The sequence below is a fragment of the Carassius auratus genome, chromosome 1, assembly GCF_003368295.1.
Source record: "Carassius auratus strain Wakin chromosome 1, ASM336829v1, whole genome shotgun sequence".
In the NCBI taxonomy this organism is placed as follows: Eukaryota; Metazoa; Chordata; class Actinopteri; order Cypriniformes; family Cyprinidae; genus Carassius; species Carassius auratus.
The window spans coordinates 30,312,356-30,384,444 of NC_039243.1; the positions used below are offsets into that span (position 1 = coordinate 30,312,356).

General features: G+C 36.2%; 1 protein-coding gene and 1 pseudogene across 3 annotated transcripts; one reads left to right on the top strand and one right to left on the bottom strand.

Annotated features, from left to right (window-relative positions):
- Positions 1-3,583: 3,583 nt before the first annotated feature.
- On the bottom strand, positions 3,584-43,605 carry LOC113107091 (paired box protein Pax-5-like). 3 transcript variants are annotated; one of them, XM_026269314.1, is made up of 11 exons: positions 43,225-43,605; positions 35,047-35,212; positions 33,188-33,385; positions 32,136-32,200; positions 29,949-30,074; positions 24,950-25,050; positions 17,877-18,006; positions 14,319-14,420; positions 10,121-10,207; positions 9,242-9,328; positions 3,584-7,395 (listed from the first exon to the last, which is right to left on the bottom strand). In XM_026269314.1, the coding sequence occupies exons 1-11, from the start codon at positions 43,268-43,270 to the stop codon at positions 7,313-7,315; spliced, it is 1,191 nt and encodes a 396-aa protein (XP_026125099.1). In that variant the 5' UTR covers positions 43,271-43,605; the 3' UTR covers positions 3,584-7,312. The 3 variants fall into 3 exon arrangements, with proteins under 3 accessions (XP_026125099.1, XP_026125080.1, XP_026125089.1); XM_026269295.1 differs by having other exon boundaries at positions 24,878-25,050; XM_026269304.1 differs by lacking the exon at positions 43,225-43,605 and adding an exon at positions 38,888-40,188 and having other exon boundaries at positions 24,878-25,050.
- Positions 43,606-48,942: 5,337 nt separating this feature from the next.
- Positions 48,943-72,089, top strand: part of LOC113107103 (zinc finger CCHC domain-containing protein 7-like) — a 38,463-nt pseudogene continuing 15,316 nt past the window's right edge.

Consider the following 72,089-nt stretch of genomic DNA (forward strand, 5'->3'; position numbering starts at 1 on the left):
CACCTTTGCAATTTAAACAAATGACAGGCTACATTTGTTATTCATATCCTTCACACTGCACTTTCATGTCAGGTATATTATGCATTTTTATTGACATTGATATTTTTACATTTATTTCCAGATAGATATTATTGAGTTTACAGGCTAAAGTGGTCTTGCTGTTGTAAACACTGTTGCTTTTGTAGAAAAAATATTTGCATCACATTTAAAATATAATTATATTTTAATTCATTTCTGAATTGTTTTTATTTTTATAATGATAATTCAGAGAATGAGAAAATCTGAATAAGCCTTACCAGTGTTGTGATAATTATTTTTACGTGTTAAAAATAAATAAGTACTGTAATATAATAAAAGTTTATTCAAATAACATAAAAAAGACCAGACCCCTCGATGCCTGTGAAACTTTTCTCCCTCAAACAGCACGCTAGTGTTACTTCTACACTACAGGCTACACACAGCAATATAAACAACGTATCTGCATGTTCTCACATCACATCGTTCTTGTAAAATAATAATAAGTAAATAAACATCAAAATCACTTCACTGAGAATGAAACACCACTTACCAGCTGCCACGATGTTGAAAATATCCTCTAGCAATTAAAAAATGCGCGTGCAGCATGAGGAATCTTCCCGGTTGGATGAGGTCGTAGTCAGGTGAACTCTCATCATGTTGGTCATTTTATTTACGGCTAAATTATTATTAATAAATTGTACTAATATTATGATTGGGCGTGGGCAGGCATTCACAAAAGTTTATGTTATTACAAAAAAAAATTGAGGAAATTTTGCTTTGACAAAAGGGCACTTAAGGGGCAAAGGAGCAGGTGCTCAAGTGAACCGGTTCTTTCGGACAATTCGATCAAATAAACCAGCTGAAAAAAAAATGGTTTACCGGTTCTTTTGCGCTCGATGTAATGCCGTCATTGGCGATGATTGCCCTTCATTCAAGCCTTTGGTTTACCCGCGCTTATAACATTAGCAAAGAATCAGTTCAGAATCAATCACCAAAAGAATCAGTTCAGAATCAATCTCCAAAAGAATCAGTTCGGTTCAGATGCGCTCTGTGTCAGTCTGCTTCGCGCTGAATCACGCATGCGCAGTTATCATCAGCTCATCGGTTCTCGAATCGGACGCGTCCGACAGAAACGGTTCTCGGTTCAGTGTATGAATAAATGTCGAAATAATTATTATTTATTATTGTTCTGCGTAGTTTGAAGAGAAACATTTTTGGATCTTTATCCCGAATATATATATTTTTTAATCAGGAAGAGGCTGGGGGGTCAAATGGGGGGTCAAGGCTTTTTTTGGCAGGGTCTTGAGACCCCCCAAGACCCCCCCTGGCGCCGCCGGTGCCCCTAAGGCTCAATCATGACCATCAGCATGTGAATACTCTTAGTAATCAAGTGCCTCTGATTCTTTAAGTGTGTTTGTGTGTTGGCTTGTGTATGCAGGAGAGAGAACAAGTCCTTGTGTAAGTGTGTGTGTATGTCTATGTGTTTCCTGCAAGTGTCTTCACCTGCACGTCTGCACCCTCCATTTCCTCTCACACACAAGTAGCTGCTCTGTGAGTGACGTTAATTTGCATGGCTTCTTGGCCCTCTAATGGCTATCTTTCCCACTCACGCTCTCCTCACAGAGCAAGAGCAAATAAAATAGACAGGGAAAAATAAAAATGTCATGATTATTCATTTAATCAGGCTTGAAGGAGCTAGTCTAATAAAGGGAAAGAAAATTTGTCCAACACGGATGATCCATTTTAGTCTGTTGACTAAAGTTCAGTTTATCTTCATGTTGGTGCATGCTCTTAATTACAGTTTCCTGTGTCTTTAGGCTTGTGTGGGGTGGATGTAATTAAATAATGTGGACATAGCATCCATATATGGTTCCCCCCCTCTACATTTACTAAAGCATGACGAGCACTTTAAATGCACATGTCATTTGATGTCATGATTTACTGTGTAATGAGAATTTTAACATGTGATTGAGTCATTGAATCATTTCCTCAACCTTTTCAACTAAAACACTGATTCATTCAGAAACAAAGTATCACTACTGTGCCGTGATCTGCTTTTGCTTTGTTCAAAAGTATTTTAGTTTACAGAGCACATAACTGGCTAAAAATGTTATGAACAATATTAATTCCTTGTTTATTGAGTTGTTGTGTGAACATAACATCACAAGCAACCAAAATGTTCAAGCTTCAAAAAGTATATAAAGCCATCATAAAAGTGATCCATATCAATGAACCGGTTTAATAAACATGTTTAGTTACATTGATCAGTGCATATAGAGCTAATCAAAAACACATTTCTTGAATTCCAGCCTTAGTTTACTATATTTGATGCACTCTATAAAGGATACCTTATGTACTTTATAAATACTATAAAATATTTGTGTCTTAATGAGCTTGTGTTGACCAATTGTAATCATTTGTAATTTATACAGCCTGATCGGGGACACCATTCCTTGCTATAGCAGCTCTCACAATACAACATTGCTTAACTGCATTGCTTTGGTAAATGCTCATTATATTTTAATTAATCCCCCAGTGAATATCTGTAAGAAATCATAAAAGGTTTGTTGGCTCAATAATGTGGGTATACTGTAGTGATACGGGAGGTTTTGTGTAATTTCCAGATGATAATGAGCTTTTGAAAGTGCCGCTAGAAGAGGGTGATCCACTGTAGGCACCAACGTACACACCTGAGGGACTCCTCTGTTTTGAAGTGCTCATTCATCATGTTATCTGGCTGAAACTCAAGCTCTAAAGGAAATCACAGTTTGCCACTGTGCTCCTAATCTGGGAATGCACCCAAGTGTCAACCTGGCAAACTAGGTATTCGGGCAGTGACCCAAGACCGTTACTGAATGTGTGTGTGAGACATGGTGAACTGGCACTTGACCAAATCCCAGCTGGAGCTGAGTGTGTGTCCAGCTGGGCTGAAGCTGTTTTCCTTGTGTGTGTGTGTGTGTGTGTTGCTGTTGTTTCGCACACAGCTTGTGGTCCATTGTCCCCCCATGTTAAAGGATAAGTTCACTTTCAGAATAAAAACCTTCTTATATATATATATATATATATATATATATATATATATATATATATATATATATATATATATATACCCTCTGTGTTAAATGAACATACCATATTTTCCGGACTATAAGTCACACTTTTTTTCATAGTTTGGCTGGTCCTGCAACTTATAGTCAGGTGCGACTTATTTATCAAAATTAATTTGACATGAACATAGAGAAATGAACCAATAGAAAACATTACCATCTCCAGCCGCCAGAGGGCGCTCTATGCTGATCAGTGCTCCTGTAGTCTACACTGAAGACATAGAGCGCCCTCTCGTGGCTGGAGACGGTAATGCTTTCTCTTGGTACTTGGTTCTAAATAAATGCAATTCATAGTCCAGTGCGATTTATATGTTTTTTTCATCATGACATATTTTTGGACTGATGCGACTTATACTCAGGTGCGACTTATAGTCCGAAAAATACTGTATAAATATGGTAAGACCATTTTGATGAAAGTCAACCTTTTTTGATCAATACTAATACAACATGTGAACTTAAAAAATTACTTTTATTCTGATGAACCAATAAAATTATGGCCAATATTTACAAATAATTACTTCTTAGATTCACATAACACCATACGTTAATTGATAATTCACAAACAACATTCACTCGTATGCACATACACAGAGTAGCGTACGACCCTGTTTCAAGGATTGGGAGGAATGCCAAACAATTGAATAATCCTGAACAACAATGAAACAAACAAACAGAAATCATCAGCATAATAATAATATAACAATAACAATATAATTCCATTAGAAAATCCATATCAAATCACATTTATTTCCAGCAACAGATTTTAATCAAATGAAGAAATAAGTCACAAAGAACCAAAAAGATTGAAATCAAGCGGCATGATATCTTTGGCAAATTTTGTTCCGCAGTAAATACATTCAAATATTTAGACAACACACGACACGTAGAGAAAAACACCAAGATTTTGTTACTACTAGAAAATTCAATAAAAAACACACACATTTCTTAAAGAAGCATTTCATTAATTTACTTGTTGCAAATATCTCTTGCCTTCCTCTTTCTGTCATGTTGGTTATTTCATAATTTGAATATTTTTGTAATGATCACTACAGTATACTTTGCTACAGATATGTTAATGGTCAGACTTATCCTTTGAATTGAACTGATATTAAATTCATCAAAATGTTTCAAACTTTCTTAAAATCTTTCATCTTTACTTCAAAAACCGTGTAAAAAATACTTATGAACCCCTTGGGAAAGAAACTACAGAAGGAGCTTTCGATTGTACACAGAAGGCCACTATAAGGTGATAACCAAGTCCTCTGTTTTTTTAAAAAAGCCTGCTTTTCCCATTGGGAAACCTGTAATTGTCATGTGGACACACATAGGAATTTTAGAATCAATAGAATACAGAATATTCCCGTTTTCAAATCGTGAACCTAATTTAGCTCATCTGGAAAATGAAGTCAAATCGCATTGTACTCACCTATTCTAATTTTTTTATTTGAAGTGCGGAAAACAGTGGGATGCTGACAACAAACTGAGGGTTGTTTAGTAAATGAATGCGTTTCATTTATGACGCACAGCCTTAAGTTTGGAATGTATTTTAAATATGGAGTCATTACGAAACCATATTTAGGGAGTAAACTACTTTGTTTTAAAGTACAATTTGAAGCCGGGTACTTATTTTGCCACTTTTTGCGAATGAGAGTGAATGAGAAAACATAGGGCTAATTAATTGAACTTGCCTGAACTTGTTTTATGCAAGCTATTTATAACTTAAAATGTGCAATTAAACTAAATTAATGTTTTAATCACACAGCCTTAATCTTTTCAAAGGTGATTAACGTCCAACTTGAAGAATTTATAATCTGGATGGCATTTGGAGGAAGAGAAAATAGAGTTGGGATGGGAAAAGAGAAAGAGATTTTGCTGGTGCAGTTGATATTGTGCATTTTGTGTTTATTGAATCATATTATATCTGCTATAAGTGTAAATTACTTCTCACCTTCTTCTATTTTGGTGGGGAGCGATTACAATATTGTATAGGCCAGTGTTTTATATTTGATAGTCGTTTCTAATTTGATTTTAAATTGATTTAAATGGATTTTATGATTTTTTTTTAGTTTTTATAAGATTGTAAAATTAGCATGTAAAAAAACGCTTTTAAAAATTATGGGAAGTGGCATCGGCATCAAGCTGGGATCTCATTACGAAATGCATGCACATTCGCTATTTAGCGACTTATTCTGGATGACTCGGTAGAAAAATAAAGGCACTGTCCTTGATTTCAGCTGGTGTACTTCAGGTTCATAATGCCTCTGATTTAAAGTTTTAAAGGTCAAAGTTCACCAGTAGTCATTAGTGGTGAACGGCATCAAGGGTTTCTTTAGAGTTGCATAACGTGCAACTTTTGATCTACAAAAAACCTATTACTACTTTACAGTACAGAGCAACAACATAAAAACATAAACTATCAACTTCTATATATATATATAGATTCATAGATTTGTCTTTTTTTTCTTTTCTTATTTCACATCAAAGGTTTGGTGCTTGCGACTCACTACTAAAACTACAGTGTTCCCCTTTTTCGAAAGCTAATGCACAGTGTATTGAAATAAAAAGCGAGGAAATCAAAAACTGGGAACACCCATCACAGACAATAGCTAAATAAAGCACACTTTTTGTCTTTTCTCGTCTACTAGAATCTAAAGTTAGATATCAATATATCAGTCAACAATGATATTGAAAGCTCTTGTCGTTGTAAGTGATATATGTACAGGTTTTCTCAGACATGATGTTGCTACATAGAGAGTTTGGTAAGGCCTCCACCTTGGTCTCATGCATTGTCTCGGCGCAGTATGGATGAAGGCAATAAAAAAAAATACGCTCGGAGAGAACGAGCATGAAAAAAATTAAATATAAAAGCAATTTCTAGATAACAGTTGATTAATTTTGTGCTTTTAAGAGTGTCTATTTGCACTACTGAAGAGCATCTTTGGGGAGGTTAAAGAGACCATTTGAAGGAACAGACAGTATGACATCACTTCCTGTTAGGGAAGAGTTAGCATCGCTAATGGTTTTCCCCTTCTAAAATAGAGCGACTTTACAAAAGTTTGTCAGTGATTCAATGCCAGCAAACTCTTTTGATTGCAACTGATTTGTGTTTGGAATGAAACATCAGGGGTTTAACAAGAGAACCTTTAGCTAGCAGTAGCATTTGTCTGCAGTAAACTTTTACACACATTTATATATATTACTCTCCATCATAAATAGCTATAAATTTTACCAATGTACAGTTGAATAAGGGTATTCTGTACATACGTAAATAATATGTATCTACATAGAGGAAGGAGAGGAGTCTTTAAAATACTGATGCTCTTATTCATGACAACAGTGCTTAAATATTTCAATGATGCTGCTATTTTCCAACATATTACACAATGACTGAATCACACAACAGTCCTGTTGTTTAGCCATCGCATCGCGGCTAATGCTAAACTTGCATGTAATTCAGTTTATAAGGAGTCTGTAACATCTAAACTGCTCCTAGATCAGAACTGAGGGCTCAGATATTCTTGTGCATCACATTTCAGCATCTTCCAGTAAAATCTCTACCGTAATTACGCTACATTTTCAAGTGAAAGTGTCCCATGATTGATAGCAAACGCTGGATAATTTTACTGTAAATAATGCCAATATTCCGACCTGAGTTTTCTGTCCAGCTCTATTAAATCTCCGTTCACTCTATACGTTAGGTTCTCTCCAAAACAATTCATGGTTTTAGTCTGCCACAGACTCTGATGCCACATTCACACAGATAACAAAATGACAAAAAAAAAAAAAATGCATGTAGGTCATCTCAAGCTGCCACTAGTAGATTGTCTGGAACTGATTCCTAACACCTTATCATCTCTAAGAACAGGCTGCATAGAGATGCAAAGACTATAGGATAAGCAAGGCTTTAATGACAGAAGATGACAGATTTAGTGTGAGCTGAGACCACAGGAATAAAGGTGAATGAGTGTGTATTTTACACTAATGAACAGAAGTTAGACACGTCGGCTGAAGCTACTGATTGGACTGTTGATTGTAATTGGCAGGAAAACATCGTCACCTTCTTTCTCCTTCCTGCTCCTCATACACTTCTTTTCTTTCTTGTGTGGCTGCTATCAATCCATTCCCGCTCCTCTTTCTTTTCGTTTGGCCCACTCCTTCGCCGTTCCTCCTCTCCTCTGTCGGGCTGGTCAGTGGCGGTCATAAGCTGAGGCAGTCGCAGTAGCAACCGTTCCTGCTCCCCGTGTGGCTGCGCTATAGTAGTACGGAGATCCTACATGGGATGTCGAAAACAAATCTATCAGTCGTCAGATTATCACTTAAATAGCTCAAAGAGGAGGGGACAAGATCCGGGGCCCGGGTTAGGCCCCGTGTGGCCCTCTGAATTCGTTATCATCAACTGATGTAAAGTAATCCAAGTTTTGAAAGTCAGTTTAAATTGCTCATTTAAACATCACCAACTCGTTTTAAAATAGTTTTTGTAGACTATCGTTTAAAAGTGAATTTAAAATAAAAATGTTTTTTGAAAGAAATCTCTTCTGCTCACCAAGGCTGCATTTATTTTTATAAAAAAATACAATAAAACAGTAATATTGTGAATTCTTTTTCTTCTTATTATTATTGTTATTATTTAAAATAACTGTATTCTATTTAGAAATCATTTGAATGCTTTGATGCTCAAAACAACTTATTATTATTATTATTATTATCATGTGTTGCTTATTATTGTGGAAACTGATACATTTTCTTAAGATTCTTTGATGAATGCAAGAAAAAAGTATTTTGTAACATTATGGAATGTCTTTTTGATGTCACTTTTAATAATGCATCTTTGCTGAATAGAAGATTTAACTTATTAAAAAAAATAATAATAATAACAAAAACAAAATCTTAACTTACCTTAATTATATATATATATATTTTTTTTTTTATAATTTCAACTCATATTTGTGACTCTAGATTTATTTTATAACTACCTTTTGAACTCCTGTAAGATAAATGCTAAATATTAAACATGAATTCTTTGCTGAGAATAAGTCTGATTACAGAATGATGGATGTACAGCCCAGTGTACTTTTGAATTATCAGTCCTGGACAATCATGTCACCCTTCCTCTTATCTAAATAGACTCCACCATCATCAGCTCAGGTTCTGCTGGCAAGAGACCACTTCTGCTCTATAAGACACATGATCCATCTTGATCTCTCTGTGTTGGCATTAAGTGCTGATGGACCCCTCAAAGATGAAATGACTTTGGTATCATCGTTAGTTTTAGCAAGAAATATTTTTCTTTATTACATGGTTATGAGCGAGGGCTATAATGAAGTGGAGGGACAGCTGTGCTGCTCAGTCTTTGTTGCTGGAGGTAAAGAGTTTGCAATTGTGAGAATTATGGTTGATGTGTGTGTTTGATAAATCCATTATTTTGGGGGAAGTTGTTACACCTTGTGTGAGCAACGACAACAGGCTTTAGCCTGATGTGAAATAATTATTATTTTTAGGAAAATTAAAATCATCTCTGGGTCAAAATGACTTGAACACAATTTATAATCACAATTATTTTGCAGGGAATGTAAAATGAAGTAATATTGTGAATATTGCAAAGATCTATTAGCTTTGTATGTGCCCAGTTAGTGTACTTAGACTGGTTTCTCAGTCCTTCCTTGTCTCAAATTTTAAAAGCATTTATGATTTGATCTTCAATCAGGTTAACACGACAATTAATTGTATGTAGGTAAATATTAATAACTACCATGACTCCTATTTGGCTGGCTACAGTGAAAACTGCATTTGAGAATGTTTTAATCCACTTCAAAGCATTTGAGCACTTCACACAAACACTGTCAAACTTCTGTCAAATCAGGGTCTCCCTCTTGACAACACAAAGCGAAAAGCTCATGAAATCCCCAAGGAATCCCTTCTCCATTGGGAACGTTAATGTCAGCTCTGTGGCTCTCTCTTACACACATGTAACTGTTTTTAAGCTTTGCTCTGGACTGATGTGTCAGTCTGAGGTTTGCTGAACGTTGATTCTGTGTGCCGTACATACAGATATAGCAAGCTAAACTGACTGTTTCAAATGTCCTGAAATCATCTCTGATGGTGTGGGTGTTCTGTACCTGTAGGTTGTGGGGTTTGGCCTGGGAATAGACCCGATGAAGCTGCTCTCTCTGAGCCCAGTAAAGAACCGTACTCCTGCTGGAACACTGAGAAGAGCAAATGCACACACATACAACAAGTTATCATCAGTCCGTTTATAAATGAGGGTCTTTTAGAAATTAAACCTTTGTAAAACATTCTAAACCGATGCATTTTATTTTTGCATTCAAAGGAATAGTTCACACAGAAATTGAAAACGCTTTTATTATTTTCCCAACATGAACATCCAATCCATCTTTCCATGTTTTTGAAAGAGGCCTACAACTCTTAAAAATAAAGGTTATTTTTGGCATTGATGGGTCCATGAAGAATTTTTTTGGAAACGTTTTATATAAAAAATGTTGTTCACATTAAGGAAAAAATGCAGGGGATGTTTTGGGAAACCCAAAATGGTTATTCTGTGGCATCATTCTGAAAAACCACATTTGGAAGGTGTATGAATAAAAAGTGTTTTTATTAATTTAAAACAGTAATATTGTGAAATATTGTATTTTGTTAGAATATTTAGTGTCACATGATCCTTCAGAAATAATTCTAATATGCTTATTTTGTGCTCAATAAGATATTTTTTTTATTAATAATGGTGAAAACCGTTGGGCTGCTTTATTTTATTTTAATTTTGTAAGTTTTTTTTAGGATTCTTTGTTAAATAAAAATTTCAAAGAAAACACATATATGTAAAAAAGGAATCTCATGTAACGTTATGCATTTTTTTGCACCACTTTTGATCAATTTAATGCATCCTTGCTGAATAATTTGGTTAAAAAAAACCTAACTGACCACAAAGTTTTGAATGGTGCAGTAAATATGAGCTGTTATAATATAAGCTAAGCTTTTACCTAGTAGACTGGGGTTTGCAAATCTCCAAGACTCATTGTACGTTGAATACTGCGGATGGGAATAAGGACTGCCAGAGAAATCTCCTCCTGAAATTCAATAAAAGACAATAGAGGTGTTAGATATAAATGTAGAATTGCACAAACTCGTCCATTTGGAAGTGGATTGTACATCTGTGTAGGAGACTAAAAGGTCCGACTGGCTGAGTGGAAGTCGATTTGTGGCAGTTGTTCTCCTCCATTGCTTCAGTCTAGTTTTCCCCTTATCTCCCTCTCTCTTTCTCTCCCTCTTTTCCCACGTTCTCCCTTTCCCTGGGGAACACTTTCCCTTGGCTGGCTGTCACAAAATCAGAGGCCCCAGCTCTCTCTCTCTCTCTCTCTCTCTCGGTTCTGCCTGGCTGGTTTTGTGCCCCCCTCCCCTGTGTGTCAGCCCCCTGCTGAAAGAGAGAAAGCAACAGAATCACAGAAAAGAAGAGCAATACACTCCGGGATAAAGTAAAGGAAGAGGATCCAGGAGATATAGGGAAAAACAAAAAAACAATTTTACATAAAAGTGTCAGTGAAATGTATAAGTCCATCTCACTGAGATCTGTAAACAAGCAGTCGATGTATTTTTCTTATAGCTTGGCAGTTGGCAGTACTTTGATTATCATTAATTAAATAATAATCTGAATGTACTGAATGTAGCTGTTCAAAATGCTAACTTGATAGTAAGTAAGCTAACAAGAGCATATCAGGAGTACAGAAATGTCACACTGTGAGTGTTTTTCAATGACAAGAAATGAAAGCAACAGTTTATTTTAATTAAAGCAACAACACCATATGTATTATTCTTATAGTTTAGAATAGCAATATAGCAGAAGTTAATCTTATCACATTTAGACTTTGCACTGATTGTTTGTACAGAGAATGAAGGTAAAGACGAATTGGGAAACTTGCAGATTTCTCAGCAGGCGACAAATCTAATCACAAAACTGCACAAAATGAGAGTTACACAAAACATGGTTTCCAAGTTTATAATTGGACTGTTGACACTGTGAGCACAATATTGGACAATTGCAGCAATTCAGAGCATACACATACAGTATATGAGATATAAACTGCAGCATGGGACCTATTTTAGACCAATGAGACATCATCGTGTGTGTGAGTCTACACAATCAGTACGTATGTCAATTTAATGCAATTTCATGCTGAATAAATGAGAAATGTACAAACATATGTGAAAAATCACCAAATCAGCACTCATTTCTGAAGGGTCATGTGACACTGAAGAATGGAGTAATGATGCTGAAAATTCAGCTTTGATCACAGCAATAAAAAAATTACATATTTAAATATAAAGGGGTTGTTTTAAATTGTAATTATATTACACAATATTACAATTTTACAATAATGTCTTCCAAAACGTAAAAAAAACATACTAACTCAAACGTTTTGATCAATAGTTCTTACTTTTAGCTTTTAGCTTTATATGTAATATCATAGTTCATAAACAATACATAATAAGAAAATTAGATTTGTGTACATGGATACAAAAGGTTCACACATACTGTTTATTATACGAAAGAATAGGGTGACATGATTCATAAGATTGTTGCAATCCAAGTAAAGTGTTTTTCTGAATTTTCTGAATTTAATCGATTCCATTGTATCTTCATGAACACAGAAAATGTGAACTCTATGCCACAGCGACTACCGAGTGTCAGGATGTTTAGGGAAGATGCTGGTGAAAGCGAGGGGAATGACTTATGGATGGAGAAGGGAAGAGGAATGGGGTCTCCCCAGCAAGAGAGATGGGTTACAAGGTCATAAATGCTTGTCAGAAGCGAGGGAAACATGGGGGATTCAGTCGGAGGGAGACACCAGACAAGGTTACAGATCTTGCTCTGAAAAGAGAGGACACAACAAGACCCTACGAGTGACTGTGGCAACGGGGAGAGACACCAGCATGACAGACTGAAGACACGACAAGAGACATGTTGTTGTTGGGGCTCGGGATTGTTTGCTGTGTTCAGAGAGTCGATACAAGAGTTGGTGAATAGTCATTTTATCCCAGAGTTCTTTATACCACTCTGTTTGTCTTCTTACACTATGGTTTTCTCTTGTGTTACCATGCACTTCATATTGAAGCTATAAGCGTACATTTGTTCCATACACTTTAATAAGACATTGAGAAATTACCAAGTAGCTTTTTTTCCTCTTCATAGTTATCTAGCTAGTCACTAAAGCCACATGTATCAAGAGAATATTAGCTGATTAGACTGTGTTCATTCTTTCACATTTTAAACTCCTAAGAAAAGTATAAAAAAATAGGATGCCATGTAATATTAATATGAAGAATTTGTGTTTTCCCCATTTTTGAATGACAGATTGCATTTTTTTGTGTTTTATGTTTAAAGCAATTGTCTATAAATTTGAGGGATAATATCCTGGCAGAAAAGTATTAATATATTTTACATTTTTCTTATTATTTTTACTTTCTTTCTTTCTTACAGTGTAGTGTTTTTACACTTATTTTATAATATGGGATGCAACAATATTGAAATTCTAGCTGATGTGATGCTTGTTTGAAACTTTGTTTAAACACACTAAAACATAAGTTCATTTAGTCCTATTATCATTAATAAAGTAACAATAATACAGAAACAAAAATATTTATCAAGAATTAAGCATTTAATGCAAAAAGCAGACTCTGAAATGCACAACAACATTTCTGATCATTTTCTTTTCTGATAAATTTCTTAATAATTTACTCACCTCCATGTCATCCAAGATGTTCATGTCTGTCTTCAGTCACAAAGAAATGAAGGTCCATTATATGTAGAAAAATCCTGGAATGTTTCTCTCAAAAACCTTAATTTCTTTGCGACCGAAGAAAGAAAGACATGAACATCTTGGATGAAATGGAGGTCAGTAAGTTATCAGAAAATGTTTATGTTCTTAAAGGGAAAGGCGCACTGAAAGAGAGGGTTATTTTAAAGGGTTAAATTTGGATATGATATATAATGTCCCTTTAAATAAGTTAGACCTTAATCTTAAATATTCAGTCTATATAAGTATTAAATAAACATTTTAAACCATCATTTAGTGGCCAATACTGCAAATAAAAAAATAACATAAATATATATTAAAACAATAATATTAAAATATGCTGATAACCAGATTGAGGATTCGTATACTGTGTATTCTACTTTTTTGTGTATTGTGAATAATATTGTGATTCATCTTGTTTCAGAATCTTTATATATATATATTAAAGTACAGCAGACCATAAATAATATGACATTATTTTATATAATGTTTTGGTATAAATATAAAATTGGTAAAATACTTCAGTGCAGGCGTGTTAGGCAAATATAATTTACGGAATATCTCAAAGCTTTAATCTGCATAAAAATAAATAAAACAGTTTAAAAATAGTTAAATTCAGTGAGAAAACCACAGACCTGGCAACCCTCCCCAGTTTATTTCAAATGATGTTGGATTAAGGAAAAAATTATCAGGTTGTATTATTAAAGTCCCTTGTGTATCTATGTGAACAGTATTCAAAGCCATTTGCATGCTTTTGTGTTTGTGTATATGAATATCCTAGTGAGAGAATTCATGTGCATTTCTGTAATTCTGAAGTGGTCTGCAGATAACAACAACAACAAAAAAAAGAGCTCAAAGAAAGGAGGCCGAGGGAGTCTGCAGGAGAATGAATGAATTAGTCAAGGGTCACTGATGATTCTCATTATAAACAAATTACTGATGTTGAGAAGGGACAGCTGTGTGACTGGGGTCTAATAGTCCAGCTACTCCTGCTGAAGACTCAAAGCCAGTCCTGTCACCCCCACACTCTGCCAAACACCCAACACCCCACCCTCTCCATCCCATAACCCCCTGGGAGCGCTGTCATCCTGGCAGATGGGGGAGACAGGAAGTGGCAAAGACGAGACCCCCCTCCCACTGGGACCCCAACTGAAATAAAGCTGAGGTGAAAAGGGGGTATTGGAAGAGTGACTACTGCAGGACGAGCGAGAGGGTGAGAGAGGAAGAATCAGGATGCCACGTATGAAAATAATTATGATATTTATTTTCATCAACTCTCCCTTTTTCAGCAATATGCCATAAACATCCAGAGAACTCAGCTGTGATAGGAACTTGTAGATGGAGTTAAAAAATTGATTGACAGGCAATGTATGCGAGTGAGACTCACCGGGTACCATTCCTGTGAGGGAGGGTGTGGAGTAACTACCCTGCCCTGTTGGAGGAACATGGGGAGGGTAACCAGGGAGCGTGGTGCTGGCCAGGTCACGACCTGTAAAGATAAAAAAAGAGCATTTGTAGCATGTATAGCATCGACTCCGACTCTGATTCTCTGTGACTCATTTCAATCACCACAACCCCTTATGAAGCAATTTCATCCATAATTGTTCAGTAAGCTAGGCTTTAACCTTTTATCCACTTGTTAAGTTGTGACATAATGTTAATAGGTCCAAACCTTTACTCCAAGATCTCAACAGCCGGTTATGTGCACTATTCAGTTATAGCACACCCTTGACATCTTGTGAGCTTGGTAAACTAGCGACTTCCTGTTTAATCGTCCCAATTAATATAGCCATCTCACTTTATGTCAGATCACAAATCTGCCTTTGCCCAAGTAACAGGGCCTCTGGTATAATTATGCACTGATGTATGACATGATCTGGTTGTCTTTACTGTTAGGATACTACATACATGGCCCTGGTTCACTATGGATCCCTCTTCTCTCTCTCTCTCTCTCTCTCTCTGTGTGGTTTGGATGTATAACTATTAAGCTACATGACATGACTGTCAGACTGAATCATCTCTCAGTCTGCACATGGTGCTGATCTGTAGACTGCATCCCATTCATCATAATAAACACCATCCTCTTCAACACAGACACCTCTTAAGCATCTGTAGGGAAACTTGAATACTGTTTCAGAGATTAAAAAAGGGCGATAGAGAAGGTATAAGAGACTGAGGCAGGGTGAAGAATAACTCAGGACAGGTAACAGAGGGAAAGAGTGGAATGGAAAATGTACCCATCAGTTGTCGTGCAACATAAGTACTGTATGACTTTGTATAGATGCATTATTCAGCAGTTGCATGTTGTTTGCAGTTATAAAGCGATTGAGATGTGAGTTTTCATAGGTCATATATCGGTTAAGAAGACTCATATTATGCATATTGTGAATATATGCACAGAACACCTTTGAGTCTTTGAGTGAGTCAACAGATTTATTCGAAAGTGCTAATTAATTTGGGAACAAACAAAATGCATGTCGAATAAGTCATTGAATCATTCACTCAACTCGGGGCTGTATGCGTAAAAATACTGTTCTTCTTAACCGCTATCTTTCTTCTTATTTTCTGAATTAAGAATAAAGTTAAGAATATTTTGTTGTCCCAAAAATATTTCTGAAAAGAATGCTGTAAAAAGTCTTCGTAAATAACCTCTTAAATTTAAATGTATGCATTTAGCAGACGATTTTATCCAAATCGACTTACAGTTAGGATACAACATACAACTTGTCTTCAAATCCCAAAGGAAAGATGTTTAATGAATTTATTGGTAAACATTACAACAAAACACTAGCTACATATAATATAATATATATATATACATTTTATTATTATTATTTTTTTTATAGCAGACTTCTGTTATCTGATTGTATGGCAGTTCTTGTAGAAGAAAACAACTTTTTGGAGAACATTCTTGAAACGATTATTTTAAAATAATTTCTTAACTTTCTCTCTAAAGCAGATTTTAGGGAATCCAGTCACTGTTTCTCTCATTAACGCTGATTCTTTCATAAACGAAACATCACTTACATACGTTGTTCAGACACACACAATGGTTAGTTCTGCTTTGATGCTGTTTGGAACTATTTTACTTTGTGGAGGAATAACAGACAAAGTACATCATGTCTACTCTGTACTCTAAAATTCAAGTTATATAAAACATTAGTGAAGACTGGATAGTAATCCACTCTGGGTCAGTGGATAGGGCGACAGAGAGAGAGATGGACTCTTCAGAGGAAGAACAGACAAGGCCTAGTCCTCTGAGAGACGTTGTCAGAAGAGAGAAGAATGAAAGAGGGTAGACAGGGAAAAGATGTTGCATGTGATGCTTGTGTCACTTCCCGATCCCATTTCCATTTCTATACACTAAACAAAAGAGACTGGCCAAAATAATGTTTTTTTTTCTTTCTCTTTATTTATATTTTTAATCATTTGTGCATTCATGATTTGCATGATATCGTTTGTTAATTGATCAAAATTGATAGTCATCGTAAAGTATAAAATGTTAATGTGTCATTTGCCAATAGGGGGCGCCATTATGCAAACGACGTACTAGTCCCATTGTCTGTTCACATGGTCCATCATGAGAAGAGCTCTGTGTGTAATTAATTCTGCCTTTCTCTCCTTCAACACACACACACAGTCGAGATCTACCTTGTCAGATGGTGAACAAATCCCAATTCCATGATTCCCTCGTTAGGGCTCCTGTCCAAGCAGCTCTTAATTAGCAATCCCTTACTCCCAAATGGAGTGGGCGAGTAAGTGAGATCGGGAGACGTGTATATAGTAATTACAGGTCTCCATCCTCTCCCTCCATCCCTCGGGAGATTGAATCTGAATCTGAATCACTGAGCACTGTTTAACACGTCTGATAATAACACTCTCGTCTCACCTCTGAGCTGCCCACAGCAAGCTGATCTACAATCAGGTGTTTCTAATTCATATTCAGCAGATCATTCATATTCAGCTCTAATACAGAGGAAGCCTAGCAGATCTCAGATCAGTACTTCAGTTGTTAGCAGACTGGAAAGAATCTTGTATACATCTGATATCTTCATTTTATGATAAAAGTCTTGTTTTACAGAAATGGTTTGTGGGTTTATGTATAATAGTAATGGTATATGTTTCTTCAACTTCTGACTTTTTTATGTTCCAGAGATCTCTCTCTCTCTCTCTCTCTCTCTCTCTCTCTCTCTCTCTCTCTCTCTCTCTCTCTTTCTCTCTCTCTCTCTCTCTCTCTCTCTCTCGCTCACCCTTTTCTATAAGAAGGTCACAGTTTGGAAACTTGTTTTGGAAACCTTTTACCATATTTTAGATTTTTTTTCCTAGTATCATTTTACATAGAAATCAATTCATTGTTCATTATTCATTAGCTGTTTATATATAATTTAATTGTGTTTATATTGAATACATTAAGTGTTAGCTATGAAAATGTTTTAGCATGGCAAAAATTTGTCTGCCTTTTAATTCCAAAATGTTAAAAAGTATATAGTCATTTCCATATCCGTGAGATATCACATTGTTTTTTTTGTTGTTGTTTTTTTTTTTGCTTTTTATCCAGTAAACAGAGCTTGTTTCAGCCAGGGAATTAAAAAAAATGTTTTTCTGCAATTATGAGTTCATGTTTTAGTATTGCAATTTTTTTTCTCTAAAGTTTTTTTTAATAAATAAAAAGTTACAATTCTTATTCTATTAATTTTGCAACATTTTCTCTCACAATTTAGACTTGTCTTTTCAGAGTTGCAAGTTTATATTTCACAATTGTGAGTCAACATCTTGCAATTCTGATGACTTAAAATTTCAGTGTTGATTTATAAGTACATTGTTTTAGTCTATTTTTTTTATTTTTTTGTCTGTGTGTTCAACCAACAGCTGATATTATTTCAAAGACATTTCAGCACTGAAGGTCATCAAGCAAGCACTCCTGTGAAAACTACAGTTTGCTCACCAGACACAAGTGGATATGATTGAGGACCTGCAACAGTGGAACCCAGCTCTGCTCCCGTCTGATTGGCCAAGCTGTTCTTCATCTCCTCCAATCCGCCAGCCAAAGATGCCATAGCCGAGTAATCGGGTGTCTATGGAAAGAGATTTCATTATATGGCTACAATGGAAGAAAATCAACTTTATGAAATTACTTTGTATGTTAACCCCCATCTTTGTGTTTGTGCTTCACAGGTGCATAGTAACTAGTAATGAGTAGTGGTGGTGTACATCCATGATGTATATGGCTGACCTCAGACTGACCCCGCTTGTGTGCTTTCATGATCAATTACTAACAGTGATCTCTGTCCCACCCCACACCCACAGTGATTCATCTCCATTGGCGGTAATGGGGTTTGTCACTCAGGTGTGGAAGTGGTTTGATGGCAGAGTTTGGGAAGTGGCTGTCGCTTCTGTTTTAGTCCAGGAGGAGGTTATTAATAATCCTGATTAGGATTGAATTCAACCCCAACAAAATCCTGATGCAGTGCTCACAAGATTTCAAACTCCCTCCTTTCAGAAAGGCACTCTTCAGATTTTGGTAACCCAGAATGAATAAAAGAGACATAAGCTGAACTATACTGCATATAAATAAGCATGATCAAAAACTTCAGTGACTGTATTTTTCCTTCAAATTACAAGGTGAGAAAGAAGGGCTGCAACAGATTACACAACTCATGTTTCAGATCGCATTACAGACTTTGAGTCACAGATGGATGCACGAAAAAATGTTTCTTTATTATTTAAAGAACACTTGTTTATCTCAAGAACACTTATTTGATACCACAGCAAAAACTAGTAGCATAAAAAATTTAAGTCTGACATTTTTTAAGCCAAATGAACTGTCAGTAATAAGATATGAACAAATAAAAAATGTCAAGCATAGATAAAATAGAACAAAGGCCATTAGATTTTTTTTTCAGGTACAGAAATATAATTAAGTGTAAAATAACACTGCATAAATTCACTGTATAAATTATAAATAGATTAATCTTTATTGAAAGTTGTGCTTTGTCGTTTGATTAACATTAGTCACACAGACAGCAGCAGGTTTTTAAAGGCTTCTGTCCCTTTAAGAACGACTGCACCGATCTCTATACAAATGTAAGACATAACCAACTGTTTTTACCAGAATACTTGCTGAGACGGCTATTTTGAGAGCATTTTGTGTTTATGTGTGCGTTCAAGCTCAAGAAGATGCAAAAGAGGAATAATTCTGTATTTGTACGTTGTATGAAATTACGCTTTTGGTTGCCCGACTGGAAGATGCAATAGTCCTGCGATGTCAGGCTAGTGATTTTGCCAGCCCTGTTATCGTACACATTCCCCATGCTGTTACCGTACAGTTACATCATAACATTACTGTAAATACATTTTAAGTTACAAGTAAGCTTGTGCTGTTTTACTGGGAATACGAATCCTCTTGTGGATTTTAATGCATGTCTGCCCATCTGTGTTTGTACTCTTAAAAGTTACTCAATTAAAATCTGCAGCCTTTTCCTTCGGGGAAATGATCAAATGAGTCACTCACCTCTATGAATCAAAGTGATTCTTCATTGAACTACAGCACATAGGGCTTACATTTACACTTGTCATTATTAATATTTAATTGTGCTTTTTAAAGACATTTTATTTAAGTTTCTACATCTCAGTACTCTAACAACGGGGAAAAAAAGGATTAATAGAACCTAAATATTTCACTGAGTGTTGATAATTAAATAATTTCCTTTGCCATTTTAGTTTAAAATGATCAAAAGTGACAGTGAAGACTTAGTGAAGGCTTGTATTGCTACAAAAACTTTTCTAAATAAATGCTGTTCTTTCAAATTTTCTATTCAACAAAGAATCCTAACAAACCACACCAATGGAAAGCTTATTTATTCAGGTTTCATGTGATGTATAAATCTAATATTTTGAGAAATTGACCCTTATGACTGGTTTTGTGGTCCAGTGACACCAATATAAGCACAACTGTTTTCAACCATTTTTATCAATATTTAACATAAGCACTAAACCAAATCAGCTTATTAGAAAGATTTCTGAAGGATCATGTGACACTGAACTGAAGACTGGAGTAATGATGCTGAAAATACAGCTTTGAGCACAGGATTAAATAACGTTAAAGTTTTTTAATAAAGTTTTTTTAAATGTAAAATATTTAATTTTTACTGTATTTTTGATCAAATGTATCAATTTTATATGCTTTATATTGCTTTAACACATGGTGAGCATAATACACTTTTCAAAAACAGATAAAAAACTTTTTAACCCTAAACTTTTGAACAACGGTGTGACTAAAGTCTATTTATTTATTTATGTATGTATGTATGAAGTAAAAGTCACTAGAATTACAAACGAAAACCACAACTTTTAAATCCTTATCTAACGATGTAGGCAGAGTGTTTATGTGTGAATGTGTGTGTGTGTGTGTGTGTGTATCCCAGTGACCTCTTAAACACCTCAGTGTTCATCACCAGAGAGAGGGCAGTAGACTGTGACTTCACCAATCACAGCTCACGCTTCCACTTCCTCTCTCTCTCTCTCTCTCTCTCTCTCTCTCTCTCCATCCCGGACTTCTTTCCACTGTCTATTTCTCTGTTTCAGTCATTCAGTCTGAGAGGTATTCCCTCTCTATCTATGCGACTCGCACCCGACCCTCATCATGTGTGTATGTAGATGGGAAGGTTAGCACTAGTAATTGGGGAATATGAAGTTTGGCCTTGCCTCTGACAGCATCCTAGTGAAGATGGATGATTCTCATTTTAGCCTGTAAATGTTGTCTATTCTGAAGCTATGCAACCCATCAGCGCCCATGATGCACAAACACACAAATCTCACATATTGGCACAGTGCACACACACACACACACACACACCACAGCTGGGGCAAAGATTGGAAAGAGGCCAGACGTTGAGAGAGATAAAGATAAATATTGATAAAAGTATAAAGTAAAGGGGTCGGTAAAATAAACTGAGATGAAAATAAGATAATCAAAAAAAAAAAATTTTTTTTTGACTTAATAACAATTGTCTGAAACTTCAGCTGTATTCCTTGCTCTCTCGATTTCTCTCTGGGGTCACAGTTTTCTCAGGGGTCATTTTTGACACAGCCCTTCTGTAATGGCTCTCCTCTCTGTGCACATCAATAACAGATGAGACCCTAATCGCCCGACACCAAAATAATTTCACCCCAACCCGCAGCCGCATTTACATAATAGTATTTCCTCTTAGGCACTCTTTCTCTCTTCCATTCCCTCTATCTCCCTTCCTCTATTTTCCCCTCAGCTTGTATCTATTGTCTCTTAAAAGAGCCTGTAAACTGCACTATGTGTGTGTGGGACTGAGAAAGAGTGAGGAAGGTATTTAGAAGACTCTCAGCATGTTTAACACACACACTCACCATTCTAAATGCTTTATTTGAGACATTGATTCTGTACTTTTTTGCTAAAATCTTATATATAGGGGACGTAGTTTTACCAAAAATTGATGCTTCTGTAATTATAACCTTGTTGCATAACCTCTCTCTCTCTCTCTCTCTCTCTCTCTCTCTCTCTCTGGGTCTGGTTGAGTAATTAGTTCAGTGTAAGGGTTGTTGGGCTGTTGATGTATCTCTGGCATAATGTAAGGAGATGTAAAGAGGAAGTGCACTGTTTTATAAGCTCCCCCTTGAAGTGCAGGACACTAATTAATAGATCTGCCGGTGCTAAATGGTCCTTCCAGCACCACAAACTGAGAGATGCAGAGAGCAAATGAGAGGAGAAGTGGAAAGAAATGTAAAAGAGGCAGAGAAAGGGCACAGGAGGATGAAAGATGAGAAAAGAGATGTCATCACTATCTAATAGAAACAGCTTGATGGCACATTTATAGGTAGAGACTTATATGCACTGTATATACATAAGCAGATCTGTCTATTTATATAGAGAGATATTCTTGCTTTGCATGTAAGACTTCTATACATAAATAGTTTTGATCTTTGATTATCTTCACCTCTATTTTTTTGCAATTATTTGTGAATATAAGTTTCCTAGTTGAAAACTGGTCATGAATGTCCTCTTAAATCATGTTTACAACATCACTCACATTGTGTTTGTACTTGCAACATTTGCAAACTATTCTAACTTAAACTTTGCAACATGTTGATTTTAAATAAAAAGTGAACGGTTTTATAAAAGATGAATGTATTAGGTATTCAAAAATGCATAAAATTCCGTTTAACACAAAATGCATAAAATTACAGTTTGTTGGTCACAGAGCACATTTTCTTCAGGAATTCAAAAGCCATTGGGAAAATCTTGCTTTTTGTCAATGCTAACAAAAATATGTCATCCCTGCAGATTTTATCTTTCCAATTTAAGCTGCTACTTCTAAATAGCCTAAAGATGCTTTGTGCACATGAGTTGTATTTACAAAATCTACCAGTAGGAGTTAACGTGTTGAATTTGTGAAGTTAGAAAGTTGCAGAAGTTCAGAATACGTCTCATGAGTTTTGAATGTTACGGTGCATTTTGACAGTACATCTAACTCTTTTATTTTAAAAGAGCGGAGAAGAGTCCAATTTAATGATTTAACATTTTAAAATGAGAGGCACTTAATAAAGAGAAATAAATAATAATACAAAAAACATTATTGTACGGTTCATGTTGTAATCTATTTTCAGATTGTTATTGGGGTTTTTTTTATACTAAAAAGTGAAACTGTGCTATTGCATTAAGGCACCTAATTTTACACTTTAAAGTTCCTTTCACTGGCCTGTTTTACTGTAAACAGTTTGTTTTGTTATTAAAAGGTAATATCACACCGCTTTTTTATATAATGTACAGTGGTTATAGAAAACAATCACCTCCCTTTAAAACAATCACATTTTTTTGCATTGCAACCTGACATGAAGATGGACACGGTTTTTGTTTTATCTAGCTGTATTTACTCAGTGCAACTTATAACATCCAAGTGAAAGATAGAACACCAACATACAAAAAAATTACAAAAACTGAATCAGTTGGAAAAAGTATTGCCCCCTCCTAAAAATGACTTGTAAACTCAATCAGGTGTAGTTAATCATCTTCTCAATGGCACACAAAGCCATTTGACTTTCATCTGTGATCAGTTGTGCTCGTTTTGATTGGCAAAGTTAGTAGAAACAAATCTCAACCAACTAAAGGCAGTAAATAAAGCAAAGGGTGCTTAATCAAAACTGTGTCCGTCTTCATTTCAGGCTGCAAAGCTACAAAATGTAGTTTAAATGGGAGTGTTTATGTTCTGTACACACTGTATATAATTGAGCACTTATGGATCTTAATCTAATCAGCAGCTACCGAGAAAGGAATAAAGTCCCAAGTTCATTTCCTGCCCCTAGAAGACACAAACACACTCGAACAGAGTCGAGCTCTCCATCATTTCTCTCTCCTTCAGCAACATTCACACTGTCAGTGGAGGGAAAGCCACCTGTCAGTCAATCACACAAGACCACTTAGCATATGCATCTCTCGTTTCTAAAAAACAGACGGCTCAAAAACTCCCAGCTCTCATTTTTTCTGATCATTTGTGCCACAACAAACCTGACTTGCACACACCCAAGGGATGTGGATTGACCCTAAGGTTAATGCCCTGCTCAGTAACCTCTGACCTTGCCAGCCTCAGCGCTCAGTGGTGAAATGGACTGAGGAATTATGGGGTCTTTCAGACAAGTCTATAGAACTCTGACACTGGCCTGAATGGATGATAGCATTTGACTTTTGAGTGACGTCTTTGAACGCCTTTTCTCGTGATCAATTTTTATGCATCACACGTTATGCGTCTGTCTGTGCATACAGCTGTACTTTTGCATGTTATCTGTTATATGTTAGCTTGTCTAGCCATACTGCAGTCATACTGCAAAGGCAAACCTAGCTTTGACCAGAATGGAGGAAACCAAAGATATTTAGTAAAAAGTGTTAGTCTTAAATGCTGTAGCGGAAATATTCCATTTGCAGTTTGTCAAGTTTGGTCAAGTCGCAGATCATTTTCTTTAAACTAAAAATGTTGACGTCATGTATCCTCCTTTACATCAATCTAACTTTGACAAAATTTCATTAATGTCATACTGTCAAAGCTGCTATTTTTCATTTAATGAATGTGTAGTTTCATAACTGGTTTTAAAAGAAGTCTCATGCTCACCGAGGCTACATTTATTTGATTATAAATACAGTAAAACGGTAATGCCGTGAAATATTATTACAAATAACTGTTATGTGTTTTAATATATTTTAAAATGTATTTTATTTCTGTGATCAGCAGTTATTACTTCAGTCAAAAACATTCTAATATATAGATTTTTTGCTCAAGAAATATTTCTTATCAATGTAAAAAAATGCATATGCAATGAAAGTTCAAAAGAACAGCATTTATTTAAAAAATAAATATTTTGTTAACATTATAAATGTCTTTTCTATCACTGTCGACTAATTTAATGCATTTCTTCTGAATAAAAGTATTAATTTCTATGCAATTCTAATGTTATATATATATATATATTAAGCAGTTAAAAGAAGAGTGACTGAGGCCAAAAGCTCACTAGAACATAAACAAAATTAAAACTGAACATTAATGAAACATCGCCTCATCATGCATAAAAAAAAAAAAAAAAAAAAAAAAGACTTAAGAATCTATCTGATGTGGTCACTTGGACATATAAACATTATGCCATGTGTATAGGTAACTTTTGCAAACTAATGAACAAGTGTGCTGGGACTTAACCTCAACCAAAAACTCTATAGAGCAGACATCAGCACCATGGGGATCAAAGCCCCAGCATAAGCTCAGAGAGGTGAAAGGTCACTGTTAGCTTCAGTGTGAGGACGCATAGGTCAACAGCAGGGTTGGGACAGGGTCAAGCGATACTGGCAGCCAGGCAAGGGCAAGCGTGAGCTTTCAGAGGAGGTGCGCACAACCAGCGGGGCAGGATACACACCCCTACCCCCCCAGCCCTTACCTTGAAGCTGCTGCTGTCAGGGACGGGGTAAATGTCAGGATAGGGCTGTCGATCAAAGACATGGTCCAATACCTCGAGCTGCTGCGGTGTAAAGAGTTCTCCTCGCATCTGCTTCCGCAGGAAGTCCCGCCCTGAATGGGCGTGGCCATTCACCAATGGAGAATCCTGTAGAGCTGGAGAGAGATTCAAACAGATTTCATAAAGAAGCAATATAAAGTACAATGTAACATTTACAAAAATAGGACATTTAAGAATTAGAGTGCTTATCACGCATAAGCATGGGTTTTAGATCTAGTGAAAATAACTAACGAGGAACGAGGAACTCCTGATGGCACGGACTCCAATTGGAGTGACTATATTTCGCAGCCCAAAATTTTGACCAGAAATGGTAAATGGTGAATTCATCATTTGTTAGTTCATGGTAGTTAACAGGTTAACATATGGGTGCTGCTTCAACTTCAGGCATTATTTTTTGATATATAAATATACACTGTATGTATAATATACATTCACTTCAATCTAATTTGTTACAACATATTTTGGGGTATCTGAAACTCTTTAGTGACACTAATTAATTAAATTACTTCACAATCATACATCACAAAAAAAAAAAGTACTACATTCACCAATTTAGCATTGTCACATGACCTACAGCATCAGTCACTTTACTTCCACACACACACACACACACAAATATTTATTTCTTTTTGTCATCATGATCGTTAGCTTACTTGTACTTTTCTGGAAACTAACATACAGAGACTCAAGCACACACACACAGATTCCTGGACTTGTGTTCTCCACTTTGAGTGAGTCTTAAAGCAACGCGTGAGTCAGTTATTACTGAGCTGTTGAGTTTCTGAAGAGACAATTATAAGAGCTGAGAAAGCCACAGCCCTCAAATGATAACAGGGACAGAAAAAGATAGAGAGAGAGGGATGAAAAAGGAAGAATAGAAACGAAAATCCCTGATATAGAGCCAATTCATTTCTTCAAAATGCCTCTGAGAGGTTATTCTAGGGAGTCAGAGTCAGAGGCCAGAGCAATCCCCACAAGACGAGAAAGACAGATACGGAGGGATAGAAGGATAAAATGACAGGCAGACAAAGCAGCTATCCAAACATTCTCTTTTCCTCCTTCATTTGAACACAGAAATTGATGCATTTGAATGGAAATTCAGATCCAGTTTACTGCCGTCTGCAGTTATTTAAAAGAAAGATCTGCTAGTCTCTGACTCACTGATGGCGTGAGGGTCCCGTGTGTCCCTAATACACCTCAGCATCTCGACTAACCTCAACAAAGCCTAAACGCTCTCTCACACACACACACACACACACACACACACACACACACACACAGAGAGAGAAAGAACACAGAGAGAGTGTATGATCTCCGTTGTTTTGACCCTCTTAATCCCAGCGGTCAGTGTGTCTGATAGAATTCAATTGATCAATCATGTCTGTGAGATGGCACCATTTCAGCAGGTTTATTGCTTTCCACTATTCTCAAAGGCTGTCCACCGACAACACACACACACACAAACACACAAACACACACACACACACACACACACACAAAAGATGTCTGAAAGTGCATCAGTACACATACCTTGGTTGTAAAAAAAAAAGCCAGTTTGTAAACTGATGCTCTCTGGAGTGTTTATGTGCATGGTTGTGTATTTATGCATCAGGGGCCAAAACACCTGAAACTATGAGTGAAAATGCATTAACTTCGTATTTTTTCAATTTAATATGACATTTGTTTTATGACAAATTATCATCTTAAAAATGTAATTTACATGAAATGTAGAAGTTCTTTGTAAGTGGTTGTCCCCCTTTTCTTTCCAAAGAAAAGACAGCACTCAAGTTGGCATGAATTGCACAAGTTTGATCATGTCGATCATATGAATCTGCATATGGGCATCTTTCACCCTCGGCTTAACACAAGTAAATGTGTCTGTACAATGTCACCTAATTCCTATTATTTCCACTTAAACTTCTGCTGCTTCAGATGTCTTAAAACATCCATATCCTTGTCGAATCACTTTAACTTGTTATGGATTGTTATTATTACACAGATACGTGTTTATCTGTGACTGTTGATGTGTGTGTCATGCGTGTAACTCTTTCCTACTGGTAGCCACCGTGTGTGAAATGCAATTTCGGACAGAACTGGAAGCCCACCCAGCCATATCAGAGCAAAAGAGAGACAAAAAGAAGATTTTTTCCCACCAAATTTAAACAAACATAGCATACCAGCATCAAGTTTACACCCCTCCCCCCCCCCCCCCCCCCAAAAAAAAAAAACACATGCGCACAAACAGACTTATTGGACTTATGTATTCAGATGCTGGCCAGTGTTTCTCTGGCCCTTTGTCTTTCAGCCTCTGAACCTGCTTTAGGGAACCACTCTCTGTAACCAGTCACAATACAGTCCAGCTGCATTCAGGGTTAACCCCACTATACACACACACACACACACACACACAGAAGAGGCATCTTTCTTGCTTCAAAAGCAGAGACTATTGCAACAATGAGATCACTGTTGTGCCCCTCTGTCTCTTTCCGTCTTCCTCTCTCTTTCTCTCAGGGGTGAGTTTGAAGGTTTTTTGGGAGCACAGAAAACTGCTCAGTGGATTCCTTGTGCACTTGATGCATGTAGTGTGTGTGTGTGTGTTTCAACCTTGACAGATCAAAGTATCAGTCTCTGAAATGGGAAACCAACCTTTAACAAATCCCACTGTTATCATCTATCCGCTATCCTCCCTCTCTCTCTCTCTCTCTCTCTCCATCTCTTGCTCCACCTCTCTTTCACAATCCCCACCTTATTAAACATTTCCTCTATCTTCCATTCAGAATATTCTACAGAATTAAAGCGATAAAAATGCCTGAATAAAATTGGGACAAATTAAAAATGGCATCTGTCTTGAAGATGTCCACTATGGATACAAACATCCAGATCTCGTTTTCTTAAATTTAACAGAATAACAACTATCTTTTTTATTTTATTTTATTTTTTTTGTGCCTTTTTACCTTCACGTTTTGTGGACTGGACTGTACCACAGGCCTCCTGTCTTTCTTTATTCTGTTTCTCCTCTCCTCCACTCCTCCGCTCATCCGTTCTTCCTCCGTTCAGAGACAATGGGCAGACACAATGCTTCTGTTCTAGAGGCCCCACAAGTCAAGTTCTCTCTTTCAGATCACTTCCCCTGGGTCAAAGGGCATCAGTGGGCTTTCCCAAAACACACACACACACACACACACACACACACACACACTTAGCCATCCAAACCCTCTGGTACATCCTTTCCTGCTTGTGTGCAGCTGGAAATCATAGTGTCTTGCTTCACTAAACATGCATTTTGTCTTCCTTTCTGAAAGCATTACCACTCAGCATAGAAATTCTGTATTATTATGTAATTATTAGCACTGTATGTTTTTGATTCACTAAAAAGAACTGTTTCATAAGACTTCTTCATTGCAGGAATCTGTCTATACTGGTCACGCTGTATGTTTATGGTTCAATATGAAGAAATGGCTCATAAGCGACATTTGTTTCAGGAATCAGTCAACACTGGTTGTGCGTTTCCACTACAAAGAATAAGCATCTTTCATTTCAGGAATCATTTACACTGTATGTTTTTGATTCACTGGTGCACTCATTGCGTTATGTTTCTTTGCATATGCTGTTTGCATGCAAAAACATTTCTTTCCTTTTTCGAGGTACTTGACTTGTTATCGTTTCACATTCAATACAAGTGGAAAACTCACATTGGAATAGGATTTATTTTGCTGTAAATCTGGTGAAGAGGTCTTTCCCATGCTCACAACATCATACACAGTCTGGACACTTCCCTAATGTGCCTTATCCAAGCAGTGTAGGCTCCTATAGCAGCTTAAACTATCACTAATATTACTTTATGCCTTGTGCAAACCCATGTGATCATCCCTCGCTGCGAGCATGCAGAACATCACATACTGCAAAACATCACAGCACTGACCACCCGCAGTTTCACCATGTCAATACAACACACAAATTCATTTAGTCACCCCTCCCTCGCTGCTGGATGTGATGTGTTGCATTAATTAAAGTGACAGACGTCGGCCTAATTAGACCTTGGATGAACGTCGATGTGTGTGTGTGTGTGTGTGTGTGTGTGTGTGTGTGTGTGTGTGTGTGTGTGTGTTAGAGTTTTGTGTTACATCTTATATTGCATATGTTTATTGCATTATTTTAGTGTCAGTTGTATAGCTGTCAAAACATTTGTTCTTTACATTTACATATAACTACATATATATTATTGCAAAAATTCTGGATGGTTTCAGCGGCAATAACATAAACAAACGTTACTGCGCATGCATGCTTTTGTAGACTTCCAAACAGAATCAATAACAACAGCTAAATAGTTCCTCTAGAGTAGATTATTTTTGATAACAAGCAAAATATGTTTGCTGCATAAACAGCATTACTGAAAATGCAAATGCATTCTCTGCCAGCAGGAGGTGCAATAAAGCGGGAGAAACAGAGGTTTATTTTTTACTGGTGTAATATATATATATATATATATGAGAGAGAGAGAGAGAGAGAGAGAGAGTTTGTGCATGTGTGAGTGACATCTGGAGTCCCTCATGCACTACAGGGGTCTGCCATGCAATGGCTTTTTAATAGACACATGTGCGCAAACACACGCGTGCACACATCCACATGCACACAATGTGCCTCCCCTAGATAGAGATATTTATCTAAGACGTGCCAGCGGTGTCCGATCCCCCTCCTGCTCTGATGCATCTGTCAATGTTCAGCAACTTCCATCTGTGCTTGTGTGCATGTGTGTGTGCACTGAAATGATTTTGTGCATAGGAATGAAAGAAAGAATGAAGAACAAAGAATATAGGATGTATTTGTTTTTTTTTGTTTGTTCTGTAATTGCTTGTAGAGAGAATGTCTCATTAGTTACTAAATGTCTTGCATGTAATAAACTCGTTCTGTGATGCAACAGCATTAATAATACTTGAGGCTAAGATAAGAGTGAGTTAACGCTCACAAAAACATAGCACACATTTAGACCTACTTTCATCTCTTTTCCGCTTGCTTGCATCGGCAGGTGAGCTGATTCCCAGAATTCCACTGATGGAGTAGGAGGAGCCTGCAGCGTCGCTGGTTACTGCGGATACCTGGGTCACTGCCACTGTAGAGGCTAGAAAGTTACAGAGAGGTAATCATGGTGGATATCATTATTGATGCTCATTGCACTGACAGGACATTCACTTTGGACTATATTTATGATGACAATTTGGAGTCTACATGATGAAGAAAAATCTTTCTAAAAATAAGTTAAAAATGCTTACACCTTGTGTTCGCAATATTTTTCCAAGCTAAATTTCATGAATAAATATTATGATTAATTAACTAATAGCATTCTACAATCTAAACTATATAAATATATATATACTAATAAACTTATGGCATAATACTTAAAGGAATAGTTTGGGTTACCATTGACTTTCATTTTGAATAAAGTTAAATTATAAAGAAATAAAATAAAATAAAATACAATAAAATAAAATAAAATAAAATGTGAACTTCCTCTTGTAATCATTATATTATTCTCTTGTGTTCCAGAAGAAAAAAAGTCAGATTTGGAACAACATGAGGATAAGTTATAACAGAATTAACATTTTTGCGTTACTATCCCTTTAATAAAGTTTTATTTTCAAGGCTTTAAATTTTTCATTTATTTTTCTGTATATATATATATATATATATATATATATATATATATATATATATATATATGTATATATATATATATATATATATATATATATATATATATATATATATATATATATATATAATAAAATAATTATTATTATTTTATTTTTTTAGTAGTTATCTTCCACTTTTTATTCCAGTTTAGTCATGCCAAAGAGCTTTCACCAAAAACTGTCTGTCACTCTATTTTGGCAACATGTTGCCGCCTGAGGGATAAGAGGCTAACAAGCTAACAGCTTTTCGACAGATCTGGCTGTCTGTGAGGTCTTGGTGGTAGGGGACAAGGACATAAATTCTTCTCTTCGTCCGCCCTTCATGCTTTCTCTTTCCTCTTTATCTCACTTCCCAACATCCCAACAGACTGTGCTAAAATACAGAGAGTGGGGAAAAAAGAAAACAAATCGCTCGGAAAAAAGATAAACGTCTTTGCTCACCCGCTCTCGTTTGCTAACCAGGTGGAAAATGTAATGAATGCATATCGCTCCATTTCTTTACTCTCGATTTATCGTTTCAGTTATCTGATTCTCGTATTCTTCTGCACTTTTTTTCTCCTCACTTCGAGGAATGGAAACCCTAAGCCAATGCTTTATATTCAAAATCCCTAAATTTCAATTTTCCGCCTGAGTATGAGAAGTATTTATCATCATAATCTGAGAGAGATGGAGAACTGGCGAGCGTTGTGCGTGCAAAATTAATTTAGATTAAGCAGAGGTGTGCGATTATGAAGATTACTGGCAGTGAGACAAGCGCAGTTCAATACTTTATTAGCTGCCGACATCTCAGATCATTCTTGGAGATTCTCCTTTGGTTTTTGGGGGCAGCACTGGAGTGTCAGAGGATTCAATTCAAGGATTTAATCAAATGTTCAAGAATGGGGAGATCGAAATCTACGGTAAATGTTTAAAAATCACAGTCCCCCTCAATGTCTATGACAGAGACAGCCCTGCTTACATAAGTGTTACAGGGTAACTGATTTATTGCAACCTTCTGGAAATAAATGTTTTTTTTTATTTAATTTAAAGTAAATGGAGAGACAATTAGTATTTTTCTTTAGGTCTTCTTATTCTCAGTTTTTTATTAGATCTCATGTGTTTTAGCAATGTAATAAACTCCTGTGATGCACAGCTTCATTTTCAGCATCATTCCTCCAGTCTCCAGTGTCACATGATCTTCAGAAATCATTCTAATATGCTGATTTACAGCTCAAGAAACAGTTCAGACTTTTATAAATGTAAAAAAAAAAATGATTGTGCTGCAGAATATTTTTGTAGAAAGCTTGATAAAAAGAAATCAATGTAATGCAGTCTTGCTGAATAAAAGTATTTCAAAAAAAAAAAAAAAAACTGACCCAAAATCTTTTGACCCGTAGTGTCAACACTTTTTTTTCCAGAAGCTCAGCTTCCATGTTGCATTTTAAGAATTAAGGTTTTGCATTTAGAGTAATTTGAAATATGACAAAAGTTGTTGTGAACTTGACTCTTACCTAAGTTATGGGCAGATACAGCTCCTGATTGGCCGGGTGGTTGCTGGACTTTAGTGCGAATGATCCTGCAGCAAAGTAAGAGCGAACAGTGTGTAAGGATTTATCATGTGTAGAGGTGTGTGGGTATTATATATGCTTTAATATAAATATGCAAGCACGTAAAGTGTGTGTGTGCGTGTTTGTGTGCAACCGTGTGTGTGTGTGTGTCTGTGCATGCATATGTGTGTGTGTGTGTGTGTGTGTGTGTGTGTGTGTGTGTGTGTGTGTGTGTGTTTGTGTGCATGCTTGCATGTGTGTGTGTGTGTGTGTGTGTGTGTTTGTGTGCATGCTTGCATGTGTGTGCGTGTGTGTGTGTGTGTGTTTGTGTGCATGCATGCATGTGTGCGTGTGTGTGTGTGTGTGTGTGTGTGTGTGTGTGTGTGTATGTGTGTGTGTCCATGCATGTGTGTGTGTGTGAAGTGGCTCATGCAGGCTGACATGGCAGCAGAGTCTCAAACTTCCTGCATGGCTGCTCAAAGCACTTTTCCCCTCTCGTTCCTCTCTCTCTCTCTCTCGTCCCTCTCTCTCTCTCTCTCTCTCTCTCTCTCTCTCTCTGTCTTTCTATCTTGCTCTCTCTCTCTGAGAAAGGTTGTCATTGTACACATGCTGTTGAGCCAGTGAGCTGGACACTGCTCATGAATATGTGTCTCTTTTTCCCCGTTGTCTACCTTTATCCACGTCTCTCCCCCCATTCTCTCTCTTTCTTCTTCATGCATTGCTCTGTCCCTTTTCTAATCTATTGATCAGCTTGTTCAAAAACGTAATGGTTTGTGCCACTTAAAGGTACAGTAGCATCCAAAAGTCTGGGGTCGACATTTTTGCATGTTTTTTGAAAGTCTCTTATTCTCAGCAAGGATGCATTTATTTGGGGAAAAAATACAGTAAAAACATATCTGTAATATTGTCAAATATTATGAAATGTGTTCATCAGGTGGAAATTGCTGATTTTTCCAGTGCGCGCGCACACACACACACAAACACACACACACACACACACACACACACACACACACCTGTTGATTGAGCTGACGCTGGGCACGCTGTCATTGTCACACACTCTCTCTGCCAGCAGTCTGTCTCGGATCTCCCAGGCAAACATGGTGGGGTTTTGGCGTTTGTAATCAGCGATTTTGTCGACGACTTTGGGTGTAGCAACCTTTGGTTTGGAGCCTCCGATCACCCCTGGCCTGATGCTGCCCGTCTCATAATACCTGAGGACAGAAAGATAGAGAGCTGTATATCACCAGGCAAGAAATACAGAAAGTTAGAACATGTGCATATCCAGCTTCATAGATCTGTAAAACCTTGCAGTCAGAACACAGACCCAATGCATACCTTTCAAGTCAATATATATATATTTTAATAAATTTGATGTATTCTTGCTCAATAAAAGTACTAATTTCTTACAAATAATAATAAAATAAATCTTACTGACCCATTTGAATAGTTATTATATTATGATATTATTAATTTTGCTTTTGCTAGTGTTTTTTATCAAGCATATATGATTATGCATTGTATTGATTTTTTTTTTTACCTGGGTCAAGGGAGGTTTTGGTGTTCTGATTCATCTCTTGTGTCTAACTGCTTTAATTTAGTTAAGGTTCAACAACACACAAACATAAACCAAAAGCAAGCTCATACAGAACAGGCATGAAATGCACACCAAATCAAGGTGCAGAAAATTCCCTGATTAACAAGGAATAGTCATACGCCTTATTTACTCAAACCTCACTTGCAGCCCACATATCAGTGTGTTTTCTGCCTGAGCAGTAAGTGGGAGGGAAGATCACACACACACACACACACACACCGAGCGCCGCAGTAACGGTTGAGTGAGTTGGAGGCAAAGGAGAACAATGGGAAACACATTTTTTGATATAGCTAAAGGCTCTAGCACTAATCCACACCTTTATCCATTCAAATTCTTTCCTCCCCCTTAACCCCTTCCTCCGTCTCCTCCTCTCTTTCCTGCTCTCTCTCTCTGTCCTTCCAGCCATCCCTCCCTCCTCAGGAGACGCATGGTGCCAGTGTCATTTTGATGCAAATGTAAAATGTGATGAATCTTTTCTTTTTTTTCTCCGAGAAAGACAGAAAGGAAAGAAGGTGCTTTGACTCTAGTTTCGAGAATATTCGAGAATATTTTTATTTTAACGTGTCATCTTTGAAGGGAAGCGCTGAGTCAGCCTCGAGTTGAACCGACGGCAGAGGGAATATCAAGCATTCATCAGTGTGTGGATATTTCAGAATTTGATATTTATTATGGATTAAGTTAAAGTTGACTTTATGAAAGAATGAAAGCAGGGTTACAAAGTAAAGGCATGACTCCAAACACATACTGGCCCCACTGTTTGAATGCAATAGAGGACATCAAGCTGGTTTTCCAGGAAAAGACTAAGCCTAGTTGTGGATAAAATAGCACGGGGAATAGAAGTGTGTGTGTTCAATAGCGCAGACTACAAACACATTTCCCCAACCCAAATGCTGTTTGCAGCTTGAGAAGTGAAAAATAAATGTGCTACACTATTATTGTACACTATACTGTTTTAAAATATGTCTCTAATATTTTTAAATATTATTATAATTTTATTTTTAAAATGATATATATATATAACGTGTCCTTTACATTTTGAATGTTAACATATTAAATAATAGTTTAAATAATATATCAATGTTTTAAATAATATATACCGCACTCGAATATGGAAGTAATACGATCCACACAATTAAGTAATGTGGTACTATTGTGACATGTACCATAGTAATAGTATTTTAATTACATGTTATATGCAAGTTACTTCCCTTGACTTAAAAAAAAAGCATGTACTTCTTCTGTGCTTCTACACTTTTGTTGTGGAGAAGCAGAACTCACCTGCCCAGAATCTTGCTGACGCAGCCGTGGCTGACCCGGAGCTGGCGGGAGATGTCACATGGACGTACGCCCTGATGGGCCAACTCCACTATCCTCTGCCTCACCACGTCAGGCAAGGGCCGGCCGTTCACAAACACCCCACCCAGCTGATTCACCCCTCCATGCCCTGCAGACACAAAAGGAACCTGAGCAAATGATATCTCCCTTAAATACTGAAGCTGACACATAGTGAGCAAAAAAAGTGTTCCTGTCCCATGTTCATATGTGTGTGCGTGTGTGTGTGTGTGTGTCTTTGACCTGAAGGTTACCATTATGCAGTCTCTTCCTCTCCTCTTATCTTATCACATCTGCCCCTGGTGGTCACCTAGAGAACTGCACATGACCTCTTCACTCAAGTATTTGTATATATGTGTCTGTCTGTAATTCTTGTTGTGTGTTTTTTTGCACAGTTGGACCTCCTTGGTCGGCAGTCAATCTGTCATATTATCATACTGATTGTTTCAGAAGGGGAACTCACACAAGCACGTTAACACACACACACACAAAAGAACTGGGGGGTATCTGTTAATCCAAACTACAGGGTAATGGATCTTAAATACATCTGAGAAGGCCACATCAAACAGACCTTACTGGCCTTGTATACCCATCTCTAAATACACAAGTTCAGCTGACAGAAAATGAAAACCCAGCGACATGTCATTTTCATTCTCTCACATCAGTGGGCTGAAGAAGGAAAAAAGGAAGAAGCTTTTCCTATTAAATAAAAATCATATAGTGAGTGATTTGAGCTTTTAGATTTCTGAGAGGTACAACTGTTGTTACGCATTTCGTTTTCAGTTTCAGATAGCCTCTTTTTCTTTTTCCTTACTATTAATGTTTTAGTTTCCTTTTCTGTTTTCTTTCTTATGTGTTTTTCAGTTACAGTTAATTATTTGAACACAAACAAAGTGATGAATTTAGGTCAACAAGCTAAATTGATTTTTAAAAGATGTGCATTAAAAATCTGCTGTGCAAACATGTTTTTAAGATCACCTCATTTGTAAGTCCTTTAGATGGAAGCTTTTATTAAATTAATAAATTATTTAAAACAACGCTTTTTTGCTTAATCTCCTGTTTAAATGGTGGGAATTTATTTTTATTTATTTTTTTGTATCTACAAAAAAAAAAAAAAAAAAAAAAAGTGAAATACATCAAACTGAGCTGAAACATGAGTATAAAATGTTTCTTCTCCAGGAAGAGCTTAAAATGCATCACTGAATTTTTAGATAAATTTACCTCAAATGTATTTTATCTATTTCTAAACTTTTATTTAAAGTTTTAATTAGCGCTGGTTTATAGTTACAAAGCATGCATACAATTAAATTATGCATAGAGCAAGTTTGTGTGTGCATGAGTAAGTGTGTGTGTGTGTGTGTGTGTGTGGGTGTGTGTGTGTGTGTGTGTGTGTGTTTGAATATTAGTGCGTGTCACAGAGAGAGAAAAGGCTGCATTATTAAGGATTATCCGAAACAAACTATTCAGCTGTGATCTGACCAAGACTTTCCCCGTTTCTTTTGCAAATACTGCTGGCTTATAAATCGAAGTGTTCCTAGAGCTTTGATTGATTTCGAGGCAGGTTCCGTTTAGAAATAGCGAGAGCGGCTGAAAGACATTCATGCTCCCCCATCCAGAAAATAAACCCGATTAGAGACGCTGCTCCATTACGATCCGCTCCGATTAAACCGCTCCAAACAGAGCGACGTGACACCAGGCGTGCTCCAACAAACACACTCGTGGGGAGGAAGAAGAAGAAGAAGAAGAAGAAGAAGAAGAAAGAAACGAGGGACTGCCTTCTTTTACTGTCTATGGGGACTACCTTCAGTCATGCAGGACACATTCTGTGTCTTCGGAAAAGAGGCAACATTTGAAATTAAAATCACAGATACTCATTTACATTGATCTTGTATAGAAAAACGCGTTGAGGATTAAAAACAAAATAACGTTTTTTTTTTTATTAATAATTTGTTTATAAACTTGCAGACTAGATCATATTATGACAGATTAATTGTTATTTTGTCATATGGCTTGCTCAAGTCAATAACGTAGCTTAATAATTAATGCCCCATTGATAATGCCTATTTATTTTTTAAGACATTAAGTATAATTTACATAAAATGTATCTTATTATTAAAAATAATAATAATAATAAAAAGCAGGGAAACTCAGAGCACAGAAAGAGGACAATATGACACTTTAAAAAAACACACACACACACACACACACACACACACACACACACACACACACACACACATATATATATATATATATATATATATATATATATATATATATATATATAGGCTATATATATATATATAAGCGTACTGTTAAACGCTCTACTTCTAAATAGAACTAAAATAGTTTTTCATGCTATTGACAATAAATATGTATTTATTTACATTTAAATAAGAAAAAATGACACGCTATTAGAAATCTCTCGAAAAATTCATGTTATAATATATTAATTTGCATTCGTCGTTTATGTCAATTTAGAATAAAACTGTAACAAATTTAGAAAGCCATACTCGTGGGATAATAACAAACTTAACATCTAATTTATTGCAACAGAAGGAGTGTTAAATATAGGCTAATAACTTAAATTGTACAAGAGCTCACACTTTTTTTGATCAGACGTTTTTAAAAACTAATATTCAAAGATGAGTATGAGTTTAAAACACCCTTAAGTCTTCTTGCTCTCTGTTTCTTCTCTAAAAGTCTCGCAGGCTCGTGTCACTGTCCATTCTTAAGGCTTGCACCGTTTGACATTTTCGGTGTAATGGTGTTACCCCGCGGATTGTGTTGAGATATTGTGACGGAGAGGAAACGTGATTCGTTCTAGCTTCTGAAATGTGTATAGGCTACGTCTAATCCACCGTTTCATTCACCGTGCCAATAGATGTCATTTCACAAAGATGTGCGTGTGCGCGTGAGGGTGCGCGCGTATGTGAGTTTAGCGGCTTGGCGTGTGAGGGTTTTTATTCATCGATGAGAGAGAAGACTGGAAGAGAAAGAAAAAATGAACGAGAGAGAGAGAGAGAGAGAGAGAGAGAGAGAGATCACGATTGTATTTTCAGGGTGCATAATGTGATTGGCAGCTCTTGGTTTTGCTAACAAAGACACTGGGATTTTCCATTTAAAAAAAAAATTCTTACAAATTGAGGACTGTATACACATTTTTTCATTAATAATGTATTATATATTTATATGAATTATAAAAATTGTTCCAATGCATGTTTTGCGCACTCAAAATACCCATTCATTAAGATTTGAAGTGTGTAAGCGTTTGTTGTTTGCGCGCTGGCGGCAAAAAGAACAAGAAATAAAGAAAGTGAAAGAGAAAAGAGGCCCTTAGCTGGTATCTTGAGGGACCACCGGGGTCCGCCATGTCACGAATGAGTGAGCACACATCTCTCCCCCACAGTGAGCAACTTCAGCTTTCGTTTTTAGCCTCACAAGTGTCCTGTTTACAGGGGCCTGTGTGCCATATTCTCATCTGCGGTTCAAGTTCAGCTCGATCTCTTCCCCTCTCTCTTTCCCCAAGGGATTGTCAAACAGAAGGCTTAAGCTCTAAAAAAGCAATCAGGTCTTTAATTAAGAGAAAACTCCCTAAAGCAAAAAAAAAAAAAAAAAGCAAAAAAAAAAAAAAGACACCGTATTTAAAGTTTACCAGGTATTATAGTAGCTAGACAGTGCTTCGCTTTCATTAGCTTTAATCCGAGTATATTTTAGATATTATAATTCTGAAAGGAATATTAGAAGAATGTTCTGAGAGCATTGTGAAAGTGTGCCGTGAACTTACGGTGCATCGCTGCGAACGGGTCGTGTTTGCAGTGGATTTCCATCGGTCTGCAGGACAGGCCTTCCCTTGAAAAACCACCAAAAATCCTTTAACGTCCTGCACTTGTTCTTGTTCTTTTAAAGGTCTGTGCGTATGAACCAGTTTCAGCAGTGTGGAAGTCCACAGAAACTTTGGTTGGAAAATAAACAATCGAACATGAAGACCTAGGTCCTTGGGTCAAGAGTAAAATTAGATATGTGATTCATAAATTACAGTTTATCTGATCCATTATTAAGTATATGCAAATGGTCGGTCAGGGTACAACCCTACAACCCTCTACAAATCCAGAGTGAAGGAACTCAGACATCAGTGTGCATTCATCAAAACCGGATTACAAGAAAAGTCCTGGCGATATACCAATTGTAATATTAGTCCGAACACTCATAGATAAAAATGTAGAAGTCTCGTTTCCAAGCTGTATATTGGCACCCTCGCTCCACTGACCGTGACCCGTGAACTGTGACCGAGGTTCACTGACTGTCAGAGCGCGTCCCTACCAGAGATCTGTAAAATCCTGGTGAGGTTTCTGAGAAACCATGTTCACTGTAGCTTATATTCACGTAAAAGCCATCCATTGCATCTTGATTTTCTACTCGCTCAAAGCGCGTGTCTTCCTAGGAGGAAAAAGAATCCCAAACAATAGACGTACGCGGTGGACATTTGAAATTAAAAAGTACATGAGATGAACCCCGAATCAAAATGTTTGCCAAAGTTAAACAGAAAATAAAAAATAGCCATTGTGCATTTGAACTTTGGAGGAAAAAAATCCGATAAATGTCCCGAAGAGGACAAGTTTTGAATCACTCGGTACGTGCGTAAAAAATCCACGGAATTTGTCTGTGTTGTGGCAAGGGATGTCCGCCGAAAGGTGGTCTTCCAGAGTGATCGCTCCGGAGCTGAGAAGCAGCGGTCGAGCCTCCGTCCTTTCCGCGCAAACACTGCAAGAGCGCGCGGCGCGTTTCAGAACCTGCTCCAGTGTGGACAGCGCCAAAGCTACAGCGCTCTGAATCCACTACCGAGCCCGAGCGAGACTGTCAATCAAGATAAACCTACCTATCGGAGCACTGCACCTCTACCGTCACAATCACCCTGAGTCGCGCTCAGATAGAGACGACACCGATTGGCTAACACTGGGCCAATATGAAAATGACGTGCTCTCCCAATTGTGCACTGACAAATAGGGAGTCTTGAATCGAAGTTGGTTCTCTGGCGTCGCTGATCCCAAGTCTAATTTCAATTAAGGAAGGGGATAAAATTGACATTTTAAAATATCCATTTTCACTCTTTTCAGTCAATTCCTATTAATATATAGATAATAATGAGATATTGCCTCAGCATGTTTTCAATTATATGAATACGCCTCATGCGTTGGTAAACCATTTTTAAAATATTGCTCTTGGCTTTTGACACATTGCAGCATTTTACCGAGCTATAAGCATATAAAACATATTACTCGTATGAAATAAATGAACAGATTTTCTCAAACAGAATTGTATTTGCACATTATTGGAAACTGTATATGGCACTTGCACGTGCAATTATACGACTTCTGTTTGGTATGGAAGTTATTTATATGTTTATGTACATTTTGTTAAATTGTTATTTTAATTAATGTTGAATTAGTATGCATTAATTACATTTGAATAATAATCAATAATCCGTTGTTTTTAATGAGACTTCCAGAGATGATTCTTCATTGTTTGACGGACACGAGCGCTGTTCCACGCTGATGTTTGTGCCAAATAATTTTTCATGACCTGCCTTCCAACTTATTTTTAAGAACAATGTATTTAGTCATGTTAAGTACAGCTGACTAAAGGTGATGTGTTTTTTAAATAATGGTGGTTATAATTGTTGAGTTTGATATAGCAATATGGTGATCAGTATTATATATATATATATATATATATATATATATAATATAACAATATATTTAAAAAATTAAACGTTATACTAGGGTTATTGTATTTATAAACATTAATGTTGTCTTTAGTTCATTTACGATATGAAAACAAGAAAATCATACTTGAAGTAAATTGATTAATTACTTAACAAATTATAAATTAACTTAAAGCAGGCCTATTTCATTTTGGAACGCATACCTAATTGATTTTTTATTATTATTATTATCGGTGTATATGTTTATTAATTTACCTATATATTTATTTATTTATATACAAAAAACGTAAATTGACAAACACAAACTTTTTTTTTTTTTTTTGCGAAACATGGAACGAAATAAAACAAATTATATAAATGTTTCTCAGTGTGTTACATTCTGCCGAGATGTTCCATTGCCTGGATTCAAATTTAACTCTTCTAAAACTGAACTTTTATCTTTTGTTTAAGAACATTTTCGAGAAGGTTTTGGTGCATCTCAGGTGACTAGTTACACTTAAGACCAAAAACACAACTACCTTACACGCATTTGCCTGTGTGTTCAGAATAACCTAAGTCGCTGGAATCCTGTACTTCATGTTCAAAATCCAAGTGCTTCACACATATTCATGTTCTGTGTTAAGTCTCGACTTCTGCGCGGTGTTCCGTAAGTGCCACGAGGTGGCGAGCCTTGGGCCTCGTGTGAAGAAGCAGGATCACGTCGGCTAGCCACACACACACACACACACACACACACACACACACTTGTGAAATCAGTAAATAAATGTGTTGCATTGTTAAAATAGCCAACAGCGCAAATTGCCGAATTTGCAGGATTTGTTTTCCATTTTAAATGTAATAATAGGCCTATGTCTACATTAACAATTATGTTCAACCTTTTCATTAATGTTATGAAGCCCTTGTCGGCTTTCATTTGACTCATTTATTTGTTAGCTGTTGTTTCGATTCTTATACTTAGAGACAAACCCGGCCCCCAATCTTTCGAGTAAATTATCTGAATTATTTTAGTCTGCCTTATCTATCTATCTATCTATCTATCTATCTATCTATCTATCTATCTATCTATCTATCTATCTATCTATCTATCTATCTATCTATCTAATCTATTCTAGCTGGCCCACGTGATTAAATACTCCCATTTTTGGAAATCTCTTGCTTATAACAGTTTCCCCAAAAGCTTTTTTTATATGCATTTAGCAAATTAATTATACAAACAAGTCAAACTAAAACAGCTAAAATCATGTACAGTTTGCTTTTGGTTCTGGCTTCGATTTTTTGGATAAAAAAAAAAAAAAAAAAAAAAAAATATATATATATATATATATATATTTTTTTTTTTTTTATAATTTTTTTTTTTTATACAGCATTCACACCATTTGTTGTCAAATCAAAAACAATCTATTAGTAACGCTTTGAAAATCTTTAAAGCAATCTTTAGCAAACACGCATTATAAATATAGTAACATTTCTAATAGTGTTCAGAAGTGGGCGCAAATATTATTATTTATTATTATTTATTATATAAAATATTTCAGAGTATCAGAGTCAAAGCCAAACACCTGTTTTTCCAGTACACTCCAAGTTGGCCGTGAGTGCAATGAATCACATCACTGAAAGAAAAAACTCATATTTTCTATTCGTGAGAAGTAGAGAATGTGTTTCACATCAATCGAAAGTTAAATCAGTTCTATACATTATGTCCCAGGTCAAGGTCAAATTGAAGGTTGTAGGGCAACAATAAAAAAGTTTACCCGTAAAACAAGACAAATAAAAAACACGAGATCCAAAATATAGGATGCCGCATAATTATAAATCTTAAATCTTAACTGCACGCGCCATTTCATTGGGACGTCTAAATGTGACGCGTGAAGGACGAAAACACAGAATTATATGCTACTGAATCATGGACTGACTGAACAGTTATAATTCATGCTTTTGGATCCTGAATGAAAACATCTGCAGTATAGACACTCACACTCAGTCGAGCAAACAGCTTTCAACAACCTCACTGTGTGACAGGAAATGTCATTGGTTTCAAGAGTTATGTTTTTATAAAAATTTGCATTGTTCCTTTGGACTGTAATAGGCCCAAACCAGCACACTTCAAGCTCAAATACGATGCTGTCAAAGTAACAGAGTCAATAAAGGTGTGGCCAAAATGCAAGCTCATAGAATTTCTAGGCCAATGTTGTTCGCGCATTTTTGATGTTAAAGGTGTCAAAAGATGAACCACCAAGCGTTCATATCAATATAAGGGTCAATCCAAAAGCCAAGCAGTTTTATAAAAGACATATAGCCCATGCAACAAGTGCACATATGCTGTATTTATCAGTTTAGTTTTGTAAAAGAGAGACAGTTTTATTAGTAGAAGTGAAATGGAGAAACAGACAAGGCCCTACCCGACCGTCCGATGCGCAGAGATGGACCCTTTTGGTCCAAGTCCATCCCAGAGGCTGGACAGAGGGACGAGAGGGTGGAGGGGTGAACACAAAAAAAGTTCCCGCTCCTAAGTCCACTGTTGCTGTTCTCTCTGCTCTTTTGTGTACCAGTGGTTCTGACGAACAGTAGTTTGAAATAACGTGACTCTTCCGCTCCCTGTTGCGCCGCTGCAGGTGTTCACTGGAGTGAGACTAAACGTTTTAGGAGGAAAAGAGACTCCGAAGGAAGCGTGAAACGATTATGGGGCAAAGTCAAGAAAGAGCCGCGCGCTCATGCCCTCTTTCTTCCTCTTTCTCTCTCTGCCTCTCTCTTTCTTTCTCTCTCTCTCTCTCACTCACACACACACACACACACACACGTCCGCTCTCCTCTTCAGATATGGGCAGTGGTGTGCGTGCGTGTATCTGGTAATTTGTTTAGCATAACTTTCGCTCTCTCTATCTCTCATGCTGACAAGGGATTTTGGGTTCAGTAGGCCTAAGTGAAATGCAGAACATGATCTTTATTTAAATAAATGAATAGCATAAAAACAAAACATCTGCATGAAGAGTAACCGAGCTAATTTTAGGTTTAAGAAAGTCAAAGAAAACGTTACAATAGCTTTCAATATTAAGTTTTTAAACACTTATTATGAAATAAAAATAGTAGCCTATACATTTTGTTTATATAAATTATGCATTAATATTTTAGATATTTCAAACTTTTCACGAATGGTAGCTATGTAAAGCAATATTGCATGTCTAATAAGGTTTATAGCAGCATAAGCGTTATAATAAATGTGCCAAAATAATAATAATAAGTTTAAAATGGTGGAGCTTTTTTGGTTGTGTATATTGCATTTTTTATTGCATTTTTAAAGCATCATTTGATGAACCTAGCAAGACTTTTGCTGACAGTTTTTGATTTTTCCTAACAATGCACGTGAATGCACGCGCAGGGTGATGACAGGCGATGATCTGAGGTCTCGAGGTTCATGGGCGACACAGACACAATTGAGCTTTGAACAATGCGATAGACGAGCAGTTCAGCACTCTCTGACCTCTACTCAGAAAACAACAAATGTAGCTCATTTAATCGCGCCTCATAAAGCCATGTTCCATTGATAGAGGGCTACAGGCAGAATAACGAATGAGGCTTTAGACCCTATTAATTTAATACGGAGTGGCTTGTTTCAGATAATTTTGGCCCAGAGGTCAGTTATTTAATTACAATATTTTTCGCGCGTGACGGGACGCCTGTATGCATTTGCAATAAAATAAATAAAATAATTCTAAAGTGGGGCTGAATTTTAAGGTTCAGCCCCATGCAGTGTGAGTTTGTGCTTGTGATGCTCCTACGAGAGATTACTGTGCATGTGTCTGTTGTCACGGAGACCCGAGGCGAGGGAAACGCGTCACTACACACAACTCCGCTCCAAGATCAAAGGCCAAACTTGTTCTACATAAACTTGCATCAGCGTCCACTCTTTCTTCCCCTTTCTCCCTTCGTGTCACCTCTTTTCACACTTGGGACCACAGGGCTTCTTTTTTAAGCCACCCATGGAATTAATAAACAACAACAATAACAAAAATATTACACCAGTTGTTATCCACGATGGTCAAAACACTTGAAGAATTTTTAGGACATCGAGTTTAAAAAAAAAAAAAACAGTTCTGTGAATTTTATTCTAATTCATCGGTTCAATGAAAATGAGCCGTTTCCCGCTGACTCTTTTTTTTTTTTACAATAAAAACAAACACATATATTTTTATAGGTAAGATGTAAAATTAAAACATTATTATTTTTATATTTTTATTTATTTTTATTTATATCATAATAATAGGGCTAATAATAATGCTCCTTCTATTGATATTTTTATCACCTGGTAAAGCTATTACTAGTATATTAAAAGAAAAAAGGCAAGAAACGTTGTCGGATCTTATGTTTTTTGGCAGTAAGGATACCCGTATGGTTTGAGTTACTGTAGTGCAATGGTTGGTTTAACAAAAATGTTTATTTTTGCAGAAACTATGATTACAATGGTAAACTTGTAAGACATAATTTATTTAGAATTAAATTGCTCTCTAACCACTTAAATATGCTTGGAAATATAATTGTGCACATTCAAATATTTAAATTATTTAATATATCATATAATTTATTTAAAATAATTAAGATAATTTAAGTAATGCATGCATTTATAGAAGACAGAATAATAATTTTCTAAAGAGTTTTGTTGTGTGAAGTTGCAGTTCTTTTATTCCGTTTGGGAACATTGCTCCACCCATGCAATCTTAACGTGACAGGATTACAAAACGTGGTGTTTCAGTCTCCTTCTTAATGTAATTAATAAAGTAATTAAAGTTCGGAGAGTTTTTAATAAGAGGGAATTTGGGCTGTTTCTTTGCTGGAAGCGGAAATAATTGCTTTTGACCGAGACGCGACAGTAAAGCGGACAAAACAAAAAGTAAACAAAGAAAATCAACAACATTATCGACGCTTCCATTTTTGATTTAACTCATTTGGTGTGTGGATGCATTATGAATAGATGTCTATAAAACGAATGTTGTGTTTTCCCACAATATTAACACACTCAAACTCACATCTGCATGATCCAAAATTGTCTTTTCAACTTTAATAAAAACAACAACAAAGCAACTGAAGAAACTCGGAATGCATCATCTGGCCCTCAGTGTTTATGACAGAAGCACACTTTTTGCGCTTTCTTATTTCCCTTAGTATCCCTTTCAAAAATATACCAACTGTTTCCACAAAATACCTAGGATACATAGGACTACATAGTGTCTACTGTGGAAACAAAATGCAACACTGTCATCAAATAACAAACAAATGAATACAGGAATATTTTGAAATTTCTTGAAGGAAATCTAGTTTTATGGTTCTGCATATTCAGCAAAATATGGTAATTTTAGTATAGAATTTGTTTGGTAATGATAACTAGCTCATAAACATGCATAATTTTCCCATGCTTAAAGAGAGACATTTCAGCCAATGCTGTGTTATTATTAGTTTTACATGCAAAGGACATTATTGATGGTGTATCCTTTCCTTTTTTAAATTAAAATGTGTGGTAATACTTTAGAATAGGTAAAAGTTGTTAACTATTAACTATGGCATTTCTCTCAATAAATTCTTAATTTGCTGCTTATTAATAGTTAGTAAGGTAGTTGTTAGGTTTAGGTATTTATGTAGAATAAGTAATAGTAGAATAATGCATTATTATATTCTTAAGTAGCACTAATACATTTGTTAATAATCTAGTAATATGCATGCTAATAAGCAACTAATAGGTGTTACCTATTCTAAAGTGTTACTAAATGGGGGTTAATAACTTTTGCAGAGGTGCTTCTTGACTGTCAGTAACAGAAATTGAACCCTTTTACTGAAAATGTTTTCCTTAGCAACCTGACAAGTTTGGTGTTACGCCGAAATCTGCATCGAATGGGTAATTATCTAATCGAGCGGTTTATTACAATGATGCATTTTAAGTATTAACCTCATAACAACTGTGAAAATGTGTACAGAAGAAGTGAAGCCCGAGCCACAGCAGGAATTCTAGACCTGTCAACACTTGGCACAACACCAGACCACACAAAGAGAACATGGGGTTCTTAACTTAATGTTTTGTTCCAGATCGTGTGACGTGTGGCGGCATGCTGGGGTCAAACTGTGCTTTGATATTCTAAGTGGACCCTCAAAAAGAAACACAATCAAACAGGCGAGTGACATCAATAAACTGTCAGAACTAAGGGCTCTGGACTTTGAATCAGCACTAAGAAAAGACAGAGTAAGCAAACCTCATGTGAAAAAAACATTTAACATTAATATTATTTAGTATCTGGTACTTCATGTATAACATTGTTTTGTTTTTCTCTACGCTTGTCGGTAGATATCTAAATTCATATACAGCAATTCTGTCTGTATAGCACCCAAATAGACTTATAACTTTCAAAGCCATGATAATTGCATACTCAAATATTGATCACAGCACAGTATGGGTCAATGTTACACTTGAATAACACATTGAAGGTGCAGGCTGTGGAGACATCAGCAATAGAAATGCAAGAGGGGTTGTTGAAGTCGGCCATTTGGCTTTATTTCCCAAATGAAAATCTTTCTCATGCAGAACAGCCGTGTGGAATCAGATATTGGAACGGGAAAGCCTGCATCCTCGCTGGTGACTCCATCTTCAACACCCCACTGGTTTGAATTTGGGCAGATTAACCAGCGAACAAATGCATCCCTTTTTCCTTTTAAAACAATAATGTAATAACGATCAACAAATGCATCCAATGTAGAAATTTCTGTAGAGAAATTTTGGCCTTTTCTGACGCACACATGGAGACGTCTTCAGAATCAGATGGCATTCACACCATGATTCCCACACCCAACGAAATACAGAAAAATTAATGAAAGAAAGAACGTACGAAAGAACGAAAGCACAAATATGGATGTGTGATTTATATCTTTCTGACAGATATCTGCTGCCTGTTAAAATATGTAAATGTGGACCTCAGAGCAGGCCAAACACAGCAACCGATAAAAGAACATTTTGCATGTTATTTCTATTACAGCAATAAAGATAGCAAGAAGTTCATATCTCATACAAGGCCTACATCTTGAAATGCCAGCTATGGTCTTGATTGAATAACTAACAGGTACAAATGAAACGGCATTAAATATATACAGTAGCAATATTATATATGTTGACGATAGCACTGCCTCATAACTTCCTTGCAAATATAAATGAAAAAGTGTGTATGTGTGTGTGCACTTTATTCATTTATTTTTGCAAGTAAGCAATGTTGTTGTCTCTCTCTCTCTATTTATATTGTGTGTGTGTGTTAGTGTGTGTGTGTGTGCAGGTACTGGTATTTATTACATTATGGGGACCAAATGTCCCCCCAATTACCTTTGTACAAAATACAGTTGGTAATTAGAATAATGGTTTAGAATAATGGTCCATTAGTTAATGTTAGTTAACTACTTTAGTTAACATGATCTAAGCAAGAAAAAATCTTTCTACAGCATTTATTAATCTTGGTTGATGTTAATTTCAACATTGACTAAAGCTTTATTCGAATGATATGGAATGTCCCCATAATGATAGGAATACCAGTCTGTGTCATATTTTTTATTTACCTAATTATTTTTGCTGCCAATTTATGAAGCCATGTAACTGTTTATCATATTGTGTGTTGGGGTTTTTAATAATTACAGCCGAAAACAATAAAATTTTCATTTTGCAATAAAATTGCCCATTGCTCAATACAATTGACAAAACAAAACAACATCATCCTCATCATCATTGTGTTTATCATGAAATTGAGTGCAACCTCTCCCAAATGACACTCTAGAAATTAAATTCATTTCGGGTATTTTATGCTTATTATAAGGACAACTAGGCTTTATTCAAACAGAAAATTAAAGTAAGAACAGTGCATGGATTCTCAAATCCTCCCCCATACACAAGTATGTAAATAATTTAAACAATCCCCAGATTCAGAGTCACCAATCTTCAGTAATGTGAGCGCTAAATATAGCGCGTTTTCCCCAGGGTTGGAGGTTAGTTGGCCAACCATTTATTGTTCCTGTGGAGTCCGGAAGCGGGTGTCCCCGTGAAGCAAATCTGAGTTTATAAACAGGTCAGCTTTCAATTCATTCTCGTTGAAAACGCTATGAAACGTGTCATATGCTGTAGACGAGGTTACAGATGTTTAAAACACAGCCGTGCGTGTTTATTAGCAATACGTCATCATACGCCGGCGTCACACACGTGGGTCATTCAGCAGCACTCGATAGCACTGAAGCTAACACATACTCATCACATAATATGTTGGTCTTAATTGATTTTAAGCTGTTAGAGAACAAAGGGTTGTTCACTCATTGGATTTGTACAGATATGTATTATTTGTGAACACTTTAGGTTTCTTGTTTTTCCTGGATTCCTTAGGTTATACCCTTCTGGTATAGTGTCCATGTGCTGGTGTTTATGTGTTACATCTGCTCAGTGTGAAATGTTTGGAATCGTTTTCATGGATTTGACCAGAAATATCTCCCTCTCTGTTTCATATTGTCAAGCTGGCTAAATGTAAACAATGTTCATACATACTGAATATAGTATGTGCTTTTGAGACATACAGAAGAGACATTGGTCTGGCTTCAGTGTCATCAGAAGCACTGTGTTTTATGTTCATGTCATTGCTGTTGATTCTTGATGATGTTTATGCCTGGGCTGCTCTGTGTCTAGGGCTCTCCTTGAGATGTTCTCCGAGGATCAGGAGCAGGATGACTATGAGGACGAGCTGTATGGGGATGATGCAGACTCCAGTTTGTCTGACGCTGACAGTGAACTGGAGTTTCGGCTTTATTCCCAGCTGCACTACAGCGCTGAGGTCCAGGAGGACCGAGAGGACTCGAGACCACAGACTCAGACTCCTCCTGCTCCACCTGCTCCACCTGTAGATGTTGTTGTGATTGACTCTGGCACAGATGCTATCACAGTGTCAGACAACACAGAGGAAGATGACAGCATCTGCGCTAAGAAAGGTCAATCGTCCAAACGCTGGAACGGGAAGTTACTTTCACCCGGTCTACCTCAAGTTCAAGCAGGAACGAGTTCCTCGGATGATATCGTGGTGTTGGATTCTGATTCAGACGACAGCTCTTCTGAATCTGTACATGCTCCTATAGAGGATCTGGATTCAGATTCGGATTCGGACTCCGATGGACTGGAGAACTGGATGATTCTGGGCCGGGACAAACAGGATGAGGATCAGAGCATCCAGCTCAACGTCTCTTTACCAGGTAAGGATTTGACCAGATTCTAGTTTTTTTTTTATAATGGTGCGCTCCGTAGTTTTTTGCCTAATTAAGGCTTTACACACCCGCATTTTAATTTAGACAAAAGAAACGGCTAAAACATCAAATTAGAATAGACTCAGAAACATTATTAAACATTATTTTTAGAAATTAAGTAATTATTATTATTATTATTTTTTTTTTTACATTTTAGTCTTCTTATGATGTGATTTTATATCTCACAGTGTGACTGTATAGGTCTAAATTGCAACCACAGATAACTATTGTAGATGGAAATGTAAACAAAAACTTTATGATTGCAACTTAAATGGATAGTTCACACAAAAATGAATGAATGAAGTTATTATTTACATTATTTATTTATTAATATATATCATTTTTTTCCTGTGTGGTGCTTGTACACATCCGAATCATGCTGTGCTCAATTTTTTTTTAAATGTTTACCTTTAAGGAAATTTGTGTTTTTTTATTTTTTTAGTTTATGGGTTTGCAGGCCAGAACACCTGTGGTCTCCATTTAATGTAATGTTAATGTAAGCACAAATGTGTGTTCATCCCTAAAGCACTGAACCGTATGTGCATCCAAATCACTGAATCTGATGTCTCATTCTCATGTATTTGTTGTAAAGTTACTGTGTCGGTCAAAACGACTAGGTGTGTACGTGAGCACATGCATCCTGCTTTACGTGAGAAAAGTTCATTTGCATGCACGTGAGAACATGCGGGAAAAGCAACGAGGGAATATTTCTGTGTATGTAGAGGAAAAAAACAAACAACACATAACAAACCTCCTGTCAGAGAGCATGAGCGAGGGAGAGAGGGACTTTAATTATGGATGAATAAAAATGTCTTTGCAAATCTCTCCAGATCTACACATTTGGTAAACCTGAAAAGCTCAGCAAAGCAGCAGATGTCTCTCTCTCTTTCTCTCTCTCTCTGTCTCTCTCTGTTTCTTTCCTCTCTTCTCTTTTTCTTCAATCCTGCTTGAATGTGTTGTCCTCATTTCCATTTGGAGACTCCTTCCTGTTCCTATTATTCATTATCTACTCTTTCTTCTTCTCTCTTTCTTTTCCCTTCAAATACTGAAGGCTCCATTGTGTCTCTTCTCCCTCTTTCCCTCCATCCATCCATCCTTCTCTTGCTCTCTCTGGCTTATTTGAATGGTGACTGTGGAGGAGTCTGTGGCCCTGTATTTCTGCTCTGTCGCTCATGCCTCTCACTCTCTTCTCTTGCCTTGGCCTGCTTTTGTTACCCAGAGAGGTTCAGTGGAGGATGAGAGAGAGAGGAGGGGTACAGCGGGATAAACAGGGGAGAGAGGGAGGAATGGGGCTGCTCTCTGTCTCTCTCTTTCTCTTCTGTGTCTCTGATCTCTGAGGCTTGACCCTGCACTCCAGAACATGTGGGTCACAGAAGGGAGGAAGCGGCTGGAGAGGTAGTGTCTGCCTGGACACTCACACGTATAAAAGCCAGAGGTTTCTGTGTCAGGTTAACTGTAGCAGAGCAGGACAAAAGGTGCTCGGTGAGGTAGGAGTGTAGGAGCATTGATTGGAATTTAGAAAAAAACACCTACCATCATGATTTTAGGATTATTTTTAAACCAAATCCATTGTCAGAGTGAGTCCTTTCTGATAATTTTGTCCTGGGGCCCACAAAATCAGTTAAAATCAGTTTTTTTATTTATTTTGTTTTGAAGTTATTATTATTTTTTTTAAATGAAATGATTTTTGTGATGCCAAGGCTGAATATTTAGCATCATTCCTCCAGTCTTCAGCGTCACATAATCTTTCAGAAATCATTCTGATATACTGATTTGCTGCTTAAGAAACATTTCTGATTATCAATGTTGAAAACCGTTGTTGTGCCTAAAATTATTTATTTATTTATTTTTAGAATATTTTGATAAACGTTCAAAAGAACGACATTAATTTAAAACCAAAATCTTTTGTAACATTACAACATCATAAATGTCGCTATTGATCAATTTAATGCATCTTTGCTGAACACAAATATTAATTTCTTTAAATAATATCACGCAGACGATCCAAACATTTGAATGCAATGTTAGTCTCTTTGGATGCAAGCATGTCAAATACATAAATGTAAACTGGCTGATGTTTGACTAATTTGAGATTATTAGCACTGTACTAACTTTAATATAAATAATAGTTCCCATTTGAGACATTTTCAAAATGAAAAATTTCAATAAATATTTTAATAAATCTGAATGAATTTTGAATGAATATTCAATGTTTGTGTGCGATTCATTTGCTATAAAATGAAGTACTATACATTTATCAGATCATATACAATCTATATTATGATACAAAATATTGAGAATATGAGCATAGCATTAGCCTTATGCCTTTAAAATACACAGTGCACAACTAAATCATGAATAAGGAGCCTAAAATGCTCAGAAGGAACATGTAAGTGTATATACGTGAAGAATGTATAACAACCTAAAAATAGCAATAAAACACAGTATTGCATGCACATTTTTATTTGTGAGCATGTCTTTCGCTTTGTGTTTAGTATGATTGTGTTTGTGATGGACTAGTAAAAAGCTTTAGACAGCGGTGACTAATTTCATCTGAGCACACAGCTCTCGCACAAATCCAATTCTCTTCAGTCGCTCAAGTCTCAAGTATGTGATGTCAGCCGAGCAACATACAGTCGTATTGTGACACATGCACACTAAAATCCAATTCTCTACAGCGGTCAGTGTTGCTGATACTATATAGTAACAGATGCACATGTTGTCAGATTGATTTGAAGAACAGTAGACACTTAAAATCTAAAAAAAACAAACAGAGAATGACTATTTTTGTGTGCACACAAGTGTTGATAATCAATTGAAGGTTACACAAAAACACCCCCCAAATCCCTCCCAAATATCCTATTTGTCTCTGAATCTGTCTGACATTAGGATGGAGGGGGCCCTTGGACCCCACTCAAAAGAACAGACAAGAAAAATGAGAGCCTCCACAAAAAAAAAAAAAAAAAGGGTGGGGGCTCTAAACTCACATTAGAGTTGTTGAGCCTTCTTCAGTGGTCAGACTTTCTTTTTCTTCCCCCTTTGTGCCTCTTTAATTTCCCTTTCCCCCTTTTTATCGTGTTTTTTCCCTCCCCTTTTTAGTTCTGTCTGGTTTTTCACCCTGTGAACACCTAACTTTGTCATCAGGCTGGACTAAAGCAGTGGCAGCAGATGGGCGTTAGTGTAAGCTGAATGTAAGCTTGGGTGTTTGTCTCTGAGTGTGTGTGAGATACTGCAGGGCATATGCAAAGGTAAGGCTTTAGCTATCTGTTTCCCTCTTTTTAGGTTACGAAACGGCATTACAGCTTCTTTAGCGTCGTCGTAGTTGTGGATCGTTCTATTTTTCACTCTCTTTTTGGTCTTTTGTGACTCGACTGCTATCGTCACTATACTGAACGTGGCCTTGTCACTCATTGGTTGTAGTTTTCTCTTGCCGTCATCGCCTCGTTCTCTCGCCATCTCCCTCGTTTCCTTGTTTTTTCTCTCTCACTATGTTTAATGAGGCCACACCCAGACTTGATAACTGACAGCTGTCAATCACCTTTGGTTTTGTTTCCCTCGCACTTTGACTTTTCTTATTATAATCTACATTGAATTAATGAATTAAATATAATGAATTAACTATAATGAATTAAAACTACATAATTTTGGCACCCATTTGGCAAAAAAGGCTGAGTTTATTTGATCAGAGAGAACTTTCAATTATAATATATATTTCAAAATGTAATTCATACCTATTGTGGCAAAGCCATTCCTGCGGTCTTCAGTATCACATGATGCTTCAGAAACCATTCTAATATGCTAACGTTTAATATTATTATCAACACTGAAAACAATTGTGTTTTTGTTGATTCTTTGATGAATAGAAAGTTTGAAAGAACTAAATATCAATATAAAAGTCATGATCGAATGTTTTATCAATGTCATGCATTCTTGCTGAATAAATGTAATGGTTAAAACAATAAATAAATGAATACTCACCCGGTACTAACGTGGTAGTGTACATATATACAATGTATATCGTTTATATTTACAGTGTTTATATTACTCACTTTGAGAGAGCAAAAGAGATTCCTACAACATCGATTTGAGATTATAATTGAAATGGGATAATATTGGAAAAGATTATATCTAGTGTAATATTGATGTAAAAATGTGTGCATTTTTAACATTTCTTTTAGATTTTAAAGAGAACAGTTCAGTTCAACAGGAATTTCGCATTCAGTTCGAGTAGAATAAATAAATGGTTTTAAACTCAAGGTTTTGTTGGAATACTAGACCGTATAGTTTGTGTGTCTTTGTCTAAATTCCTACATATTTATAGAGAGTGAAAGAGTTTGATCTGCAGGATTTATGAAGACTGCGTAGTGCTGCATGCTTCTAGCAGGTGTGTGTGTGTGTGTGTGTGTGTGTGAGAGGTGTGGCAGCTGTGTGAGGTGATATGTGTCTGTAGTTCTGTGTGTGTGAGATTGGAGGGCTTTTGGGGTGTAAGTTTGTGTAAGACAAGTGGTTCTGGTGGTGTGTGTTATTGTGAGCGTGTGTGTGTGTGCGTGTGTGTGTGTGTGTGCTCTTATCTGGGCTCAGCAGTGCCACTTCAGCTGAAACACCACACCCATTTCTCCACACGGTGTGTTTGAACAGACACCATATCCTCACACAAACACACAGATCTGACATTAAATCACAGCGCCAGGCTATATTTATATTTATTTGAGAAGATATTCCTGATTGCATTTTATTGTACAAATATTTTACATCATATTTTATTGTAAATGCATGTTCAATATCATTATATCAATATATTTATAATAACATAATATTATGAAATATTCCTTATTGGCTTTTATGGGAAATAACCAAATGCTGTAAAATATAGATGCATGATGTGTTTTAATTTTAAACATTGGTATTGAATTGCTTCTGCCTATTCATAATGTTAAATATGTATTGCTTTCTGTTGTATTCTACATCATCAAGCCTTTCAATTTAGATGCACATTATTTTCAGAGTTCAGATAATTATGTGTGTTTTCACCTAATTATGCATATTTATCAAATTCTTTTTCTGTGTGCACACAAACTCTAGTGTATAATTCCCAAAGTATCATTACAATCCAGTGATTGATTCTAATTGGAGTCACCGGTTTTCAAGGACAATCCAACCAGCTCCTATATTGATTATAAAGAACAGTATATGTTTTTTTTAAGGCATATCTCAATAGAAATAGCTATCGATTTGTCTTTATGTAGAGCCTAAATTCAAGAACATAAGCTATTGCAATTCCCCCACACACACACACATTAAAAAAAAAAAATTCAGGACTGTTCTCTTGATCAAAAAAGTAGTGGCTGAGCTTTGGCCTTAAATCGAGAGAATCTCATCAAACTTTTCCAAGAGATTTTTCATTTTTCATTGGGTCGCCAATCCGGCTTCTCTGAGAAAAGCACGTTTCCATCAGCTCTTTCTTCACGAATGGCCGGTGAACTGCGCTTGGAGTGTGGTCAGTGTAATCCTGTTTGAAAGGTCTGCGTGTGTTCCCGGTTGGACGTCTGGCGTTTTGGGTGGGCTCTGCATGGGACAGCAGGTATCCTTAATCATGTTACAGGGTGTGGGTGTAGTTTTGAGAAGGGGTTAGCTGGCAAGCTCCCATCCCAATTTCATACTAAACGGTCACACACCAGGTTTGATTAGAGAAGGCAAGCCTGAGGAACACAGCTCTGCTCCATTGTCATAGTTTCTCTCATTGGTGCTTTTAAACCGTCTGAGCACAGTTATTCTGTTGGAAAAATTATTTACTCCATTTTCTGTGAGTTTTACGCATAAACGAATAAGAATTTTGATTATGGTAACCTGTGTGATAACAATCAGTTTTTTTTATACATGCATAGCATCCGATCTCTGTAAAACTGCATGTATATAACCGATTTTTAAGAGAAATCTGATTTTATGTGACACATTAAACGTGCAGAAGTAGGTAAAACTTTATCTTAATATTTCCTGATTACACAACTTGCATGCATTTACTATAATACTAACAGTAAATGTTGCGTAATCATAGGCAACTGACATTTTCTGTGAGTTTTACGCATAAACGAATAATAATTTTGATTATGTTAACCTATGTGATAACAATCAGTTTTTTTTTTTGTGACTTTTTTTGTGTGTGGATTTTTTTTTTTTTTACTTTTTTGACCCCACATTGGTCCTGTACACTTGAACTTATTTTCAAAATAAAACCGTTTTGTATTTATTATGTCACATGCATTTTTCACTTAATGAAGTTATCCGAATATTTTTATTAATAAGTTGTGCAATCATTTGGAGAATATTCTCCCAGAGTGTGTTAAATCTGAATGTTGTGTCTGTTCCTCTGTGATTATCTTCACCGCACAACGATGCAGCGTTGTCCCGGAAAACCTCAAGTCCAACATCTGTGTTTGTTTTCGCAGGTGCTCATTTGGTTTGATGCGAACGTTTTTTCAATATAGAATATTTGTGTGGGCTGTTTTCAGACAAAGTGTAGTGGAAAAAGTCCCCCACCCAACAGCTTCTGATCTTAATTCCACACTGAATATATTTGTTTTTCACAGAATTATTTAAATGTGATGACAAGCTGGTGCTCGGAAAACAGAAAATGCATATTTTGTTTGTTTTTTTCTTAAGAAGAGGAATTGAGACCATGTGAATTCATATTTGGCTTTGAGTGTCCAGAGGGTTTTGAAAGCACTTGTCACTGTAACATACTTTCTGTATGATGACAAAAATGCTGAAATGAGTTATGGAGGAAATATAAAGGCCAGGTGGTATTATTTATTCATGTTCAGACTAATATTGTAATTTATGATAAACCCAATTTAAGTGTAATCAAAGCAGGAATATAAAGGATTAAAAATTCCTCTCCTGTGGATATTAGACTTTGCTCTTGTATTTTATAGTTTGGCTTGATTTTATCCTTCTGCAGGACTGGTCACTCACTGGTGAGGGGGGTAAGGTTATTGCAATTACCAATAAGATTTATTATAATTAAGCAGTCATTTAATATAATATCAAATTATTGCCTCAGCAAAATAGGACAGGGCGCCCCATGGAGACCTGATACATTTTTTTCTCTCCCTTTGAGCGCAACTGTAACTTTTAAATCAGTCTGTCTCTTCGGGTGGGGTGTTTGGGTAAGGGGTATTTATTAAAACTGAGCCAATATGATGATCGCCTAACTGTTTGGGGTTTTATTAGACTGTGGACTAATAGATTATACATTATTAATATCATTTCATTAGAGTGGTGCAAAATGAAGCGGGAAAATTCTGCTTGTTCTGCATCTTTTGGCCTCTTTATTTAAGCCGGTCGTATTCCAAAAAGGTTACGTCCAAAAAAACTGATGTTGTTATTAAACCACTTACATAAAGCTCAAGAATACAACAACTACTATACATGCATAGCATCCGATCCCCGTAAAACTGCATGTATATAACCGATTTTTAAGAGAAATCTGATTTTATGTGACATAGTAAACGTGCAGAAGGAGGTAAAACTTTATCTCAATAAACAAGTTGCATGCATTTACTATAATACTAACAGTAAATGTTCCGTAATCATAGGCAACTTAACACTAAACCTGTAAAATAATATAACTAAGTACTTATTTATTTAAATACTTTGTAATAAACACACATTTAAATAAAGTGTAACCCAAAAGTAATATTAAATAGCTACCACACTCATCTCTATTTGCTAATGTCACTTATGAAAATAAATAAAATAAATACAAATTTTCAGGATTACATTCCAAATGCATCAGATTGATCTTCACTTGTTCCAGAAATTCTGAAACTATACAAATGTTACAATAAAAAGCATCATGGTATTTATATTTTATCTTTACAGACGTACTGCCTTGTTTGCCTCATTTATTTCTCTTTGCGTGCGACTGTACTGTTGTTTACTTGAGTGCTGAGGTATGTTTATGTTGTGTGTGTGTGTGAAAAATTAAATGCTGGTCGGTCTGTGTCTCAGTGTTACTAATCTCTCAAACCTTCTTAACTCCCTCAGGGACCTTCCGGAAAACGCCACCTGACTATTATTAGGGTCTCTTTTGCATATTGTGTGAGCTGCTCTCAATTGTGTGTGTGTGTGTGTGTGTGTGAGGGAGAGAGTGAAAGTGCAGTAGTGTGCATTATGAGTTTTCCTTTTTGTTGCTGCAACTGTTAAATAAAACTTTTGACATCAAAAACAACTACATGACTACTTAACTCCTCTGGTACGATTGCTTTGAGGCAGAAAGAAGGAAATAAAGAAAGAAACTACATTAGTCATTTATTAATTAACTCTCATAAGATACTATATTTACACCGTTATTGCACTGTAATATTAAGTTTTATTTGCAGTATTACTATAATAAATTCAGGTAAATCCATTAATGTCACCTGTATTGTTATTGTTACAGTTTCTTTTTATTGTTATTTATTTTTATCATTTTAAATAATTTATTATTATTATTAAAAAACAAAACAAAAAAAAAACACACACATACATGTATATATATATATATATATATATATATATATATATTCAGATGGTATTAGGCATTTATTAATGCTCTCTTTAAAGTATTTAAAAATATATGTATGGTATTGGTCGTCTATTAATACTCTTAAGAATTTTGTATAATACTTTTTTATGCTTTTTTTGTTGCTTTTATTATATGATATTGATCATTTAATAGTGCTCCATTAAGAAACCATATTTACCTTTTATTGTAACTATTGAGTTAACTGATTTTAGTAAATCCTGGTTAATCCAAGAATTGCTTCATATTACTGGTTATCACGGTTAATCTTACTTTTTAATTTTGTGTTCATTTGTTAATGTTTTTATTTATATTTTATTCATTTATATGTGTAAAATGTTTAATTAGTGACTATATATAATTTTTAAACGTCTTCTTCAGAGTCTGTTTTAGGTTATTCTTATGAGCATGTCAAAGCATGAATTCCCTCACTATAATGTTTGGTCATTATGAAATTGGGGTACTTACTGTACGAACATTTATGTATTGAACCTCAAAAATGCTTGCTATAGCATATATCCACTATATTTGTTTCATATTGTGAATGATTTTAAGATGATTTATCACATTTCATGCAATAATACAAAAAAAACATATCAAATAGTCCTCTGACATGCAGAAATAATAAAACCCGCTTTCATCCGCTGGGATTTCCACTGGGATCGTAACTCATAATGACATGGAGATGTAAAGCTTTGAGTTTTTTCTGCTATCTCCGGCCCAAACACACCGTTGGTTTAGCTGTGAGCTGTGAATCTGGCTGTGTAGATTTTGGCTTCAATGGTAGAATGAGGTTGATATGTTTACGGAAGCCATTTTTCTCATATCATTCCACCTTTTCTTCAATTTACTGTCACTGCGATTGCTGCATACGCCAGACATATTGATGGCTTATCTTTCCACTAAATTCCATGTTTTTGCTAGCTGTCTGTCATATTCATCACATAAAATCACATTTTTATTGACAGGACATTATTCAGGAAGGTGTAAAAATTTGGTGTTTATTTATTATTAATTTTTTATAGTCCCTTCATAGTACAGTAGCCCCTGGTATAAGCAAGAGTGCCGACTCTTTGAATCATTCTTTCAAACTGTTCATCCAAAATTGCTGATTCATTTGGAATCAAAGCAAGTGAGAGTCTTTATAAATGGATCATTCGCGAATAGAGATGGGTACCGTGAACCGGTATTTTTTTTTGGACCGATACGTAATTGGGTCGATACTGGAGTACCGATAAGCTTCAGGACAGACGATACTGTTATCGATACTTGCGTTGTTTTATCTCCGTATACTTCAGTGTTAACAACGAATTAGAAGCCGCTGCTTGACATTTCCCTTCACTGAAATATGCGGCCGATGTTTGCTCGTCGTGCGTGTGATATCCAGCGCATGTACTGTGTTGTTGTGTGTGTGTGTGTGTGTGTGTGTGTGTGTGTGTGTGCGTGCTGTCAGTCAACACACCAAAAGTGAAACGTTTGAAAGTTGTGGGCTCTCTTTCGTTATAAAACTAGCGACACCATTGTCAGATCCAATATATACAGTCGTGTAATAGTTAACGAAGGATGCTACATAAATAATATAATGAAACCTTTACTAACAAAACACAACATCTGCCTCAAGCAATGCGTTGTATTATGTCTCGCGGCTCTAGTTCAAACTGCAACTCGCGAGACACATTCACATCAAATGTCAATTACACTCACGAGACACTGCACTTATTTGCAATCACAAAAGTACATTATTTGCACGTGCTTTAAGACCTTGCATGTGAAATATTTTATTTGCGTGATGTTCTAACATGTGCTTATTCAGAGCTCGTCAACCCAAAGCGTTTATACACTAAAATGCCTTTCAAACAGCACCTTATTATTTAGTTATATTAGTTATTATCATCTGATTGTGCTAATACTGTCAAAAAACCACAAGGTTTACATATAAACAAAGTTAATTATGTATAAATTGAAAGTAAACAGGCAAAAGAGAAATGGTGCATGCATCTCTTAAAGGCACAGTACTAAACATACTGCAGCTTGTCATTTAAAGGGATAGATCACCCAAAAAGGTGTATTCTGTCATTATTTACTCATTGAACAAATCATCTATTAATTTGTATTTATTCTTGTGTTGAACACAAAATAATATATTTTGAAAAATGTGGGTAGTCAGATCAGAACATCTTTGCGTCTCAGAGCAACACTGCCGTGCTTTGTTTCTGAATGAATCTGTTGTAGAACTAATCATTTGAGTCAATGATCCATTTGTAAAGAAAATCCCTTGCTTAATTTCTAAATGAAACAGCCATTTTGAACAAATCGTTTGAATAAATGATTCAGTGAATCACTCATTAAGACAGGGACTTGATGCCACCTACTGGTTAGTTTAGTGTCATAATTATTTATCCATAATATATGTCTAAACCAGCCAGAGTGCCAGCAAAAAAATACACTCAGCAAAATATCATTGAATTATTGTTATCGACAATTCCCCATATTATACAGAGATCACTATTTGTCAATACCGCACATTCCTACATTCAGACCAGAAGGTGAGTAGATCGTTTTTGGATACCTCCTTATAGAAGTTCATGACTTTTGCTGCAGTCAAGGTTGCATTCAGTTCAAAGTAATGTCGCAGTGTAGGGTGCACTAAATGAGTACACGGTAACACCGCACCCTTCACAGTATTCACTGTGCTCGGCCTCCAGAGTGAGCAGGCCAAAGTGGCGCTCGCTTTTGAATGGATTTGGACGTCTATCTGTCTATTACCTTCCTACCCTCGCTCTCTTCCTCTCTCTCATTTTCCTGAAGTGTGGTGATCAATAGTAATTGGGTTGGCGCTGTTGACCAGCGTAGTGGCCCGGTGGACCAGCAGAAGGAGAAATGGAGAGTGTTTACGAGGTACTGAGCGTGAATGACTTTCATCCCGCAAATCTCTCCATATTTATTCAGCATTAGGCCTAATCTAAAAATCTTATTCTCAACCCCCTGTTTTATATATATATTTTCCTCTTCTTTCTCTCTCTGTCTCTGTCTCTATCATGCACCAGAGAGAGAGCGAGAGAGAGAGAGAGAGAGCGAGGGGTCCTGAATGTAATCCTTTTTTAGGCTAAACCACCGGTACTCTTTGATGGCATATTTAATAGATTTTTCCCATAAAGGCTTTGCCTTAAGTGACTACATTCAAATAGAGAGGTATTAGTGAGAGCATTAGGCATACGTTAAGGTGTATTAAAGAAACCTCCTGTTGGTAGAGCCCAATCTCATGAAAATGTGTATAAATAATACATAAAAAACAAAAGCTTGTGATATTGATGCACAAAAATGGACTTTGGCGTGCATATTATATGCATGTGTTTGTCATGCGCATAATACGCGGTTTTCCCATGTATATGATACAACATTTGTTGGCATGCATATGATATGCAGGTTTCATGTACAAATGATATGCATCTAGCCCACAACCCTAAACCCTATCATATAAATACGCTCAGTTCAATTGGCAGATCCCTTTGGGTGTAATGGGATTTTCTGATGTATGGTGCAAGGGCACTTTAGGGTTATATATTCACACTACCTGCTAAAGCATCTTCTGATGGGGACAAAAAAACAAAAAGCCAATTTGTTTGTTGTTCACAAGAAAAGATTAACATTCGCTGTTTGTAGAAATGATCATTTTCGAATTGAAGTGCCAGTACCAACATGGTAGGGAAAGAATAATAATAACCTTTATTTAACCAGAAAAGACTCTCTGAGATTAAAAATCTCTTTCACAGGAATGACCTGGCCAAGATTAGCAGCAATATAACAAGTTTCATCACACACTTACACAATACAAACAAACTAAAAAGATTTAAACAATTACATTTCACTGAATTATCTTCCATTTGCCAAATGACTTCTTTAAACCGATCCAAAGACAGCCAATTTTGTAGCTTCAGTTTCGATTGAAGGTGATTTCAGTCAGACGAGGCTAAATACACAAAAGCTTTCTTTCCAAATTCAGATCTAACAAATGGAACCGAGAGAGTGTAATAGATTTGAGAACACAAAAAATATTTCTCAACAGTTTTTTGTTTTACAAGACAGCAAAGATATGAAGTCAACATCCCCAAGATGGCTTTATAAATAGTTAAGTACCAATGCATTTTTTTCCTACTAGACAATGAGGACCAACCCACTCTGTTATACCAGGCACAATGATGTTATGTTGTTTATTTAATAAAATTTGGCTTTGGAGATGCCATGCATAGACTACAGTCTGTAGACTACAGTCATCATGTAATGCTGCTTTTGTGCACCAGATATTTCAGTGATGTAAGCAATGTTAGTTAGATTTTAAATGGTGATCATTTTAACAATGCAAGTCAGTGGGAGACTTTTCAAAATTTTCTTAAGTATTTTATAAAATGCATTAATTATCCGTTTATTTAAAAAGTTTTAATGGAAACATGCAAACATCACTCCTTTCATTAAAAAGCTTATCATCATCTGAGGCTATTTCGTATCATACTCTATTGATGACTTTTTTACATTCAGAAACCCCATAATACAATGGTTTCCAATTGTTTAAAAGAATCCTCTTAGGGTTTTTATTGGAAGGGAAGAACAGGATGCTGTCACAAACCATTATTTACCATTATTTACCATTAATTAACCATTAATTATCACTTTAAATTGATGTAGATATTGTGAAATTTTGCTAATCATTTAATGATGCTACTTAAAAGCTACATAAAAAAGCCTTCCTTTGTGAATCTGACTGCAATGGATGAATGATACAAACATTGACAGTCAATCAGAATCCATCCTGCTGTAACGAGCTTGGGACGATATCACTGGCTGGTGTGGACGCTAATATCTTTATATTTATAGTTATCATTCTTGGTGTGAACGGAGCTTAAATCTAGATAGGTTTGTAATTTTAACTCTAAACAATAATGGTATTTGGACAGAAATGTTTATAGTAATTCGTATAAAATAATCTCTTTTAGGGCACTGAGAGAACCTACTTTTGTAATGGGACTTTATCCTACAATGTTCATAAGAAAAACAGTGTTTTTATTGAAGTAGCATTTAAAACGTTTTAATGTTCTCCGTTCAATACGCAGAAAATACCACAAATAGTTTAAATACATAAACACAAAAATAAGTATGTGTTGATAAGTCTGAGAGGCAAATTAACAATTTTTCTCCATAGACTTTCACTGTAAGTAGATATTTAGTCTTAGTTTATTATTATTATTATTGTTTTGTGATCACTTAGTTAGTTTAGTCTGTACAGTAACTAGTTATCTGCTTGTTTAACTTTGTCGGAAATAGGCAAAAGTGTCTTTCTTTTATGCTTCCTGTTTACCAACATGGGATTTAGATCGTTGTTGAAGTATTCCTTGATGCTCCGTGTGTGGAAACGCCGCATTTGTTGCGTTTGTTTCGATGCAACGGATATTTTTACACGTGCTGCCTGCTGTCAGTCTGATGTAACCGAACCCCACCCAAACTCATATTTTATTCCAGGTGGTCCGAGCTGAGCAGTGCAGTCCTCCCAGAATCCACAATCCCCCCCTGGATTTTTCCTGGATCTCTTGAGGGAAAAGTAGAAATAATTCCCTTTGTCTTTCGTTTATAATTCCAGACTGAGATATCGTTTTTAATAATGCCAGCTTTATGTTTGCTAATCTAATATGTCTGGTTATATTTAATGTGTATGTGTGTTTGAGTGTGTGTCTTCTGTTCCCACTTGTTTCATATCCATCCTTTATTGTTTCCACCTTTCCTAAAGTCCAGTTATGGGCTACGGCAGGAAAATAAAAAAAACAAATTAGAATCTTAAAGCGCTGTTATTTAATTACCCCAATGGCTATGGATTTGCAGTGTGTGTGTGTGTGTGTGTGAGAGAGACTGAAGAGGGCAATAGAAAGGGCAGGATTATTCTTCTTTTTCAATTTACAGAAGCCCCACTTCCCACACACACCCCAGAACCATAACACACACACACACACACACAGTTCATCAGCCCCCCCAGCCACAGAAAGATAAAACAGCATTATGGTAAATTCCACTTAATGACAAATTTTTTAATTTGCTGAACACGGCTGTCTCTCGCATCCCGTGTGTGTGTGTGTGTGTGTGTGTGTGCACGTTTACATTTTAGTGAGTGAGTGAATGTAAGGGAGGCCTAATTACAGTGTGGGTTGGATGGGAAGCAGAAAAGCCCTTCTCTCTTCCTATCAGTGGTAAGGGAAAGGGAATGTAGCCGATTAATGATGGAGTTTATCTCTTTTCGTATAATAACAATCATGAAAAGTCGATCTGCCCTTCAGCCTGATAGAAAAACATTCCCAGAGGAGAATTGAAGTCGCAAGCTAGTGGCTTTATTAAGCGTTTAATTTTTCCTTCTCGTATGTTTGTGTATACGTCGTGGAAGCAGAAGGAAAACTAAAGGTTTGGAATATTAGATAACTGTCCACACAGGGAATCACAGTTTTGAAATATATATACACTGTATAGAACATGCTAACAGATTGGTGTCTAGTAATGATGTTCATGCATCTCAGATACATTCAGAAACAAGCTATACATCTGATACTGGTGCCAAAACTGCTGCAATAGTATTTAGCATATTTAAGCATATGCATGGTGTCTCAGTGCTGTTCTCATTTGTACGGCAGGGCAAGCTGGGGACACATTTCTCTGGTGGGCTCTTAAAGCAGGTTTGTCACAGACTAGCGTTGTGACGAGTGACTGAGCATGACTGAGATGTGCATGTGCACACAAGCTGTTTCTATCGATGCACGTGCAGTCTGACTACCAGTACTCTTGCATCAAGTTTACATCCTTTGCATCATTATTTTTTTCATCTGTTTCTAACATTACTGGATTTAGATTAATTTCTGTAATCACTCTTAAATGAATGTAAGTTCATGCAGAGTTATAAATTTTTACAGTACATAATTCTGTCCATTATGTTTTTTTTTGGATTTGTTTTGTTTTTAGCTTCATGTCATTATTAAACCCTTATGACTTTGTTCCATGGAACACAAACTAGAGCTGTTTTTGACCATGCAAACAAAAGCATATGTTATCAAGCTTCTAAAAATGACATAAAATCAACACCAAATTAGATCAGATGACTTAAAAATAATAATACTTTATGATTATTTTTTTTATAATTGATTTAATAATTTATATATAATTTATAATATAAAAATAATATAATTTATAATCAATATTTTTAATTTAGTTTTTAATATTTAAATAAACAATGTATTCAGACTCCTTTGAAGCTTTGTGTTAGAAATAGACAAAAACATCGGTTTTTACTCTCAGAAAATATATGGTTTCCAATATGAATGCGATTTGAGAGCTATAATGTTGAACAAAGTTAATTTTGACAAATAGAAATTTGAATTGTTTTTTTTTTTTGTCCATTTTGGAGTTTGATAAGCCCTTGGCCACTGTTCTAAAAAAATCAGAATTTCTCCTTTTGTGTTCCAAAAATCATTTTCTATTTCTAACTGTTTTTACATTCATTTTAATTAAGTCAATTTTTGTATAATTTTCAAAGCTTTTGCCTTGCCTTGCCACTTAGGAAGGAGAGTCCTATAGGATTGGAATGATATGAGGGTAAATAAGGACAGATTAGAATTTTGGTGAACTTTGTTTTTTTTATGGTTGAAGGCTTTGTTTTTGTTTTTTCATTATCTTGACATCAGATTACCAAGTACAAGGAGTGATGTTGAGTGTGTGCGTGTGCTTTTCTCAGTCCCATGTGACTCTCTTCCCTCATCCCCTGTCACTTACTCGTCTGCCTCTCTGATTGGAGCGTATGGTTGCCGTGTTTTTGCCATACTGTTACCATACCGTGCCCCGCTGGGCAGTAATTGGGCCCCCTCTGGGTTGCAAGAGGCAATGGTACATTGACAGACAGGTTTGGCCACCTGCCCCACCTCCCTCTTTACACGAGGAGTCAGGAATGCCATGATCGTGGCAGCATGCACTGTGTGCCATGATGAACCTGGGGTAGAAGGCACGGATTTGTCCCCATGCCCCCCAGTATCTTCTTGTACCAGCAGAGTTGGTGTAATATGGATTGATTGTCAGATTGTTTGGCAGACTTGAGGATATCCTTACTGTACACCATCGTTAATGAACATTTACCTGATTTCATATTCCTTTAACTTTTTCCTTTTTAATGCTAATTATATTTACTACCAACTAACCCAACATTTTTGCTTGTATTTTTAATTTTTGGGGTTAAAAAACGCCAATTACAGGACAAATTTTGGCCCCAAAATTATACATAGGCTACACAAAATATGTATTTATTATTTAAGAGGGGGATTATAATGTTATGATACAAGTTATTTGACACATGCCTGTGTATGTATAGAGGCCAAAAAAAGGTTATGATATGGTTATGATTTTTTTATTCATATAACCATAGAAAATTGTGCATGCATACACAGTCAAACAAAACATGCTAATTCTATCATAATTCATATTTATGTATTAAATAGCATTACTTGGCATTGCTGTTACATTTTTGTTGGAACACAAAAATCGAGGACTTTTAACACATCGTTTATCATATTTACTCCAACATATTTCAATTCATCCTGAATAATGAGTTAAATGTTGGCTGTTTTTGTAACAAATAGCTATTATATGGCTTGAGAAAAATTGCAATATAGTGCACAGGTCATATGAACTATAATATTTCCATACACTCACAGCCTCCAAAAGTTTTTTTTAAGTGATATATATGCCCCTAAAAAACCATTCAGTGGACAGCTGTTAAAAAAACAATAATTGTCTTAGCATGGAGAACATTTCAGTAATCTTAAAGATGTTTTTTCAACACTAAAGCCACGATTTTAATGTAAAGGTCCTCGTGGAACCATAGATGCCAATAAAGAGCCTTTATTTTTAAGAGTGTTGTTGTTTTTTAATAGTCTTCGGTGTCTATGATTTGTTTCTTGTATGGCAAGAGTTGCGTAATGATTCTTCAATAAATTCTACTTTTATGTGTCTCTGGTGAAATCAAGGCATTCAAGTGAGTAACTTATGACAGAATTCAGATTTACATGAACAATCCCTTTAAAAACAAAATAGTAACATAAACTGTGTGTGTGCCTTCCAAAGATAGTTTCTGGTGCTAAAGTTGTGTGTATGTGTGCAATAGAGATATCAGCGTAATCCATTTTGCAAGGCTCCACAGCAGAGCTGCAAACATGAAGACTGAGCATGAAATGAAATGTGCCGCTGTAATCCATAATCGACCTGTACATGATGATGTATTGACTGAGAGGGATACATCTCAACATGTCTGTCTCTTTCTGCTTGATTTGATGTCCTGGTCCTCTCTTCCAGCATGTTCTGTTTGTGATCCAACCGGATGCTTGAATTTAGTGGAGTGTGAAACACTAGTGAATATGTTTTCTGCACTCTCATGTAGTGAAGTACCCCGTGTGTGTATTTTGTCTTTGAAGTGTGGCGTTGTTGCACACTGTTTGGTTTTCACACTCACATTCACCACTGCTCACCTAACTCACTGTGGTCTGTTCATGGACCATGATGCATTTCACTGCACCGCTCATTTGAATTCTGCCTTCCGTCTCCTCCGTCAAGTAGAGATTAATTGCCCGTGTGGATGTAAATCTGGCATTTCTGATATAAAGGAGGAAGGAACGGAGAGGACGGAGTTGTGGCTTAGTAGATGGTGCTCATGTGGGAAATAAGTGTTTGAATCCGGCTAGCAACATATCTTTTTCCCATTCCCACATTAATTTCCTGTTCTCTCGCTCATTTCATTTCATTTGATTGATCATTTCCATAAAAATTTCAAAAAGGCCATTAAAAAATGTAGGGAGTGAAAGGGCTGCACAGAAGGTATGAAAGCGGTTTGGAGGGAGGAATTCTGACAGGAAATGAGAATGAGTGAGGAGATTATTTAGCTGATGAAGGAATTGGAGGAAATGGAGGAGAGAAAGACATGCCTTTGGTCAAGCAGATGTGAATGCTGTGTGTGTGTGTGTGTGTGTGTGTGCGTTTTTGATCACTTTTTGATTGGATTAAGGTCTGCTCTAGGCAGGGTGAATAGGGACGTAATGCATTTGCTCTGTGGTCCATGTCAAGTGTTTGTCAGGGGGTCTGTGAGGGCTGCTGACCCCCCATGACTGCCCTTCTCTGGGGCATCTATGCTTCTCTGTATCGCTAGTCTCACAAACCAGACCTTTGACTAAACGGCAAAGAGTCTGGTCCACATCGCAGCTTATTCTGGCCAAGAAATACCTCTTAGACAGGAAGAGAATGCGACCAGCCATAGTTCATTTTGCATTCTATTTGGAGGTTAAATAAGACTTCTGTCTACATACGTTTTCATACAACTTGAGAAATTAGTTAGAAACAACTGATGTGATCAATACTAGGCAAAAAAAAAAGGATTTTAGTTTCACATTTATTTTATAAAAAAATATATATATATATATATATATATATATATATATATATATATATATATATATATATATATATATATTTTTTTTTTTTTATTTATTTGTCCAACTACAAAATTTAAGGCTTTTTAGCAACGTTTTATAATTTTGTTATTTATACATTATAATCATTACACATTATAGGCCATATTTATATTTTATTTAGTATTTGTAAATTATATCAAACAAGCTCTAAAGAATATTAATTCATACAGACAAAAAAACAAAAACAAAAAATACTTTGCATACTTTCTAAAATATTACTGATTAGTTTTTGATACTTAAACTGTCATACTACTGCCTTTTTTTAGAATTGTATTCTCTTATGTTCACCAGGGCTATATTTATTTGATAAAAAATACAGTAATTACAGCAAATCTTGTAATTTCGTTTAAATAAATGTAATTTATTCCTGTGATTTTCAACTCAAAGCTGATACGTCAGTGTCACATGATCCTTCAGAAATCATTTTAATATGCTTATTTGTGTTTGTGCTGCTTAATACATCTATGGCGACTGATATAATCTTTTTTTCCCCAAGGTTTTTTAATGAATAGAAAGTTATTCAGCTTTTTTTTTTTTTTTAACAAACAAACTGTTAAAGAGTAGTATATGTTAGCCAAATAGGTCACGTGACCGTTCTATGAGTTGTCCCTAAACACTTACATTGACCCTGGTCCATCGGAGGGCTGTCTATATTTTTGTGTCCTGCAATAAGAACCAAAAGTGGGACTGAACGTGAGCAACTTCTCCCATCCCTTTCTCTCTCCCTCTCTTAAACATACACCCTCACACACAAAGGTACACGGGGTCGCACACACTCGGCCTCCATTGTTATGTATGGCTGTGTTAATCTGACTGCTGGCCCCTCTTCCGCTCTCTTTGTCCCGTCCGCAAGCCCAGTGGCAGAAGTCAACAGCACCGCACAAAGAGCCTGCAGAACTGGTTAACGGCGAGGCCTGCTTCAGGCTTTGATCAGCTTTTTTAGGGTTCAGTCCCATGTTTCGTCTCTTTGAGCCGGGGAGTCTGCTGGAGGATGCTGAATGGTTTCATTCGAGGGAGACGAGTGCGGATAGAGTTGCTCAGGATGGATGCGTGTGTCACTGGTTTAGTTGGGGATGTTATGTGCTGTCTTTACAAACACTTTCATTTATCTTCAAAACACTATGTATTTTGAATTAAATCTGAGATATATGTTCCTGCGTTGAAAGTCCATTGCCCCAAAAATGTGTCCGAAGAGACACAAATTCTTCATATCACGAACCGTTTAATTGCTGCATTAATTCACATATAAACATTTGTGATTTAATGCACACAGAGCACATCAAATATGGAAAACATAAGTTCAGACCTGCTTGCTAGACACTGTTCATATTGAATACATTTACGATGTCTATACATTTTTTTTTGAAGCGTGAAAGTTTTGATGGAATTCGTTTGTTATTTTTGAAAATGCAACATGAAAATCTAAGCTAGGGACTGCAGATGAAAAGTAGTTGTTACTAATTCTGGCATATTTACATGTTGTATATTTATATGAATGCATATGGTCCCTATTAAATAAATAAATAAAAATGGATAAAATAACATGAGGGTGAGTAATTGATGACAGTTTCCTTTTTTAAAGTGTAATATCCCTTTAATACACTTTCTCCTGGAAGAACATTTCTGCCACTGAATAAAAAAATAAATCAATGTAATTGCAACTTTTTATCACACAATATAGATTAATATAAAAATGCAACTCTGAGGAAAAAGTCAGAATTGTGAGATAAAAAGTTGCAATTATTGTGTTGTTACACTCTAAAAAAATGCTGGGTTGTTTCAAACCAACTTTGGGTCAAATATGGTTGTTTTAGTCCATATTTGACCCAAAGTTAGGTTAAAACATCCCAGCATTGTTTTGAGTGTAATATGCTCTCTCTTTCAGCTAAAATCACCTAGGTCACATCAGCTGGGAAAATAAACTGAATAACCACATACAGTAGCCGTTTAGCATTTAAAGCATTTTTTACACTACTGTTGTAGTTGATTTAGCCTCTCTAAAATCTTTTTGGTTATAAATGCAGTAATGTATTGCCACTTAACAGTAATATAATACTAGCCAATAAATTTGAAAAGGACATATAGATGATTTTAATGGTGAACTTGACCTTCAGTTTCTGGATTTGGTTAGATACTGTTGTGTTTTCACCAATGACTGCAATCCAACATCAAGGTCTTGTTCCGTTATGGTATTGAACGCCTGCTTTTTATGATCCATTCATTTCAGATAAGTCAATAATATCCTGCTTTACCTTTTTTTTTTCTCATTGAGTATTCTGCTTCATTTGGAAATGCATCTCATTATAAATGCCTTGCTCAATGGTGGGAGCCTCAGATTCTTTTAAATGCATAATGCATGCAAAAATCGCAAGCTGCAAACAACAAAGTGGAGTGAATTTCATTCCCATAGTCAGAAGTCTGGCTGAGTGAGACTACAGTGATGGTATTTCATGGAGCACAATAAAGAAATCCATATAATGCCTAGAGAAAATAATTTGTTAGTATGACATAAATCTCGGTATGTAATGAAATTTCAAATCTGCCATGTTTGCTCCTGGTGGCTCATGGGTGGTCAATGAGTTTTAGAAGTACTCATAAACAGCCAAAATGATAGTAATATGCATGCTAATAAGCAACTAGTTGAAACTTTGTTCTCCATGGACCCAACGATGGTGGCCGGGTGCATGCCAGCTTTCTTCTCTCTCAGACTATTAGTCAGCTGGAATTCATTAAAAACACACACACACACACACACACACACTGATGAAGTTGCACCCTGCGTGCACAACTCATATTTTTATTCGTTGGTTCTGTTAATTAGCATGCCTATGAGACATACAAGTAGCATCTGTCGCTATTCTGCTAT

Bases quoted from the DNA above. Each gene is read 5' to 3' on its own strand.
- LOC113107091 (XM_026269295.1), bottom strand. From the start codon at position 43,270: ATGGACTTGGACCAAAAGGGTCCATCTCTGCGCATCGGACGGTCGG. The intron at 18,007-24,877 runs GTAAGGGCTGGG...CTCTTTCCATAG, and splicing joins CTGACAGCAGCAGCTTCAAG to ACACCCGATTACTCGGCTAT. The intron at 14,421-17,876 runs GTGAGCAAACTG...TTATCTTTACAG, and splicing joins ATCATATCCACTTGTGTCTG to GTCGTGACCTGGCCAGCACC.